This window comes from Prunus avium, chromosome 2 (assembly GCF_965620075.1).
Source record: "Prunus avium chromosome 2, drPruAviu1.hap1.1, whole genome shotgun sequence".
NCBI lineage: Eukaryota > Viridiplantae > Streptophyta > Magnoliopsida > Rosales > Rosaceae > Prunus > Prunus avium.
The window spans coordinates 3,778,525-3,839,472 of NC_142285.1; the positions used below are offsets into that span (position 1 = coordinate 3,778,525).

A 60,948-nucleotide genomic window follows, 5' to 3' on the forward strand; every position below is an offset into this window, starting at 1 on the left:
AACCAGTCCGATTTGGTTTTTTCAACGGTTGTTGACTTTTTTGGTCAACTCAGTTTTTTCCCGTTTTTTACGGCCTGGTTCGACTCGGTTGTTCTGTTTTGCGGTTTACATGCCCACCCCTATGTAAAACCCAATTTCAAACTTAAATGACTAGTAGGATATAAGAGATCATAATATTCCTATGTTTTTACATGTTGCCATCAGACTTCATATTTTATTTATAATTTATTCCAAATATCTCATTAACTGCCATAATTGTAATTAAAACTCTCTATTAATAGCATATCAATCACCCCATTTCTTTTGGTTGCCATTCCCTCTAACATATCGCCTCCTAAAATTGCAAACCAAAAAAAATGTAAATTACAAATCGAATAATGTACATATGAAAAATATAAATATAAATATATACGTATAAAAATATAGGTATATTATTTACCAAATTTTTTAAAAAAAACTAGGTCAGTTACTTTGTAATTGAAATTCAGTACATTTTTCATAAATTAAAAATAGGTACACAATAATTTATAATAAAAAATATGTAACATCCCGACCCAAAATAAAAGGAATAGTGAATTAATTAATTTCAAGAATTATGAATTTACAATTCCTTTTATTTTGGGTCGGGATGTTATAATATGTGGATTCGTTTTTAGTTTGAGATTGGTGAAATTGTGCTTTGTAAGTACCCTGTACTAATTGTCACATCCCAAGATCGGCTCTGCCGTAGCACGATATTGTCCGCTTTGGGCCCCTCTCTCTGCCCTCACGGTTTTGTTTCTGGGAACTCCGAAGTTAAGCAAGTTGAGGGTAGAGCAATCCCATGATGGGTGACCCACTAGGAAGTTGCTCGTGAGTTCCCAGAAACAAAACCGTGAGGGCAGAGAGGGGGGCCCAAAGCGGACATTATCGTGCTACGGCGGAGCCAATCCCGGGATGTGACAAAATAGGTACGTTGTATAATTGAAATTTATGCACATTTTTTCAATTGAAAATAGGTTCATTATACTAGGTAAATTATAGAAAATAGGTACGTTGTATAATTGAAAATATGTTCATTATACTAGGTAAATTGTTTTACTAGGTACATTATTAGAGAAGAAAAAAAAGGTACATTATTTGGAGAGAAAAAATAGGTTCATTTAAAAAAATTGTTTTCATAAAACAAACAATAAAAAGATGATCAAATTATTTTTCATAAAACAAGTAATAGGTGCTTTATTTAGAGAAAAAATAGGTTCATTTTAAAAAAAAATGTTTTTCAAAAAACAAACAATAAATAGATTATCAAATTCTTTTTCAACATAATTAGAACGTACACTATTATTCATCTATATATATATAAAACAAAAGGCAGAGAATTGTGAAACATTCAAAATACCAGAAAATACCCTTGGTTAATGCCAACATTAAGAATTGAAATTATTAATTAAATGTGGATAATATGATAAATTCACACTTTTTCATATTAAAAAGTTTTAAAATTAAAAGAAAAATTAGATAATGGATCCTCTTTTTATGGAACACAACTACCCATTATCTTTTTTAAGTCTAAAATAATTTTCTTTTTTTTAAAAAAAGCCTCTTGCAGGCGCGGAAGCGCGTGCGGAGAGGCTAGTAAAATTATAATAAAAAGATTACTAGTCATATAATTCATAAAAGGAAAACAACATAATTTTTTTATTTAATAAACCGAAACATTAATCACCTATAATACATTAATGTTGAATTTAATATTTAATTTCAAATAAGTTTCTAAATTAATTCATACATCCATTACAACCGTTTGGAGATCTTTCCAAGTTTAACGTGTGTCATTAGTTACATCTCTCCTCCCCCCCACCCGTCCAAATAACACATTAACTTTAACTTATAAATATGGGTAGTTTTGGAATCCAAAAAATACAATAAATCAGATTTTAAGTTATATTAGGTAATTTACTTAGTTGGATCCTAGTCATCGAGTATTATTTGAAAAAAATTGGATATTTTAAATAGAAAAATAAAGGGAAGGGTTGTAGGTGATTTAAAATGAATTTTATGGGTCTAAGCTCGGTTACTATAAAATCTTCCCAAAGAAAATTTAGTGGAACAAAATTTTGGAGTAGGAAAGAATGCCACACATACCAAAACAACACAAAGACAGAAGGGGTACATTAAGTTATAGAGCAATCAGCCCACACACAATCCATGATCCAAGGAGGATCGGCCTCCAGCCAAAACGCAAGGTTACGGTCTCGAAGACTAAATCTAGAAATTTGGTGGGCAACCTTATTTGTTTGGCGAGAGATATGTCTAACGGACACCTGAGGTAGAAAGAAGAGTTGTGTGCGAATTTCTTCCACTAGTCCACCCTCCGCAGCAAAACAAACGGCATTCAGAATTCACAAGGTTAACGGTAATAAGAGTGTCCGACCCAAGAATCAACGACACAAATGAAGCATCAGCCGCAACGGAAAAACTAGATTTCATAGCATAAAGCTCATTGGCCAACACATAGAGCATCTAGGCGCAGCCATAGCCACCGAACCAGCAAGGTCCCCATCAGAATCCTGAAGAAGGATACCAACTCCACGGGATCCATCGTTCAAATCCACTGCAATACCCAGTCGACGGTGGTTGGAACCGGACCACATTAGATGGCAAAGAAGCTTTCCTATGGCGATCCAAAATATCAGCTTTGTATTCGACATCATAGTTCTTTACCCGACAAAGAATCTCCTGTACTTGTAGAGCACCAACACTAAAAAACACATTAACTATACATATTATATTAAGTATTCTTTCTGTCTTTTTTTTTATTTGAGCATCTCCAATCATGCTATCTATTTTAGACTTTAGTTTTAATAAAGACTAGATAGTTATTTCTGATAAACAGAGCAATGAAGAACACACAAAGATCACTCTCATACAGCCTCTGTCTTCTAGAACAACAAATCAAGAGCACACAACAAAGAATAGAATTGAGCACAACAGACTTGTACCTGGAATAAGTTCTAGAAAGAAAGGAGGAAATAGCTAAGCTTCATCACTATTGTACACTTGTCAATATCTCCATCTTTCCTGTAACAAACTTAGTCTAGATATTTCCATTTCAAGTATATATATTTATATAGACAACTGTACAATCTCATAATAATTGAATATACAATTTCAATTCTTACAAACCCTAAATTTGTCCTCCTTACTCTTCTTTCATGGTATCACGAGCCTCCCACCTCACGGTTTTTTGATTATATGGCCTCACCTACTTCCTCTCCCTCTACTGCCGTTTCTCCTTCTCCCTCTTCCTTCTCTTGATCTTCCTCTACAATCTCATAATCATTGAATATACAATTTCAATTCTTACAAACCCTAAATTTGTCCTCCTTACTCTTCTTTCATGGTATCACGAGCCTCCCACCTCACGGTTTTTTGATTATATGGCCTCACCTACTTCCTCTCCCTCTACTGCCGTTTCTCCTTCTCCCTCTTCCTTCTCTTGATCTTCCTCTACCATTCCTCCAACTCACATTGCTACGCTCTTTCCCATTAAACTCACTTGCGACAACTATATCCTCTGGAAATCCCTTCTTATTCCTATTCTCCAGAACTCTTCTCTCTACGGTCTTCTCAATGGCTCTGACTCCTGCCCTCCACCCACTCTTCCCACAAACCAACCAAATCCAGATTATGAAGCGTGGACTATCAAGGATCATACCTGTAAGATTTGGCTTCATGCTGCCTTATCTGACTCTGTTCTTCCGTACACTGTGGGCTGCATCACCACCAAAGCTCTCTGGGATAATCTTGAGAAAGGATTTGCTGCCATCACTCGCTCCTACATTCTTCAACTCAAGGGCCAGCTTCAAGCTCTAAAAAAGGGATCTGATTCCATGATGAAGTATCTCGGATGCATCAAATCTCTTGTTAATGGCATCGCTGCTGCAGGTATCCCTCTCGACGACCTTGATCTTATAGCCCATATCCTTCGTGGCTTACCTCCTGCATATGATTCCTTTGGCACCTCCATCCGAGTTCGTGCGGAACCTATTGACCTAGATACTCTTCACGGCTTATTGGTTAGTGAAGAAATTGAAATCCTCAAAAGAGAAACCCTAGCCCCCAATGATTCCTCTTCCTCTTTTCAAGCCCTTTTACACCACTACACCCTCTAGGCCCACTTATTTTCATAGCAAACCCAAAGCGGACAATATCGTGCTACGGTGGAGCCAATCTCGGGATGTGACAATTTTCCCCCAACTCTTTCTAGTATGCTGACACCAGCACCACCAACCATATCACTCATGACCCCAACAACCTATCTCTCAAATCTTCCTATCCTAGCACTAACAAAGTGATTGTTGGCAGTGGTGAAGGTTTGGATATCACCCATACTTGCAGCTCTCTTGTATCTGCTTCTACTTCCAAATTTAAACTCCACAACATACCACATGTTCCACAAATTTCTCATAACTTTTGTCTGTTCATCGATTTGTTTCTGATAATAAGTGCATACTAATTTTTACTCCTTTTGAATGTCTTGTGAATGACATAGCAACGGGGAAGCTCCTATATCGTGGCCCTACTAATGGCCATCTCTACCCCATCAATCTTTCTCAAGTTCACCACGTTCCACCTACTGCTCTTCTCAGTACCAAAGCCTCTGCTTCCTTCTGGCACAAACGATTAGGCCACCCCTATGCTCAGACCCTCCAACATCTTCTCTCCACTCATTCTCTTCCTCTTCAAGGCTCATCCATCACCAACTGTGTCTGCGTTGATTGTCAATTAGGCAAAAGTCACAAGTTGTCCTTTAATAATTCACAGAGACATTTGGGGCCTTGCTCCTGTATCCTTTGTATCTGGCAATAGATATTATATCATCTTCATTGATGACTTCTCACATTTCACTTGGTTATTTCCTCTTCAATATAAATCTCAGGCACTCTTAACTTTTCAGCAATTTAAATTATTAGTTGAAAAACAATTTGACCTCAAAATTAAAGCACTTTGGTGCGACAACGGTGGTGAATACACTGGAATTCAATTATTACAATTTCTTACCAATCATGGAATTGTTCCACAGTTCACATGTCCACATACACCCGAAAAAAATGGCATGTCCGAACGTAAACACCGCCATATAATTGAGCTCACTCGAATCCTATTTGCGCAGTCATCTCTGCCCATCAAATACTGGGTTGAGGTTGCTCGAACATCTGTTTATCTCATTAATCGCTTACCATCTTCATCATTGCATAAACTGAGTCCCTTCTAGAAGTTATTTTACTGCAAGCCAGACTACGCCATTCTCAAAGTCTATGGATGTGCTTGCTTTCCATTGCTCCGTCCTTACTCTCCCAACAAGTTGGAATTCCGCAGTAAAGCCTGCGTCTTCCTTGGCTATGGTGTCAATCAAAAAGGGTATCATTGCCTTGATCTCGTCTTCGGCCGGGTTTATACCTCTCATCATGTGGTGTTTGATGAAAATATTTTTCCTTTTACACAGAGAGCCTCACTCTCACCCTCCCCATCCTTACCACCACAGCCCACCTACACACAAAACAACACACCCACTTATCTTCCATTCCCTCCTTTAACCAAGACTCTTCCATCTCATTCACCAATTCCCTATCCCCTAATTTCCTCACCCTCATCTTCATCTCATTCAAGTTCTCCTCATATTCCTTCCACATCTTCTACACAAGACTCACCCTTGCCACCACCAGCACTAGCACCTCCTCCTCCCCCACCTATTCCCACTTACCCAATGCAAACCTGCTCCAAATCAGGCATTACCAAACCTAGACTACCATTTTCTCATCGCTTTATTTGCTTCCTCTCCAACTCCATCATTCCCTACAACCTATAAACAAGCAACAAAAGATCCTCGCTGGCTTTAAGCAATGCATGATAAGCTCACTGCCTTACAACGGACTCACACATGGACACCAGTTCCTCCTCACTCTGCTCAAAATCTAGTTGGCTCCAAGTGGGTTTTTCGGATCAAACAACATGCGGATGGCTCCATTGAACAGTATAAGGCTTAGCTTGTTGCCAAGGGTTTCAATCAACTTGAAGGTATTGACTACACTAAGACCTTCAGTCCCGTTGCCAAACCCATAACCCTCCGTATCCTATTATCAATTGCAGTACAGAATGATTGGCATATTTCCCAACTTGATGTTACTAACGCCTTTCTACATGGCCATCTTACTAAGGAGGTATTCATGACACAACCACCTGGGTTCGAGGATCCGCAAAAGCCAAATTATATATGTAAATTACATCGTTCTCTCTATGGTCTTAAACAAGCCCCATGCGCTTGGTATGAAGAATTACACGATGATCTGATTTCCTTGGGTTTTCAAACATATGCTGTAGACACTTCTCTCTTCCTCAAGATCGATAGTTCTGCTACGTTCATTCTTGTTTATGTTGATGACATTGTCCTCACAAGCAACAACCCCTTTTATTGTACTCACTTGATCTCACAGCTTGGTTCTCAATTTGCAATCAAGGATTTAGGCGCTCTTCACTACTTTTCTCAGCCAGACAAAGTACACCATTGATCTTCTTTCCAAAATCGACATGCTTAACGCCAAACCATTTCCCTCTCCAGCAACCACAGTGAAATTGGCTTCAGAGTCTGGTGAACTTTTCTCCAATCCCACTTCCTACAAATCTATTGTTGGCAGTCTTCAATACTTAACTTGGACCCACCCTGATATCTCATATTCAGTCAACCAAGTATGCCAATTTCTCCATGCTCCTACCACAACTCACCTCACCGATGTGAAGCGAATTCTTCGATACCTCAAAGCTACTCCAGATTATGGTTTACCAATTCATAAAGGCAAGCCTCATCTCACTGCCTTCTGTGATGTGGATTGGGCTGGCGACCCTTGTAGGAATTTCAAAACATTTTTCCAAAGTTCATTTGAATATTAAACATGCATTTAATCAAATTAATCGCAGCGGAAGTCTAAGGTGGTTGTTTAAATTCAAAAACAAAACTTCTTCCAAGTATCTTAAGCCATGAACATTGATATGTTTTTCATAAATGAAAATTCAAGAGAAAGGATAAGATCTAATTACCCTTGAAGCAATTATATGAACCAATTTGTGTTTGGTCTTCTCTTAATGATTTCCTCTTTGTTGATCTCCTCTTTGATCTTTGCTCCTTAATCTTTCTCCTCCATGTGAGCCACAAAAGTATATGGCCTCTAAGTCTCCACACCAATGGAACCTTGAGATGAGAAGAAGTATCTTGAGATTACTTGGATGCTAGTGCAAGATTCTCAAGATTGGTTTCAATCTAAACCATTTTGAAAGATGAAAGTATTTCACTCTTGAAAACTCTCTTTTATCTCTCTTTGATCTCCCAAACCCCTTTGGTTGATGTTGGATTGTGTTTGTGTGTCAATTAGCTTATGGAAACAATTCCCATACACATTCACTTAAGCATTTTCGGCCAAACCCCATTGGGCTTCCAAAATTGGGCCTTATGACACTTAAACCATAATGTTTAGTTGTCTTAAGCCCTTGGGCTTGATACCCAACCATTTTGGCTTCCCTTTAACTATTACCGAGGCCCAAATATGTTTTTACACGTAGTAAATCATCCACATCAAATCAATCAAATTGATTTCCTTATTCTCATTTGTATTACTCAAAGTTAACCATTTAAGGTGTGCGATCCATTAGGTTCTAATTAGCAAGGCAGTGGGAAAATATTAGAACTCTTTCTAATCAACTGAAATTAAAACCCCTTTTTAATTTTTCCTTTATTTGGATCAATCACAATCAATCCAAGGACTTCCACAAGCCAAGAGTGACATCTAGCAATATATCAAGGCTACCCAAGCTAACCAGAATAGATGAAGAACCTATTCAGTTGGAATTGCAATGCAATACGGTCCTTCTCTTATACAATGTTTCAAATCATATTATTAGGGTACGGATTGATTATGTCAAACCCCTAATATGATTTATAACCTCATGTGATTCAAAAGAACATGATTAAGAACAACTTTCTAAATCAAACTCAAAATACTTTGGCCAAAGATTTACTGAATCACATCTTGAAACATTCTCCTTCTTTATCAAAAGTAGAGATTCCTTATTGTACATTCACATGCCCCTATGATGAATTAAGAGATCCCAACAACACTTAAGACAAATCTTTTACGGCTTGCCTTTGTGAGCTATCAAAGATCAATAACGCATCATAGGACAACCATGATGCCTCAGGTCTAAGGACTAATTTGCATTATTGCAACTATGAGTTCTCATTTGACATGTCGATAAATACTCCATATGAGAACTACGGTTGATCGCGTTCAGTGTACTCATTCACTAATGAGCACCCACATACTTGTATTAGTGTTAACTACACAAATGGTTTGAGACTAACCATCCTCCCAATTGAGCATACATAATATGTGCTAATCTTGACGGTTTATCAATGCCCATTTGATAACCTATGATTAGGAATATTTTGGGATACTACAGTTAGAGATTAAAGGTCTCATGAATCTAATCTTCTTTAGATTACTTTATCTCTTATTTAGCATACCCTGGACATTTGTTTCTTTACACGATGTAAAAGATAACAAATTAAGTTTGCCCTTTATGTATCATATACGAAATGTATTCTAAGGAGATTACATCAAATGTATTGGCTCTTAGGGCACATTTCTAACAACCCTAATGATCGTCGATCCACTACTGGGTCCTGCATATTCCTCGGTGCTAATCTCATCGCTTAGTCTGCTAAAAAGCAAACCACTGTGGCTCGCTCATCAACTGAAGCTGAATATCGTGCACTGGCCACAACAACTGCTGATGTCTTGTGGATCTGTTCTCTCTTAAAAGAACTCCATGTCTTCTTGAACCGTCCACCATTATTTCACTGCGACAACATCTCAGCCATTGCACTCGCTGCCAACCCCATTTTTCACGCTCGGACAAAGCACATTGAACTGGACTATCACTTTATCCGAAATTTAGTAACCTCCATAGCCATTGCCATTCAACATCTTCCTTCTCATTCACAAATAGTTGACATTTTTACAAAAGGCCTCCGTGCTGAACACTTCCTCACTCTTCGATCCAAGCTCATTACTCGTCACCCTCGTCTTCGCTTGAGGGGGGGAATGATAAACAAAGCAATGAAGAACACACAAAGATCACTCTCATACAGCCTTTGTCTTCTAGAACAACAAATCAAGAGCACATAACAAAGAATAGAATTGAGCACAGCAGACTTGTACATGGAATAAGTTCTACAAAGAAATGAGGAAACAACTAAGCTTCATCGCTACTGTACACTTGTCAATATCTCCATCTTTCCTGTAACAAACTTTAGTCTGTTGGAAAAATGGCTCACCTAAAATGATACAAAGGTTTTTGCGCTCAAAGGAGGTTTTTGAGTCTGCCCAAAAGCGACCGGTCGCTAGGAATTTGCGACCGGTCGTTTAGAAGCAGATTCGAAGTCTCGAGAGAAATCGACGAGCGACCGGTCGCCAGACCTTTGCGACCGATGGCAAGAAGCACGAGCGACCGGTCGCCTGACATTTGCGACCGGTCGCTTAGAAGCAGATTCAAAGTCTGGAGGGAAACTTCTGGCGACCGGTCGCCCATTCCTGACGACCGGTCGCTCCAGTCGTGCTGTGACGTTTCCTTACGTGTTTTCAACTGTGTTTTCGATGGCTATCGCTTTCCACATGATTTCAGAGGCTTAGTGGGTCACTTCTGAGTTAAATGAATGTTGACTACGTGCTGGATAAGTTGGGAGAGCACTCATGGCTAGTTGGTTATCTTATTTCAAAGAGATCTCCTCTCCATTTTCTGGTTTAATGGAGGTGGCTGAGTGGGATTGTATTACCTACCTAATCTGACCCTTAGTCTAAGTGGTGACTAAAAGGAAACAACGTGGAGGACAATCAGATATCCTATCTCTTGTCCATTGGCTTGTGTAGGTAATGGGGTGAAGTAAGATAACACAAGAGGAGAAAACAAGTTGTGTAATATGTAGTGGCAAAAGCTGGAAACTGGAGTGTAGAGTTTTTCAAGTGAGAGTTTCTGAAAAGCCAAGGGGAGAGCAAGAGAGTTCTCTAAGTGTATCAAGGTGTTGAGCAAGGGTGTGAGAGAAACAGATTGTGAGGGTAGTGTTCTAAGGGGGTTTCCTTTGTAAACCAAAGTTGTAACCTATCTTCATTAGTGAATTTCTCAAGGTGATCACCAAAGAGGATGTAGGCAAATTTGCTGAACCTCTATAAACACTTGTGTCATTTGTGCTTGGTCAATTTCTGTGTGTGTGTGTAAGACTCATCCATCATTGAGTTCTTTGTCTAAAGTCCATTAACAACAAGATCTTAAAAGGGCAGTGAGTTAGTCATTAATTCACAACAAGTGGTATCAGAGCTGTGTTTGGCAGCTGGAGCTAGTTCTTCTCTTGGAGTGCTAGTGTGTTGAAGATGGCAAGTGACATGGAAGCTGAGAGTGGCAGCAGTTCACAGCATATGAAGCAACCACAGGCAGCAAGCATGAAGGTGGAGTTAAAGCCTTTCACAGGGAAGGAGAACTTCACTCTTTGGCAACGAAGGATGAAGTCAGCTCTTACACAACAACAGCTCCATGTTGTGTTGGTTGGCAAGGAGAAGAAGCCAGCAAGCATGACGGATGATGAGTGGGGAGTTCTTGACGAGTTAGCCAGAGGAGCTATCGAAAACTATCTCTCCGATGAGGTGCTCATCAACGTGATAAAGGATACAGCGAAGCAAACATGGGAGAAGCTCGAAGAGATGTTTGCAGGGAAATCGTTGTCCAACAAACTCTTCCTCAAGGAAGAACTCCTGAATCTTAAGATGGAGGAGGGAGGAAATCTAATGGAACATCTAAGTAGTTTCAATAGATGTGTTGCTGACTTGCAGAGAATGGAAGTGAATTATAGTTCGGAGGATAAGGCTCTTATATTGTTGACATCCTTACCTTCGTCCTATAAACACTTTCGAACCACTCTTATGTTCGGAAAGGTTACTCTTGATTTTGAGCCTGTGGTGCAAGACATCATGACACACCATAGGATGACTCAACGTTCGGGAGAAAACTCTCAAGGCGAAGGTCTAGTTGCAAAGACCGCAGAGAGAGGCCGTTCAAAGAAGCGTGAAGGCAAGAAAGGCAATAGAGGAAGGTCCAAATCCAAGGCGAAAGATGGTTGTTTCGAGTGTGGGTCAAAGGAGCATTGGAAAAAGAATTGCCCCATATGGAAGGAGAAGAAGAACAAAGGGAAGAATGCAGCTAACACAGCTGAGGATGTCACAGAAAGTGATGGTGAGCATTTGTGTGTTAATAGCAATGTTAAAACAAATGCATTGGCTAATTCTTCAAGGTGTTCCTCTTCCGATTGGATTTTGAATTCCGGGTGCTCATATCATATGTGCTCAAACAAGGAGTGGTTTGACTCGTATGAGAAAGAAGATAGCAGTGAAGTGATGATGGGGGATGGCTCAATGTGTATAGTCAAAGGAACCGGTACAATCAAGGTGAAGATGCATGATGGGGCTGTTAGGACGCTTGGAATGGTAAGGCACATTCCAAAGTTGCGTAAGAATCTCATTTCCCTTGGAACTCTTGATAAGAATGGTTATTCATTCAAAGCAAATGGAGGGAAACTCATAGTCTCAAAAGTTTCACTTGTGATTATGAAGGGAGAGATACAACCTAACTGTCTATATAAGTTGTGTGGTACAACAATCATAGGTGGAGCAGCTGTATCTACAAGCAAGGACTCGGAAGATGAAACTCAGCTTTGGCATTTGAGGCTAGGGCACATGAGTGAGAGGGGCATGCAGGAACTACACAACAGAAAATTGTTGAAAGGTGTTCAAAGTTGCAAGCTTGAGTTCTGCAGATTTTGTACCATGGGAAAGCAATCAAAAATAGCTTTCAAGCAGCGAAACAAAGAGGAAGAAAGCACGGGTGTGCTAGATTATATTCACACGGATATATGGGGGCCATCACCGGTTAAATCGAAGGGTGGAGCTCGCTATTTCGTGACTTTCTTGGATGATTTTTCCAGGAAGGTTTGGGTCTACTTCATGAAGGAGAAATCTGAGGTCTTCACCAAATTCAAAGAGTGGAAGGCGGAAGTAGAGAACCTAACCGGAAGAAAGATCAAGATCCTAAAGAGTGACAATGGTGGTGAATATAAGGACAGCAAGTTCCTTGAGTTTTGCAAATGTGAAGGCATTAAGAGGCACTTTACCGTGAAGAAGACACCCCAACAAAATGGAGCTGCGGAGAGGATGAACCGAACTCTCATGGAGCGTGAGAGATGTATGAGAATTCATGCAAGGTTGCCCGAATCTTTTTGGGCAGAAACGGTTAACCACGCTGCCTATTTGGTTAACCGATCGCCTTCAAGAAATCTTGAGTTCAAGTGTGCAGAGGAGGTATGGTCTAATAAGTCAATTGATTATTCGAATCTTAAGGTGTTTGGGTGTAGTGCATATTCACTTATTCCTAGTGATGAAAGATCCAAGTTGAAGCCAAAGTCTCTTGAATGCATTTTCATTGGATTTGAGAGTGGTGTGAAGGGCTACAAGCTATGGGATCCAGTGAACCACAAGAAGATACTCAGCAGAAATGTTGTGTTTGATGAGAAGACCATACCTATGAACAAAGTCAAGAATTCAGAGGCAAAGGAGGATGTTGTTGAGAAAGAAACAACCATTGAAGTTCCACTCAAGAAGGTGTCAAGAAAGACTTCACGGAAACAGCCAACTGAAGACGTTCAGGAGGAGGTGGAGTCTGACATTGAAGAGGAAGAAGCTGGGCAGCTTCAACAACACACTCAAGAAGGAGAAGAGGCTCAAGAACAGGTGGAGCCATAATCTATAGCTCGGTCCAGGCCCAAGAGAACCATCAAACCACCTCAAAGGTTTGGATGGGAAAAGGATGCAGTTCACTATGCCCTAAATGCTAGTGAAGAAGAACCAACCACGTTCCAAGAAGCTGTTGAGAACAAGGAACGGGAAAGTTGGATGGAAGCTATGATGCAAGAGATGGAATCTCTACACCAAAACTCAGTTTGGGAGTTAGTTCCTAAACCCAAAGGTCGCAAGGTTATTGGCTGCAAATGGGTGTTTAGGAAGAAAGAAGAATTGCATGAGAAGGGTGCCACCTTATTCAAAGCTCGGTTGGTGGCAAAAGGATTCTTGCAAAAGGAGGGAGTTGATTATGATGAAATCTTCTCTCCGGTGGTGAAACATACTTCTATACGACTACTACTCTCCATAGTAGCACAAGAGGACATGGAGGTGGAGCAAATGGATGTGAAGACTGCTTTCCTTCATGGTGAATTGGAGGAAGACATCTACATGAGCCAACCTCAAGGGTTCATTGAAGCAGGGAAGGAAAATCTGGTTTGCAGGTTGAAGAAGTCTTTGTATGGGCTGAAACAATCTCCAAGGCAGTGGAACAAGTGCTTCGATTCTTACATAATGAAGATTGGGTATAGAAGATGTGAATCTGATTGTTGTGTTTACTCTCATGCATTCAAGGATGGTAACTTCATCCTTTTGCTTCTTTATGTTGATGACATGCTAATTGCATGTAAGGACATGTCAAAAATCCAGAATTTGAAGACATTGCTTGGAAGGGAGTTTGACATGAAGGATCTTGGTGCTGCACAAAAGATCCTAGGAATGGAGATAAGGAGAGACAGAAAGGAAGGCAAGTTGTGGCTGTCACAAAGCAAGTACATTTCCAAGGTACTTGAAAGGTTTAATATGATGGATTGCAAACCGGTGTCTACTCCTTTGGCGGAGCATTTTAAGTTAAGTGTGAAGGAATGTCCTTCTACGGATGTGGAGAAGGAGGAAATGAGTAAAGTTCCATATGCAAGCTTGGTAGGGTGTCTCATGTATGCAATGGTTTGCACACGCCCCGACTTAGCCCAAGCCGTAAGTGTGGTGTCAAGGTATATGGCGAATCCTGGAAAGCAACATTGGACAGCAGCAAAATGGATTCTCAGGTACTTGAAGGGCACCAAAAGGCTTGGGATATTGTTTGAAAGACAACAAGGAAAGGCATGTGTGTCGGGGTATGTAGATTCTGATTATGCAGGAGATTTAGACAAGAGGAGATCCACCACAGGATATGTCTTCACTTGTGGTGGAGGACCGATTAGTTGGAGAGCAGTGTTACAATCGGTTAGTGCCTTGTCTACTACGGAAGCAGAGTATATGGCTTTAACGGAAGCTTCAAAAGAAGCGGTATGGCTGAAGAGATTGGCAAAGGAATTCGGGATAGCTCAAGACTTGGTGGTGATTCTAAGTGACAGTCAAAGTGCTATTTGCTTAGTGAAGAATCAAGTGTTCCATGGGAGGTCCAAACACATTGATGTGAGATACCACCGGATAAGGGATTGGGTGAATGATGGAGACATCACAATAATGAAGGTTCATACAAATGAGAACGCTTCAGATTGCCTAACAAAGCCAATCACAGCAGCAAAGTTCAAGCATTGTTTGAGCTTGCTCAATCTTGTTACATGCTAAAGATTGAGGTGGAGTTCTTGAGAGTTATCAGGACGATTCTCAAGACATTACAGATGTCCTGGAAGGCAATGATGTCCACAAGGAGTATTAGGCTCGCCATGGTGGAGATTGTTGGAAAAATGGCTCACCTAAAATGATACAAAGGTTTTTGCGCTCAAAGGAGGTTTTGGAGTCTGCCCAAAAGCGACCGGTCGCTAGGAATTTGCGACCGGTCGTTTAGAAGCAGATTCGAAGTCTCGAGAGAAATCGACGAGCGACCGGTCGCCAGACCTTTGCGACCGGTCGCAGGAAGCACGAGCGACCGGTCGCCTGACATTTGCGACCGGTCGCTTAGAAGCAGATTCAAAGTCTGGAGGGAAACTTCTGGCGACCGGTCGCCCATTCCTGACGACCGGTCGCTCCAGTCGTGCTGTGACCTTTCCTTACGTGTTTTCAACTGTGTTTTCGATGGCTATCGCTTTCCACATGATTTCAGAGGCTTAGTGGGTCACTTCTGAGTTAAATGAATGTTGACTACGTGCTGGATAAGTTGGGAGAGCACTCATGGCTAGTTGGTTATCTTATTTCAAAGAGATCTCCTCTCCATTTTCTGGTTTAATGGAGGTGGCTGAGTGGGATTGTATTACCTACCTAATCTGACCCTTAGTCTAAGTGGTGACTAAAAGGAAACAACGTGGAGGACAATCAGATATCCTATCTCTTGTCCATTGGCTTGTGTAGGTAATGGGGTGAAGTAAGATAACACAAGAGGAGAAAACAAGTTGTGTAATATGTAGTGGCAAAAGCTGGAAACTGGAGTGCAGAGTTTTTCAAGTGAGAGTTTCAGAAAAGCCAAGGGAGAGAGCAAGAGAGTTCTTTAAGTGTATCAAGGTGTTGAGCAAGGGTGTGAGAGAAACAGATTGTGAGGGTAGTGTTCTAAGGGGGTTTCCTTTATAAACCAAAGTTGTAACCTATCTTCATTAGTGAATTTCTCAAGGTGATCACCAAAGAGGATGTAGGCAAATTTGCTGAACCTCTATAAACACTTGTGTCATTTGTGCTTGGTCAATTTCTGTGTGTGTGTGTAAGACTCATCCATCATTGAGTTCTTTGTCTAAAGTCCATCAACAACAAGATCTTAAAAGGGCAGTGAGTTAGTCATTAATTCACAACATAGTCTAGATATTTCCATTTAAAGTGTATATATATATATATATAGACAACTGTACAATCTCATAATCATTGAATATACAATTTCAATTCTTACAAACCCTAAATTTCTCCTCCTTCTTACTCTTCTTGAGCTCTTCATAAAATTTAGTTTTAATAAAGACTAGATAGTTATTTCAGAGCTTTTCATAAAATTTATATGTAGGGAGTTATAATGAGTAGGCCTATTTAAATGAGCTCTTAGGAGTTAAGAACGTCTCCAATGGGCTCCTTAAATGAGATAGTAGGCCCTCTAGGAGCTCGTACACATGAGAAGAGAGAAAGAGATTCATAATGATTCCTTATTACTAATGATTAGTATTTGGGGGTTTCACTAAAACACCCAATTCTAGACATGTATTTATAAAAAAACCCACACACTATTTAAACATAGAAACACACCCAAAATCCATCATTACACACACTCAAAACCCATTTATAAACACACCCAAAAAATATACAATTGTTGATTTTGGGGTTGATTTTGGGTGTGTTTCTATGTTTAAATAGTGTGTGGATTTTTTTATAAATACATGCCTATGATTGGGTTTATTTATAATAATCTATTAGTATTTTAGCATTTTTTAAAGCCATTCTAACATGATAGTTTATCCAAAAACCCTGAGGGCTCGTTTGGTACACCGTATTAGACTCTGGATAGGAGTAAATAGTCCATGTCAGGTGTTTGGTGTCAACTTGTATTATTTAATTAACTAACTATTTTATACGGGTTGGGCTTTTAATACTCTACTTACCTGACTAACTAATGCAACTCACACACCAAGGTTTAGATAATACAAGCTTAATTATACAGTTAGGGAAAAAGAACACACACGTTCATGTGAAAAATCTGATGATGCTATTTTCATATTCTTCTCCCTAGGGTTCTTCTCTACTATCTTCTCCAAGGTTATTCTCTTCACTCTTCTCCAGGTATCCATCTCTCTCTCTCTCTCTCTCTCTCTCTCTCTCTCTCTCCTTCTTCTTTCTTCATCTTCTTTTTCTTTATATATTTCCTCTTTTATTAAATTTTTGTGGAAATTAGGTTATGAGTTTTTCCATTTTGACTTTTTTTCTTGTTGTATTGGAACAATACATGTGGCTGTGTATCCAACTCAATAATCAAATAATCAAATTATCATCATGTGGCTGTGTATCCAACTCAATACATGCTGCTGAGTTTTTCTTGCGTTTTTTTCTTTATATATTTCATCTTCTCCAGGTATCCAACTCAATAATCAAATTATCATCCCAAGTCAGCAATTATAACAATACATGTGGCTATGTTTTTCTTGCTGTATTTTTTCTACTTTTGGTGCTTTGTTGGTTTATTTTCTGGTTATTTCTGTGTTACTATTATTGGCTGTTGATTGTTTTCTTGCCTGATTTTGTTGGGCTTCAATATATTCTCTTTTTTTCTTAATTATATATATATATATATATATGCAAATTATATTGTCTATATTGTCTATATTTCCACTTAAATTATCAAAGAATTTTTTGTAAAAAATAGTATGATCCGATGTTATCCGGAACATCACCAAAACACAGTATAAGTTAGTTAGACTATTTATCCGGAATAGCACCAAAACGCCTTATAATATTATGGATAAATAGTCAGTACTCTCTGGAACAAATTAATACTATCCAACATAAATTAGTCAGTATAATCTGACATACCAAACGAACCCTTAGGGGCTATTTGTTACACAGGTGTTCGCACCACTTTGCAAAACCCAAGGGAGATGTCGTATAGCAGTGTAGCTCGGAAGTCCGAGTGTCGTATCCACAGAGAGCAGTGTAAAGAAAATAACAGAGATGAAAAAGAACAATTATGATTGAGAGGTAGATTTACGCAAGATTTGATTGAGAGAAAATTTAATTGATTAAAACACTAAGGCATTGGGGTTCCACTTTTAACATAAGCATGCTGTTGTGAATTAATGACTAACTCACTGCCCTTTTAAGATCTTGTTGTTGATGGACTTTAGACAAAGAACTCAATGATGGATGAGTCTTACACACACACACACAGAAATTAACCAAGCACAAATGACACAAGTGTTTATAGAGGTTCAGCAAATTGCCTACATCCTCTTTGGTGATCACGTTGAGAAATTTCACTAATGAAGATAGGTTACAACTTTGGTTTACAAAGGAAACCCCCTTAGAACACTACCCTCACAATCAGTTTCTCTCACACCCTTGCTCAACACCTTGATACACTTTGAGAACGCTCTTGCTCTCTCTCTTGGCTTTTCTGAAACTCTCACAGAAACTTACAATTGTTTCCAGCTTTTGCCACTACATATGTTCAACATGCTTTCTCCCTTGTGTTATCTTACTTCATCCCATTACCTACACAAGCCAATGGACAAGAGATAGGATATCTGATTGTCCTCCACGTTCTTTCCTTTTAGTCACCACTTGGACTAAGGGTCAGATCAGGTAGGTAATACAATCTCACTCAGCCACCTCCATTAAACCAGAAAATGGAGAGGAGATTATTCAAAATAAGATAACCAATTAGCCATGAGTGCTCTCCCAACTATCCAGCAAGTAGTCAACCCTCATTTACCTCAGAAGTGACCCATTAAGCACCTGCAAACTTGTGGAAAGCGATACCCTTGAAAAGACAGTTGAAAATACGTAAGCAAAACATCACAGCACGACTGGAGCGACCGGTCGTCAGGAATGGGCATAGTGAACTGCATCCTTTTCCCATCCAAACCTTTGAGGTGGTTTGATGGTTCTCTTGGGCCTGGACCGAGCTATAGATGATGGCTCCACCTGTTCTTGAGCCTCTTCTTCTGCTTGAGTGTGTTGTTGAAGCTGCCCAGCTTCTTCCTCTTCAATGTCAGACTCCACCTCCTCCTGAACGTCTTCAGTTGGCTGTTTCCGTGAAGTCTTTCTTGACACCTTCTTGAGTGGAACTTCAATGGTTGTTTCTTTCTCAACAACATCCTCCTTTGCCTCTGAATTCTTGACTTTGTTCATAGGTATGGTCTTCTCATCAAACACAACATTTCTGCTGAGTATCTTCTTGTGGTTCACTGGATCCCACAACTTGTAGCCCTTCACACCACTCTCAAAACCGATGAAAATACATTCAAGAGACTTTGGTTTCAACTTGGATCTTTCATCACTAGGAATAAGTGCATATGCACTGCACCCAAACACCTTAAGATTCGAATAATCGATTGACTTATTAGACCATACCTCCTCTGCACACTTGAACTCAAGATTTCTTGAAGGCGATCGGTTAACCAAATAGGCAGCGTGGTTAACCGTTTCTGCCCAAAAAGATTCGGGCAACCCTGCATGAATTCTCATACATCTCTCACGCTCCATGAGAGTTCGGTTCATCCTCTCCGCAGCTCCATTTTGTTGGGGTGTCTTCTTCACGGTAAAGTGCCTTTTAATGCCTTCACTTTTGCAAAACTCAAGGAACTTGCTGTCCTTATATTCACCACCATTGTCACTCTTTAGGATCTTGATCTCTCTTCCGGTTAGGTTCTCTACTTCCGCCTTCCACTCTTTGAATTTGGTGAAGACCTCAGATTTCTCCTTCATGAAGTAGACCCAAACCTTTCTTGAAAAATCATCCAAGAAAGTCACGAAATAGCGAGCTCCACCCTTCGATTTAACCGGTGATGGCCCCCATACATCCGTGTGAATATAATCTAGCACACCCGTGCTTTCTTCCTCTTTGTTTCGCTGCTTGAAAGCTATTTTTGATTGCTTTCCCATGGTACAAAATCTGCAGAACTCAAGCTTGCAACTTTGAACACCTTTCAACAATTTTCTGTTGTGTAGTTCCTGCATGCCCCTCTCACTCATGTGCCCTAGCCTCAAATGCCAAAGCTGAGTTTCATCTTCCGAGTCCTTGCTTGTAGATACAGCTGCTCCACCTATGATTGTTGTACCACACAACCTATATAGACAGTTTGGTTGTATCTCTCCCTTCATAATCACAAGTGAACCTTTTGAGACTATGAGTTTCCCTCCATTTGCTTTGAATGAATAACCATTCTTATCAAGAGTTCCAAGGGAAATGAGATTCTTACGCAACTTTGGAATGTGCCTTACCATTCCAAGCGTCCTAACAGCCCCATCATGCATCTTCACCTTGATTGTACCGGTTCCTTTGACTCTACACATTGAGCCATTCCCCATCATCACTTCACTGCTATCTTCTTTCTCATACGTGTCAAACCACTCCTTGTTTGAGCACATATGATATGAGCATCCGGAATCCAAAATCCAATCGGAAGAGGAACACCTTGAAGAATTAGCCAATGCATTTGTTTTAACATTGCTATTAACACACAAAAGCTCACCATCACTTTCCGTGACATCCTCCGCTGTGTTTGCTGCATTCTTCCCTTTGTTCTTCTTCTCCTTCCATATGGGGCAATTCTTTTTCCAATGCTCCTTTGACCCACACTCGAAACAACCTTTCTTTGCCTTGGATTTGGACCTCCCTCTGTTGCCTTTCTTGCCTTCACGCCTATTTGAACGACCTCTCTCTCCGGTCTTTGCAACTAGACCTTCACCTTGAGAGTTTTCTCCCGAACGTTGAGTCATCCTATGGTGTGTCATGATGTCTTGCACCACAGGCTCAGAATCAAGAGTAACCTTTCCGAACATAAGAGTGGTTCGAAAGTGTTTATAGGACGAAGGTAAGGATGTCAACAACATAAGAGCCTTATCCTCCGAACTATAATTCACTTCCATTCTCTGCAAGTCAGCAACACATCTATTGAAACTACTTAGATGTTCCATTAGATTTCCTCCCTCCTCCATCTTAAGATTCAGGAGTTCTTCCTTGAGGAAGATTTTGTTGGACAACGATTTCCCTGCAAACATCTCTTCGAGCTTCTCCCATGTTTGCTTCGCTGTATCCTTTATCACGTTGATGAGCACCTCATCGGAGAGATAGTTTTCAATAGCTCCTCTGGCTAACTCGTCAAGAACTCCCCACTCATCATCCGTCATGCTTGCTGGCTTCTTCTCCTTGCCAACCAACACAACATGGAGCTGTTGTTGTGTAAGAGCTGACTTCATCCTTCGTTGCCAAAGAGTGAAGTTCTCCTTCCCTGTGAAAGGCTTTAACTCCACCTTCATGCTTGCTACTTGTGGTTGCTTCATATGCTGTGAACTGCTACCACTCTCAGCTTCCATGTCACTTGCCATCTTCAACACACTAGCACTCCAAGAGAAGAACTAGCTCCAGCTGCCAAACACAGCTCTGATACCACTTGTTGTGAATTAATGACTAACTCACTGCCCTTTTAAGATCTTGTTGTTGATGGACTTTAGACAAAGAACTCAATGATGGATGAGTCTTACACACACACACACAGAAATTAACCAAGCACAAATGACACAAGTGTTTATAGAGGTTCAGCAAATTGCCTACATCCTCTTTGGTGATCACGTTGAGAAATTTCACTAATGAAGATAGGTTACAACTTTGGTTTACAAAGGAAACCCCCTTAGAACACTACCCTCACAATCAGTTTCTCTCACACCCTTGCTCAACACCTTGATACACTTTGAGAACTCTCTTGCTCTCTCTCTTGGCTTTTCTGAAACTCTCACAGAAACTTACAATTGTTTCCAGCTTTTGCCACTACATATGTTCAACATGCTTTCTCCCTTGTGTTATCTTACTTCATCCCATTACCTACACAAGCCAATGGACAAGAGATAGGATATCTGATTGTCCTCCACGTTCTTTCCTTTTAGTCACCACTTGGACTAAGGGTCAGATCAGGTAGGTAATACAATCTCACTCAGCCACCTCCATTAAACCAGAAAATGGAGAGGAGATTATTCAAAATAAGATAACCAATTAGCCATGAGTGCTCTCCCAACTATCCAGCAAGTAGTCAACCCTCATTTACCTCAGAAGTGACCCATTAAGCACCTGCAAACTTGTGGAAAGCGATAGCCCTTGAAAAGACAGTTGAAAATACGTAAGCAAAACATCACAGCACGACTGGAGCGACCGGTCGTCAGGAATGGGCGACCGGTCGCCAGAAGTTTTCCCTCCAGACTTTGAATCTGCTTCTATGCGACCGGTCGCAAATGTCAGGCGACCGATCGCTCGTGCTTCATGCGACCGGTCGCAAAGAACTGGCGACCAGTCGCTCCTTGGTTTAGCTCCAGACCTCGAATCTGCCAGAAACGACCGGTCGCAACTTCCCAGCGACCGGTCGCTTTTAGGCAGTTTCAAATTCTCCCTTTGAGCGCCAAAACCTTTGTATCCTTTAGGTGAGCCATTTTTTCCAACACATGCAACTCTTATTAATTTGATCCACAAAATATTTTCCATTGTAGTTGTTCAAAATAATTAAAGCTCTTTTTAATTTCCTTTAGAAGTATTCTAAGCATAACTTGTACCATTGGCAACAAACTATCAAAAAATAAACTTCATCAAAATTCTATTAATCTTTAGTAATTCTCTTCTCTTTTAAAAGCATGAAAGTTTTTACTACACAATGGGAAAAACATGATTGAACCCATGAAATAGATTATCAAACATTCATCAATTAATTAAAAAGAAAACTACAAATTCCATTTGAACAAAAACTACAAAATCACATTAAAGCTTAAGTTTGGATCAAACTAATAAAAATTACACTCTTATATTAAAAGCTTTCTCCCTAGCCTTAGCTAGGGAGTTAGTTCCCCATAATAAAATTAAACTAAAAACAGAAATTAAAACTTAGAAAGATGGAGGGAAGAGAGAAAGCTCAAGAGTTGTGGAGCTTGGGTGTGATGTTACAATGCCATAGCTCCTCCTATTTATAGGAAAATGGGAGCAATTCTAAATTCATTAAATCCCTCCATTCATGAATTTAATATGTATTCCACTTGCCATCAAACCAATTGCCAATTTGCTTCCATTACTTATTCCATAGTGTTGATGACTCCATTCTCCAAATTCTTCATCTTCTTCAATGCACAACCGTAACCCATCTCTTCATTGTTTCTTCTTTTGGCATGGGTGTGGCACTTCATGCATTCTTTTCAATTCTTTTCTTCTTGGTTGCTCCATCCATTGCTTCTTTTCCTTTCTTTTATGCCTTGGTGTGGCACTAATCTTCATCATTCATTTGGTCATTCCCAACTATAAATTGTTTAATGCCACCAAGTCTCTCTTTGATAATTCCTCAACCTTAAGATAAAATAATGAAATCATCATCAATTATGTAATGGGTATGTAAGCAAGTGCAAAAGTGAAAAAAAAACCTAATTAACTAAAATTGTAAGAAAATCAATTACTAACAAATATATTTAGGGATAATAAATGTGATAGTTTATGTGCTCATCAACAGGCTTGTACTAAATTTACTCCCAATGTTTGTTTCATCTAATCCTAGTCTTTATTCATGTTCGCTCCTACTTATTTTAACTCCCTAAATTAGAGGGCATGATTGGACCATAATTTTTACAAAAAGCTCCTAAAATAGCTCACTATTCTTTTTAGGTTTATAAAGATCTTATCACGGTAGATCATGAGTTCCGTTCCGTGAAGCGTATGGAGTAGTTGACAGATTGGCCCATTATGCTTTGTCCTATTCAGGAGGTTCTCATAGGCATGAATGGTTTGGGATTCCTCATGATTGGCTCCAAGATACTCTTGTACATGATGATTTGTACGTAATTTTGGTTTTGTAATTTGATGGCATGTGTGGTACTCTTTCTTATCCCAGGATGTTGTCCCACATAGTTATCTCCAAGAAGGTTTTAACATAGTCAAGGTATACATGTCGGCACTTTGTAACCTTCTTTCTATTGAATGAATTTTACCACTTTCTCTCCAAAAAAAAATTGAACTTGAAAATACGAATCATGATTGATGGTTCTATAATAAGAATAAATTCACTTAAAATAGTATTAAATTATTAATCATTAATGATAGAGAGTCATTAGGAGTTGATTTCTCTCATCTTGGAGCTCCTGTTGGAACTAGATAGGGAGCACGGTTGGATTTAGATTTTCTGACACTCTAAATTTTAACTTAGGAGTTCATTCAAGTAACTCATTCGAATTTATCATTCCAAGTGTTAGTTTCAAGTTTGAAGATGTCATTTTCTTAACTCTCCCTCCTTTCATCTTATTCCCCCAAAATTCAAAAACCATTTACTTCATCAAAACAGAATCCAAAGGTTTATTTTTCAGTTAAGAAAATATTACTTAAAGGTGAAAACGTTCGATCCTTTCAACTTAAATGACGTTGGGAAAAAAAACAAGAGATCTTACCTCATAAAGCGACCGCCATTAGATTTCATTTAAATGAGCTTGAGTGGATGAGATTCAATGAAAATGAGAGAGAAGGACAGTAAAAAAAGAAGAGTAAGTTAAAATTGAAAATGGTTAGTTGGTTACATGTAGAGATGGTTTAAACTAGTTGGTTATTTAAAGCTGGTGTATAACTGAAAATGAAAAGCTGTACAAAACAGAGAGAACGTTTAGGGCAGGACCTTTCACCTATATATATACATTTCTCTCTGGTGAATTTACTTTTCTCTGTAGCTGGGGGAAACAAGGGAGGCATATGTAAAGGAAAGAAGAAGAAGAAGATGACGTCGTACGAGGGAGGATTCAAAGAAGTAAATAGATAAGAGTATATCAATGAGTCCACCAGGATCAGGAGACGCAACAGTTCGGGTATGTTATAATATGACAGTTTTCATGAGAGGAGATTTTTGGCATGCGGAAACCCCCACCAACAGATCTCTCCCATCGCTCAACAGCCAATTGGTCATCGTCATGCTCGTCACCCGCATTCTCATGGTTGCCTTCAAGCCCTTGCACCAGCCTCGTATTGTCGCTGATATTCTTGTAAGTAGTCTTAGCTCTTATGAATATTGAAATGTCATATCTTCTTATATAAATGCGAAAAAAAAACTGAAATCTACTTTCATACAATGTGAGTTTAATAGGATTTTCATGTCAAAATTGTGTTATTCATCCATGTTTTTTTCCTTTTGGGAGGGTACTCCGAGTAGCGGTTACCTCGTAGGACCCCGACCCGCCTACTCGGGTCTTGTATAACGTGTTATATGTGTGGATTCTAATAAAATAAGAATAGAGTATAATTTTAACCGTGACACATAAGTTCTAGCCTCAATATGCATCCATTAATGAACACTATTTGAAATAACATTTGTTGAGTGAATTGCACCATTGTATAGTTTGATTATCCCAACCAACTTTTTTCTTAATCTCCATTAAGAATTACCCTCGCCACCACCAGCTTCCTCGACCTAGCTCGAATCCTCGCCGACCTCAAACTCCTCCATTCTGAGGTCGGTCGGCTTGCCCTATCCGCTGCCGTCATTGCCGAGTTATGCTCATGGTTTCTTCTTGTCGTGACCATGTCGGTAATGAATGCGGCCGGGTGGCTCGGGTTCGGGACCACCATGGCCTTTGTAGTCTTCTGTGTTTTTGTTCTTCGGCCTGCTCTCTTGTGGGCAATCCGCTGCAAATTTATCGAGAACAAAAAGAATAATAATAACGATATGTACCTCAACGTGTGCTTCGTCCTGTTCGGTGCCGTGATATTCAGGTTCGTAACGCAAACATGTGGGTCCCACTTCATCGTTGGGCCTTTCGTGTTGGGAGCCATCATGCCCAAGAAGGGAGAGATGAAGAAGATGTGATGCAGAGGATCCAAAACTATGTGTATCTGCTCATGATGCCCCTTTTCTTCTTGTTCGTTCGGCTAAGGACCGATTTCAGACATGTTGTGTATGAGGACGTTGCGAACCAAGTGCCCTACTGTGCAGCTCACGCGTGCCGTGTCATGGTGGTTATCGTTCTGTCTTCCGCTTCTAAGATTTTCACGACCTTTCTCGTCGCCTTAATCCAGAAAATTCAACCTTGGGATAGTTTTACTCTTGGGATACTCATGAACACTAAACGATAGTAATTACTATATTCTATCTCACTCGATATTTCATAAACTAGTTAATAAGTTAATACAACATCAAACTTTATTTTTTCAACTTATATGATATATATGATTCTAAACGACACATATTTAGACAAGAATTGACTTGATCAATTAATTGTTCGAATTTATAATCTGACAACATTGTAGTGTTAATTAATTACATATATGTATGGTGCATCATGTCTATAGGTCTTGGTGATGGGTTTCCCTCATTAGTGGAGGAGAGAAAAAGATGGATAAATAAATAGTAAAATAAAATGAAAGAAAGGACGGGAGAGTTTGAAGAAAACGAATGGAAAAGAAAAGGAAAAAAACTCTCCTTCATGCATGACCACCAATTAGTTAGGAATTAATGTTGGCTATAAAAGCCGTAGCCTTCTTTCAATTCATTGCATCTCTTAGAAAACCAAAACTAATAGAGTTTTGAGAAATAAGAAAGCCTCACTTGTGTGAGAGAGAAAATCCTCTTGAGAGAAAAACCAAGAGAGAGTTTAGCTACCGGTGTTTGGTGAGATTATTATTGTATTCCCATTATTTTTCCTTAGTGGAAGATATAGTGTTATTTTTGCTCATTTTATTTACATTAGGCTGGGAGAAGTCAAATCCTGGGAGTGCCATATTTATTTATTGGCTCTTTTATTTTACGTCATCTTTCCTAACAAGTGGTATCAGAGCCAGGTTATAAAATATATATATATATATATATATTCTTGTGTAATTTAAGATGGAGGAGTCATCGTCTTCATCATCAGCAACAATGTTAAAATTGACTGCATCCAATTACTCCATTTGGAAGCCAAGAATGGAGGACATCCTTTACTGCAAGAATTTGTATGAGCCCCTTCAATTGCTGGGACAAAAACCATAAGGGAAGTCAGACGATGCATGGAGCATTCTGAATAGAAAAGTTGTCGGACAAATCCGACAATGGGTGGATCAAAGTGTGTTCCACCATGTGGCACAAGAGACGGATGCATACAAATTATGGACAAAATTGTCGTCCATGTACGAGCGGAAGACCGCTCAAAATAAAGCATCGGTTATCCGATGGTTGGTAAACCTTAAGTACAGAGATGGTCGAAGTGTTACCGAGCATCTTAGTGACTTCCAAGGTTTGATCAACCTGTTGACGAATATGAAGATGGTGCTTGATGATGAGTTATAAGCACTAGTGTTACTCAGCTCTTTGCCTGATAGCTGGGATACACTAGTAGTATCTTTAAGCAATTCAGCTCTTCAAGGCGTTCTTACATTGGACATAGTTAAAGATAGCATGTTCAATGAAGAAGCAAGGAGGAAAGAACAAGGTGTAGTAGCTGAGTCAGAAGCCCTCATCTCAGAGCATCATGGAAGAACTAGCAATAGAAAATTCCACAGGCGAGATAAGTCAAAGGGCAGGTCAAGAGATGGCTCAAGAGGGAGGTCCAAGACAAGAAAGGACCTAGAATGTTACTATTGTGGTGAGATAGGCCACATGAAGAGAGAGTGCAGGTTGTTTAAACAAGAGCAAGATAGAGGTAACGAAAAGAGTGATGCCAGGGACACGACCGCAACTACCTCTGGTGGAAATGAGGTAATTATTCTATGTGGTGATGGCTTCGTTAATTTTTCCTCTCAAGATACATGCTGGATAGTGGATTCCGGTGCATCATTTCATGTCACCTCACGGAGGGACTTCTTTACATCTTACACCAATGGAGATTTTGGTAATGTGAGGATGGGAAATGACAAATTGTCCAAGATCATGGGAAGAGGAGATATTTCCCTTGAAACCAACACAAGTTGTCAGTTGGTTCTCAAGGATGTGAGACATGTTCCAGACATGCGTCTCAATCTAATCTCCACTGGATTACTTGACGATGAAGGATACACCAATGTCTTTGCTGAAGGGAAATGGAAACTCAGCAAGAACTCTCTTGTCCTAGCACGAGGGAAGAAGGAGAACACCCTATACATGACACATGCAAAAGTTAGTAATGGGTACGTAAATGCTCTCGCAGAAGACTCGATCGAGCTTTGACATAAATGGCTTTGTCACATGAGCGAGAAAGGGCTGCAAATTCTAGCCAAAAGAGAAGCACTGACCGGGATGAAGAAAGGCATGCCTCTAAAATCATGCACGCGTTGCTTGGCTGGAAAGCAGCATAGAGCTTCGTTTCAACATGGTCATGCACAAAGAAAACCCAATGTATTGGACGTTGTGTACTCTGATGTTTGTGGTCCTATGACCACTAGTACTCTTGGTGGTGCAAGATATTTTGTTACCTTCATTGACGATCATTCCAGGAAGGTATGGGCTTACGCACTTAGAACAAAAGATCAAGTGTATGAAGTTTTCAAGCAGTTTCATGCCAGAGTTGAACGAGAGACTGGTAGAAGCTTGAAATGTATTCGCACCGATAACAGAGGAGAATATATGAGGGTGTTTAGAAACAACTGTAGAAGTAATGGAATCAGGCATGAACGATCTGTTCTGAAGACTCCTCAGCATAATGGCATAGTTGAGAGAATGAACATAACAATTGTTGAAAGAATAAGAACAATGTTATCTCATGCCAAACTGCCCAAAAGCTTTTGGGGTGAACCCCTGATGACTGCGGTTGATCTAATCAACCTTTCTCCTTCAGCACCTTTGAATGGTGATGTCCCGAACAAGTTCTGGTCGGGAAAAGACGTTTCCTACAAACATCTGAAAGTTTTTAGTTGTAGAGCTTTTGTTCATATTCCTAAAGACAAGATATCCAAGCTCGACGCAAAGTCAAAAGAATGTATCTTCGTGGGATATGGGAATGAAGAATTCGGTTACAGGTTATGGGATCCTGTAGCTAGAAAGATTATTAGAAGTAAAGATGTTGTCTTCTTTGAAGATCAGAACATTGAAGACATTCGAAGAGGTGATAAACCTGATAATCCTAGAGAATATCCAGCTAACTTGGATCCAATTCCTCCTTCATTGGAGCACAATGACAGGCGAGATGAATCCAATGATACTGATGATCCAGCTAATGATCCTATTATTAATGAACCAGTTGATGATGACATGAGTGATGGTCAAACAACTGATGGTATAGTAGATGATGTAGCTGATGAGGGGCTAGAAGCACAAGCCCATGAAGAGCAAGCGGCCGAATTCCAACCAAGAAGATCGACCGGGGTACGGAGACCTCCGAGTAGGTATTCTCCAGATGATTACGTTCTCCTAACAGACGGGGGAGAACCAGAATGCTATGAAGAAGCATTGACTCATGATCAACAAGATGAGTGGTTGAAAGCCATGCTTGAAGAGATGCAATCTCTGCATGAGAACCACACATATGATCTAGTGAACCTACCAAAAGGTAGAAGAGCACTCAAGAACAAATGGGTGTATCGACTGAAGACGGAAGAAAACAACTCTAAACCCAGGTTTAAGGCAAGGCTAGTTGTGAAAGGTTTCAGTCAGAAGAAAGGAATTGACTTTGAAGAGATTTTCTCACCCGTAGTGAAGATGTCATCCATACAGGTTGTACTCGGTTTGGCTGCAAGCCTGAATCTTGAGATCGAACAGCTAGATGTGAAGACAGCTTTTCTTCACGGAGATCTTGAAGAAGAAATCTACATGGAGCAGCCAAAAGGATTCAAAGTCAAAGGAAAAGAAGATTTGGTATGTCGGCTGAAGAAGAGCTTATATGGACTCAAGCAGGCACCTCGACAATGGTACAAGAAGTTTGATTCTTTCATGATTGAACACAGATACCGGAGGACTACTTCAGACCATTGTGTATTTGTGAAAAGATTTGATGATGGTGAATTCATCATGCTTTTTCTCTATGTCGATGACATGTTGATCGTAGGACAAATCAGTGACAAGATTTGCAAGCTGAAGAAAGAGTTGAGCAAATCATTGCATACATCAGACTACCAACAGCTGAGGAATATGGCACCATAGCCATGCTTTCTTTTTCTTGTCTAAACCAGGCAGAGAACATTGGAATGCTGTGAAGTGGATTCTCAGATATCTCAGGGGTACCTCCAAAATGAGTTTATGCTTTGGAGGTGGAAAACCTAAATTGATTGGCTACATAGATGCAGACATGGCAGGAGATCTTGATTCCAGAAAATCTACTTCATGATACCTGATTACATTTTCAGGGGGAGCAGTTTCGTGGCAATCAAAGTTACAGAAATGTGTTGCTCTATCAACTACAAAGGCAGAGTTTATTGCAGCTACTGAAGTGTGCAAAGCAATGCTCTAGATGAAGCGGTTCCTACAAGAATTAGGGCAAGAGCAGCATAAATACATTTTGCATTGTGATAGTCATAGCGCGATCCACTTGAGCAAGAATCCGAGTTTTCACTCGAGGTTGAAGCACATTGATGTGCGATATCACTGGATACGTGATGTGTTGGAGTCCAAGCAATTGCAGCTTGAGAAGATCCATACTGATGACAATAGTTCAGATATGATGACCAAGTCCTTACCTAAGGACAAGTACGAATTTTGCAGAAGAGCAACTGGATTGCTGGAGCCCTCCACCTAAGTCGGGAGGGGGAGATTGATGGGTTTCCCTCATTAGTGGAGGAGAGAAAAAGATGGATAGATAAATAGTAAAATAAAATGAAAGAAAGGACGGGAGAGTTTGAAGAAAACGAATGGAAAAGAAAAGGAACAAAACTCTCCTTCATGCATGACCACCAATTAGTTAGGAATGTTGGCTATAAAAGCCGTAGCCTTCTTTTAGTTCATTGCATCTCTTAGAAAACCAAAACTTATAGAGTTTTGAGAAATAAGAAAGCCTCACTTGTGTGAGAGAGAAAATCCTCTTGAGAGAAAAACCAAGAGAGAGTTTAGCCACCGGTGTTTGGTGAGATTATTATTGTATTCCCATTAGTTTTCCTTAGTGGAAGATATAGTGTTATTTTTGCTCATTTTATTTACACAAGGCTGGGAGAAGTCAGATCCTGGGAGTGCCATATTTATTTATTGGCTCTTTTATTTTTCGCCATCTTTCCCAACACTTGGACCACCGAACGTTTGCAGTAATGATGAGTGCAATTTGGCTAATGACGGTTCCAGTTGGACCCTTCCTAGCCCTGGGTTACAAGACCACAAGGGCTTCCACACAATACAAAATCAGGAACATACAACGCTTAGAACCTGATACCGAGCTTCGAATCCTCACATATACCCACACCTCCATCAACGTTTCCGGCATTGTAGACCTCCTCGAGGCTTCAAATCCATCCCGACAATCCCAGATCTATGTCATCGCCGTCCAACTCGTGGAGCTCACCGGCCAAGCTTCGGCCATGTTCATCGTGCATGACGCTTGCAAAGCTAACACAAATCATACCTGGGCCAACACCGAGGCACAACCTCAGTCATTCACCTCTACAAATGCCTTTGAAAGCTACGCCAAGGGAAGAGAAAACGTTTATGTTCAAGCACTCACGACCGTTTCAGCCAACAACACCATGCACGAGGACATATGCTATCTGGCCGAGGAGAAGTGCATCAACCTCATAATCATCCCGTTCCACATGCAAGCTAATATAGACGGCGCCATGGAGGATGCCAACCCTAGTTTGAAGGGCATCAACAATAACGTGATCGAGGAGGCTCCCTGCTCCGTGGCGGTTTTTGTCGACCGCGGATTTAGTATGTCCCATATGACCGAGTCATACAAGTACACCTCCCAGGCCTACAGCCACTTCGCCATGTTCTTCATCGGAGGGGCAGATGACCGCGAGGCGTTAACGTATGCATGGAGGATGGAAGGAAATCCGAGGGTTAACTTAAAGGTTGTACGGTTTATCGTTATCCCAAATAACAACAACAGAAACAACAACGACGAAATTGATCCAAAGTTAATGGAAGACAGTGGGAGGGAGAGGCAAATAGACAAGTTGTACGTGGATGAGTTTAGGCTGAAGTCCAAGCACAACCCCAACATACAATTCTTGGAGGAGAATGTGAATAGCTGGGAACAAACTCTGAATCTCATAAGGGAGTTGCAGGGTGAATATGACTTGTACGTAGTGGGAAGACGGCATGGAAGCACATCACCGGCGAAGGCATTTTCAAATCATTATTTGAGCCAGACTGACGATCAATTGGGGACTCTCGGGGAAGCATTATTGACTTCAAGTTTTGCAATTAATGCATCCATTCTTGTAGTGCAGCAGGGGGCCGCTGTGGATGAACCAGAGGATGAAAAGGTTTCGGTTATATGAAATTAGCAAAAACCCTTCAAAATTCTTTGTGAACTTAGAATAGGATGACTCGACTTAGATCCTTTTCCTTTCTTTTTTGCTTCTTGTTTTGTTTTGCTAAATCAGGAAAAGTTATAAAGAAATTATTCACCCTTTTCATTGCATCTAGTTTTGAACCGTGTCAATTCTATATTCAAGATATAGTAGAATGATACTAAGAGTTTCAGGAAAGAGCTTGTAGCTAAAGTGATTGCGAGCATGTGCACTTTAAATTTTACCACTAAGGAGCGATGAAACATTGGACATGCAGCTTTTCTTGCATATGTTTGAGCTAAAAAATAATCCTGTTTCTTAATCACATTTATGTTAATACATAATTTGTTTATGGATTGAATTGTGAACAAAATCCTCATAGAGTTTCAATGTCTATAATGGAATATCTGTAGAATTTCAATGTTTATAACTTTTGCCAATAAGCTAGACTTGTCACATGAGAATCTTCTGTCTGACTAACAAAAAATTGAAAAAGAATAATTACAGCTATATTTGAAACTTACCTATTAACCTGTCCATTCACCCTATGAAGAAGAAGAAGAAGAAGAAGTCACTACTATCAATTGTCAACAAAAACTTTTCTTTTGAGAGAGCTGAACAAGGGATAGCTTTTAAAATGATTCAGACAACTCAATTGTATTCTGTGTGACCTTAAGTTTTGATTTGAAGCTTTGTCAAATATTTTCATCAGAATTTAATTACAGTTTGTACAGAAGATTTTACCATTTCAGCATTTCGTCCTTGGTTGCAGTCGAAGCAACTAAAATGCTAATTGTTAGTTAGTATATGAAAGAGTTAGCACAATGAAATGCAATGAAAAATCACTCAAGAGCTGGCAGCTATTTTAATTGTTACCAAAAGAAAGGGGAAATAGAAGGGAAAAGACAAGTCCAAATTTTATTTACAAATTCGTAGAATATTAGCCAAATCTGCTAAATGATTTCAGTAGAAAGTCACTATGCCATATATGCCTCGCTGAAAGATTACGCTTGAAGTTAGAAAATAACAAAACTATATTCCCTTTTAATTATTCAAAAAAGAATGTGCTTCAAATTTTCAAGAAATTTCAAGAATTTTCAAAAAACAACTAAACTTGACTGCTTTGAATGAAAGTTAATACAAGAAGTAAATTGCCGAACTCATCTTATTGTGTGGGTTTTAAATTTTAACTCTCAACTTTAAGGACTCTTTAGTAGCTCTATTTTTTAGTGCAATTTGAACGGCCAGAGGGGCCATCTGAATTATGTGGGTCTCCACAGAGCGATCCATTCCAAAGGCGGATTGTGTATGTGTGTGTGTGTGCATCTACCAAACAACAAAAGAGATAGATATACAGAAGATTAATCACAACTGACAGGAATCGTAATAATAACAGAAGATTACATTAGCAGTAAGCATATAGTCCAAGAAGAACAGCGGCAAAATCAACTAACCTGTTAGCTTGTTGCTCCTCAAGATGTTTTGTTCTGTATATCACTTTTATCCTCGACAAATTTCACAACATTAAGCACGGTAGAACTAACAGTAGAAATGCATTTGAAGAACATAAGCAGTCAGAGTGAAGTATATTTTAACTAACAGGAATGGACTCCAGAATTTTAGCTACTTCAGGAGATGCAGCCTTTCCTTCCACAAAAAGGAAAAAGGTAGTAGCTCCAATGACCTTGTGATAAAACATCCATGGTAAAATCTGTTGATTATTGGCTCAAAGAAGTCAAAAAGGTGAAATTCACTTTCTGCTAGTTATTGTTGTAGTTGGCTGTTTGCCTTGGTATTTGGTTGATTGGTTACTTTCGGCTGTTTGTCTTGGTTGATTGGCAGACAAATTGCATGGGCACATTAATTGTTGGACGTTGGCTAATTAATTGGTTTGACTTCAGTAGCTGGCCTCATAACTGAAGTAGTTGGCCTTCACCCGTTGGCTTATCTATAAATAGAGAAGCATGGCAGAAGCAAGAGTGTGAGAAGGAGCCGCACCAAAGTCTGAGAGAGAAAAGTGAGAGAGGAAAAATAAGAGTTGGGCAGCAAAACATTTGTTGCTGCCATTAGTTGTTTTTCCCTTTTCAATTTGTACTCAATTTGTATTCCCTTTATATTCTTGAGTGTGTGAGCTTGGGTATATTTGGGGCTTGGGTTTCTGAGTGTTAAAAACTATTGTATTCTCTCATTTGATTATAGTGGAATACTCCGTCGTCTCCAAACTGAATGTAGGCATTGCCGAACCAGTATAAATCTTGGTGATCTTTTTGTTATTGTTCTTTTTTATCTCTTGCCAGTTGTTTATTTTTCACTCACAGTTGGTTGACGCTTCCGCACAACAAGTGGTATCAGAGCTCCAGTTTTTTGACTGGGGTTTCGAAGGAGTGAAAAATTTGCTGGAGCTACAGTGGCGGAGTATCTGTGAGGGAGCCAGAATAACCAGAAAAATAATTTGGATTTTAGGATAGTAAACAGTGGTTCGGGAGCTAGGAACGAGGGTGGCCATAAGAGGGAACGTCCTCACGAGTATATATCAGGCTATAAAAGCTCAAGATTTCAAGGGAGTGATTATCAAACAGGTAATTGCTGGAGTAGGGGAAATAATAGAAAGAGGGTCAGTTTTGCCCGAGTGTGATAGAGAATGGGGCATCGGTATATGTAATGGCCTCGAAACCGTCTATCCTTGGAGTCAATAGAAGCAGATTTGCAGGCATGATCTAAATATCATATCATTTCTGTAATCTATCTCCTATAGACAGTGTGTAATTTTGTTCTTCTAGAGTGCAATTTGAGGGATATAGTTTGGGGGCCTTTAATTTTAATGGACGCTCAACGTTTGCGGCATTTATCATTGTAGAATTACTTGAAGGGGGCGGATCCGTGGCACTATGTTTTTGACACAAGTTTTGACATAATTTTTGGGTCATTAGATCACTTCACTTTCAATGGTTGAGATTAAACCAAACCTCACATGGTAAGTAGTTTTAATTTTTTAAATAGACAATCATTAATTTTATTTTCTCTCTCATAAAATAAAAGAAATGATTTTCCCTCTCCTCCCTTTTTTCTTGGAGACGTAATCCCAACTGCCTCTTTAATATCAAATATTTATTAAGGTGTAATAAATAAAGAATTTCACCAAAAACTAAAGGCCCAAACCGTGAAGAGTCTCTTCAATTTCCCCTTCTTCTCGCACATGCATATGCAGCCATCAATTCATCTTCAGTAGTTTTTTCTTTTATGTCAAAGAAATTTCTCCTATCTTAATACAGATATTGTATCATCAAAATATTGGAGCCGTACACCCGAATGATATTTCCTCCAACTCTCAGTCCCATATCTCCGGGGAAACTAATTAAATTTCTAGTCAACTTCCAATCATAGCTGTAGCCAATTTCAGGAATGGTAAATGCCCAGTTTATTAAGCTCATGATTCACAACAATCTGTAGCTCAAAGAATGACTTCCCCCCAAGGCTACCTATGTATATTGTATTGCCATGCCGGGTGCCATCTTGGACATTGTTCATCTCTAATGTTCTGATATTCCTGTTGGAAAAAATGGCTCACCTAAAGGATACAAAGGTTTTGGCGCTCAATGAGAGAATTTGAAACTGCCTAAAAGCGACCGGTCGCTGGGAAGTTGCTACCGGTCGTTTCTGGCAGATTCGAGGTCTGGAGCTAAACCAAGGAGCGACCGGTAGCCAGTTCTTTGCGACCGGTCGCATGAAGCACGAGCGACCGGTCGCCTGACATTTGCGACCGGTCGCCTGACATTTGCGACCGGTCGCTTAGAAGCAGATTCAAATCTGGTGGGAAAACTTCTGGCGACCGGTCGCCCATTCCTGACGACCGGTCGCTCCAGTCGTGCTGTGATGTTTTGCTTACGTATTTTCAACTGTCTTTTCAATGGCTATCGCTTTCCACAAGTTTGCAGGTGCTTAATGGATCACTTCTGAGGTAAAAGAGGGTTGACTACCTGCTGGATAGTTGGGAGAGCACTCATGGCTAATTGGTTATCCTATTTTGATTAATCTCCTCTCCATTTTCTGGTTTAATGGAGGTGGCTGAGTGGGATTGTATTACCTACCTAATCTGACCCTTAGTCTAAGTGGTGACTAAAAGGAAAGAACGTGGAGGACAATCAGATATCCTATCTCTTGTCCATTGGCTTGTGTAGGTAATGGGGTGAAGTAAGATAACACAAGAGGAGAAAACAAGTTGTGTAATATGTAGTGGCAAAAGCTGGAAACTTGTGTGGAGAGTTTCTTGTGAGAGTTTCAGAAAAGCCAAGGGAGAGAGCAAGAGAGTTCTCTAAGTGTATCAAGGTGTTGAGCAAGGGTGTGAGAGAAACAGATTGTGAGGGTAGTGTTCTAAGGGGGTTTCCTTTGTAAACCAAAGTTGTAACCTATCTTCATTAGTGAAATTTCTCAAGGTGATCACCAAAGAGGATGTAGGCAATTTGCTGAACCTCTATAAACACTTGTGTCATTTGTGCTTGGTTAATTTCTGTGTGTGTGTGTGTAAGACTCATCCATCATTGAGTTCTTTGTCTAAAGTCCATCAACAACAAGATCTTAAAAGGGCAGTGAGTTAGTCATTAATTCACAACAATTCCTGTTCACATTCATCAGTAGAACTTGCCTTCTTCACTAGATAATCAACAAGTGTTGTGGCATCAAATTTTCACTTTGTATTCTCTCTCTATTAAAACGATAAAAGTTCTTAATGAAAAAAAAAAAAAAAAAAGGTAATAGTCAAAATTTTCAGATATGAGAAGATTAAAATCCCGAAATCAAACCCTCAAAAAGAGACGGAGGTCTTTTCTAGTTTCATGAAAGAGAGGGACTCTTGTTGCAGATAAAGACAGAAAAAGAGCCGATGTTTTTTATGGTCTCATGAAAGAGAGAGAGAGATGTGTGAGAGAAAGAAGAGAGATTACCAAGAAAAAGGGAGGAGAGAGAAAATCGTTTCTTTTATTTTTATGGTGAGAGAGAAAATAAAATTAATGATTGTCTAATTAAGAAATTAAAATTATTTCTCATGTCAAGTTAATCTCAACCATTGAAAATAGAGTAATCTAATGGCCCAAAAATGGTGTCAAAACTTGTGTAAAAAACATAGTGCCACAGACCCCTACTTTCCATAAAGAAGTGAGACTTGTAGTGTTGACTGGATAAGCTCGCAATATTAAATTGAATGCCAAAGTTAATAAAAAAAAATAATGTCATATTGGTGTGTCCAGTTTTCTGTTTATAACTTCCCATAAGTGGTGTATGTTTGTGCTTGTGCTATTGTGTGTTTCTTTCCCATATTTTATCGTTCAAGTTTCTCTCTCGTTCTGTGATGTGGGGATTGCTCGAGTTCAAGTCAAAGTTCTCTCTGCTTATGAATATCAATCTCTTTAGCAGTGAGAATTGGGCTCCATTTTGGGCCTCCTAAAAAGATCTACTAAATTAAATATAATAGCATTGATACTCTATGTAGCTCAAGTTCAAATATAAACAAATAGTCAAACAGAAATTAAACAAAATATATGGGATCTCAAGTTATGAAATATCTTTTTTTCAACATGCACATTAGAACCACATTTCAACTATTATAAGAAGTAATATACTCTTCAAAGAATTTAATACAAAGGACTCATTCATAAAGTAGTAGAGTAATTAAATGCAGCTCAAGTTAATTATCTTACCTCTCAATTTTGGATGTGAAAGTGAGATTTTGAGGAAGACAAGGGTGGAATGAAATCTTGAGATTGATCGATTGTTTGGGATCAAGAGAGGAAGAGTTGCTTAGAAGAAGGGAAATGCTGAGGTTGATTGAGGCAAAGAAGCTGAAAAAAAAGAGAAAATTTGAAAGAGCGGCTGGTCTAAGAGAGATGGAATGAAAAGAGTCGACAAACGGAAGAGGAAAAGATGCCTTTAGGGCTCGTAAACCTTTCGATTTATACTTTTTTTTTAATATAGAAAGGGAATTCGAACTTGGAACATTTTCAAATAAAATAGAGAGAAAAAATAAAAAAGAAAAAAGAAGGGATCGCGTCCCTTTGGTCCCCACGTCATTTTGCCTCTATTCTCATATTTTCCCACACCGAGGACATTAAACATATTTTTTTGAACAACCAAAGGCAACCATCAATTTCAGTGTCATAGAGCTGTAACTGCACATTTAAAAAAAATGTTGAGTCCTATAACATTTTACTGTTACTGCACAATGAAGACTATCGAATGTTGAGACACTTTATTATTACTGCACAAAAGAGACTATGCAGAAACACTCCAGGAAGAGAAAAAAGGAAACTTATCAAAACATTTGAAGGGGAAAAAAATCACAATAGTAAGACATGATACAATGAGCCTGGTGAGTGAGAAGAAAATATCAAAACATGTGACAAAGGGCAATGACAAGGTAATTATATCATCAATGATGATTCACCATATATCAATATGGGAAGCTTTTATACATAGTTATGTGTGCTTAGGTAGACAATATGACTATATAAGGTAGACAATGGTAATTTGGAATAATAACAAATGAATGCGTTACGCGCCATACACATAAAAAATGATCGTATTGAGCACATGAATTTTTTTTGGGTATTATTATCTCATTAACAAATCAAAATCTTATTTTTATTAGAAAAAGTAAACTATTTCTTGAAATGTTAATACATTTGGAAAATACACCTCATTCCCTTTGAAATAGGAGGGAAGGAAAATCTTCAATGGCTTATGGATCTGAACGTTATTCAATTCAGGAAGGTGGGGATAACATAACCTAGTCAATCGGTTTTGTCTTCCTCCTACCCAATCCATAGCTTCATTAGCTCGTTTTTTTCTCTTCTTCTACACTGGTTTTCTTGCAAAGTATTCACACAAATAAATATTTTCGAGCTGTTGTGACAACAATTGTTTCCCATATGTTGAGATCCAATTATTGCCAATATTTTGGAGCAGGTCGAATTGTTGTCTGACAAGTATGTTGATGTACAATATTATCAACTTATAACTAATCCGTTGTAATCCCTGCAAAATAAAAAGAAAATATCCGTCAACATAGTGGGTTTGGAAATGATAAGTTTCCTTCGTGACTATTTCATCTTCTACCTTAAACTTAGACAAAATGTGGAAGTTTTTCTCAATTTCTTCTTTCAACATACCTTGAAATTAGCGAGTTATCCAATCCAATTCTAAGCACCAAACATAGTCATAATGATGGGTAGAGGTGGAAGCGAGTAGGAAGGATGCGAGAAAGCTTGAAAATTTAGAGTCTTGGAGCGTTAAGAAAAAAAATCTCATGTTGTGCTCGTTCGGTTCAGTTTAGTTTGCTTTAATCCTCAAATTAGCTTCAAAACTAAAACTTACACACTGTCTGGTTTAGTTTGATTTTCATATTAATAGATTTGGATTTAAACAAAGAAGTAAAATTAAACATAACCGGTCCTACATTGATAGTCCCGAAAATGCTCGTTAAAGTTGGGGGCGGTAACCGATTCCAAACAATGCAGTTAAATTTTTGAGCGAAAGTACACTCATTTTGTCAAAAAAAAAAAAATTCCATTCTTTTTTCCAGTTTTTCTATTTTATCAAGTGGAAAGATTTTTTTTTTTTTTGGTGAATATGGGGGGCAGGGCCCCAGCAACAAACAAACTAACTAATATTACAACAGACCCAGCGGGTCTTAGAGGAACCCATCACGTCGTCAGCTAGGCATGTGCCAATCCAAGCTGGAGCAGAGTCAAAAGGGCAGATGCCCAGATCACCATTGTAGCTCGCTTGGGCTAAGCAGTCAGCCACACAATTCTGTTCACGGTATACATGGTTGACTCCACAATTTCCAAGTTGTTCTGCAAACCTTCTGCAGTCAGAGAGCACACCAGCAAGGCGATGAGAGCTAGGGGTCCCAAACCTTTTGAAGAGCTGAAATGCAGTAGCAGAATCCATCTCAACCACTAGGTTAGGGATGCCTTTTTCAGCTGCCAATTTGAGACCAAAGAACAGCCTCCATATCTCAGCCTCAAGGATTTGGCCTTTACCCAGATTAACTGTAAAACCTGTGACCCAGTCCCCTGTAGAATCACGGATAACACCTCCAGCACCAATAGCACCATTAGAATTTTTCCGAGACCCATCAACATTCAGTTTGAAGCCGCCAGTAGCAGGGGGCTCCCAAGCTAAAGAAACCAGAGTCTTTGGAGTTTTGGTCAGAGGAGCATAAGCATTGGAGGAGCATTCATTAGCAGCCTTTAAAATAGTAGAAGATGGGCTAAAAGGAAGGGGCTCCTCCTCATTAAACACAAATTGGTTTCTCCATTTCCATAAATACCAGCAAGTAAAGACAAATCCAGTACTCCAAGGCATACCAGCACTCCAACTAGTTCTAGAAAGCAGATTACTAAGGATCCAAGTTCTGAGGTCAGCGTGGAAGAACTGTGTGCGTTGAGAGTGAGTTAGCATGCCAGTCCATATGCTCTGAGCTCTGGGACAATCTCTGAGAATATGGAGGACAGATTCAGAGCTCCAACCACAGATACCACAGGAAGGGTCAGAAGTTAGGTTTCTAGTAGCCCTTTGTTCATTGGAGGAGATTTTATTATGGTAAGCCAGCCAGAAGAAAATCTGAAGCTTGGGGGGAATTTTCAGTTTCCAAATGAGTTTCCAGAAGGGGTCAGCCCAGTAGTTGTTAGCAAAAAGCAGCTCATACGCAGTTTTGACAGTGAAGATACCATTGCCAGTGTGCTTCCAGATCTGGGAATCCTGCAGATTGCTATTAAACCCAACAGGGGAGCTGATGATTTGTTGTACCAGGTCCTCACTAAGCACAGAGCGCAGCTTTCCAATATCCCACCAATCATCAATGACAAAGCTATTGATATTGCAAGTTAAATGTTCTGGGGTTAGGGTATCTGCATGATTCAACAGTGGCCCAGTAGAAATCCAGTGGTCCATCCAGAAACGCACAGTATCCCCCTTGCCAATACGCCATTTCATGCCTTTACCAAGGAGATCAGCACCATGAAGAATCCCTTTCCAAGTGGCGGAGCGGCCTTGTTTATCTTTCAGGGAGGGGTCAAGCATGGTCTTTCCTTTGAGATATTTGGTTTCGAAAATTTTTGCCCATAAGCCCTCATCCTTACAATGTATGCGCCAGCCAAATTTTGCAAGTAAAGCCTGGTTCATGTCAGAGGTTTTTTTAAAACCGAATCCACCTTTGGATTTGGGTCTGCAAAGCAAGTCCCATTGGCATAGGTGAATTTTCTGCTTATTAGCACTACCACCCCAAAAGAAGTTTCTGTTAACCCGGTCCAAATCTTTGCAGGTAGACATTGGGAGCTTAGCAGTTTGCATAGCATAGACAAGAATTGCAGCAGTTACAGCTTGGATCAGGGTAGCTCTTCCTGCCATAGACAGGAGGTTACTCTTCCAAGAAGCCAATCTCTGATGGACCTTATCCACCAACTTTCTATGAGTGTTGCGGGAGACTCTTGAGTGGAGTAGAGGCATCCCTAGGTAATGACCAAGGTTCTCAGTGAGGGGGGACCCACATATACAACTGATTTCAGTAGCCAAAGCATTACCAGTGTTGGGAGAGCAGTAGATTGCAGACTTATCAAAGTTCACAGTTTGGCCAGAGGGTCTGCAGAAAATCTCAAGGCAATCTTTCATCACTCTAGCTTGTTGGGTGCTAGCTTCAGTGAATAAGATCAAGTCATCAGCAAAGAAGAGGTGAGAGACAAGAGGACCAGATTGAGAGCTCTTAACAGGCTTCCACTTCTTCCTCCGTACAGAGTCAAAAATGATGTGTGAAAGTTTCTCAATGCACAGGACAAAAAGATACGGAGAAAGGGGATCCCCTTGTCTAATTCCATTGGTGGGGGTGAAACTATCAGTGAGTTCCCCATTGACACACACCTGATACCTAACAGTGGAGATGCAAGACATAATCAGCTGGCTAAGCATGGATGGAAGACCAATTTCATTAAGAACATACCTGATAAGGTTCCAGTTCAGCCTGTCATAGGCCTTGGATAAGTCAACCTTCCAGGCTATGAAGCCCTTTCTCCCCTTAGAGTTTTTGAATTTGTGCATGAGTTCTTGGGCCACAAGGATGTTGTCAAAAATTTGTCTCCCAGGGACACAGCTAACTTGGTTAGGGCTAATTAAGGTAGACATCAGGGGCCGTAAACGGGCAATAATGGTTTTGGAAAGAACCTTGTAAAGGGTGCAACAAAGGCTTATGGGACGGAACTGGGCCATTGTTTGAGGGCTGACAGCTTTAGGAACCAGAGTTATCAGAGTACCATTCAATTCTTCGGGCACATGACAGTCAGCATAGGCTTTAGAGACCATATCAACAATATATTTTCCACATAAGCTCCAGTATCGTTGGTAGAAACTCGCAGGGAAACCATCAACACCAGGAGCTTTTAGACTGCCAATATTAAAGAGGCTATCCTTAACTTCCATAACATCGATATCTCTGGTGAGGAGGTCAAGCTCCGCATTCTCGATAACGGGAAAGAGATTAGGAATTTGACGGTCGCATTGCACAACTTGAGTCTGGGTGAATAAGTTGGAGAAGTAACTAACAGCCAAAGCCTTAATATCCGCAGCATTTTCAACCCAATCACCAAGCTCATTTTGCAGTCTTTCAATTCTGTTCTTTCTCCTCCTTATAACCGTAGTTATGTGGAAGAATTTAGTGTTTCTATCCCCATTTTGCAGCCAATGGATTCTGGATTTTTGGCGCCAAAACATAGATTCTTATTCAAGAAGGGTGTTGAATTCATCAACTAGAGAACTTTCCAGGTGTTGAAGAAATCTATTGAAACCCGAGCATTGGGCCTTTTGGATGCCATTGATTCTAGCAAGGAGTCTTGCTTTCCTTTGTTTGAGATGACCAAAGATCTGGAGGTTCCAAAGTTTAAGGGGATCCACCAATCCGTAAGATTTTACCCACACTGGGCCAGAGAGCTGCTGCCAATTTTGAGTTATAAAATCAGTAAAACCCTCATGCTTAAGCCACATAGCCTCAAAACGAAAAGGCCTATTACCCGGAGAAGTGGTAAATCCAGATTTTAGGCAAAGCTTGATAGGATTATGATCAGACTTAGTCCGGGGTAGGTGTTTAACGTGGGCCTCCCCAAATAAGCTTCTCCAAGCCAAGTTGCAGATAGCTCTGTCAAGACGTTCAAACACCCTCTTATTAGTCCAAGTGTACTTAGGACCATAGAAGCCAAGGTCAACCATAGCATGGTTATCAAACCACTTCTTGAACCCTTTGTGTCTGATGCTCAGAGCACCTCCTAGTTTATCCTCAACATGTAACATTTCATTGAAGTCTCCAGCAAGGACCCATGGAAGTTGATGGCAGCTGTTAACAAAATCAAGATACTCCCATAATTTTTCTCTTTTAGGACCACACGGGCTAGCATAAATAGTGGTGAGAAGCCAAGGAGTCTTCCCAGGACTAGTCACGCAAGTTGTGATAGATTGGTCAGTGGAGCCAAGGATCTCAATATTAACATTTGTATCCTTCCATAAGAGCCAAAGACCGCCAGAAAAACCAACAGAGTCAACAATTTCATAGCAGGGGAAACCAAGAGACTTCACTGTATCAGTTGCTTTCTTACTGCTGATACGCGGCTCGCAGAGAAAAAGGATGTCGACATGGTGATTGTGGATCAACTCCATCACAGTGGGTCTGAATTTGGTGCAGGCAGCGCCTCGAACATTCCAACAAATAACAATCATTAAAAATGAGTGCAAGGACGGGAGAACCTGCAAGGCTAGTTCCTTGGCACATCCACGCTGATAGCTTGGGCTTGACTTTCCATAAGGTCCATTTCCTGTTCTAGGGGGGTATTCTCAGGATGCTTAGGGATTGCAGTGTTGGCATCCATGAAGGTGTCAGTTTCCATCCCAATCTCTACACTGCTGCTGTCAATATTGGGGGGTTGTCTGCCGCGCAAATCTCATGGCCTGGAGTTCCTGGCCGAGGGGATGTGCGTTGACACGCGGTTTCCTGCTTTTGGGTGCGGTGCGGTTGTGCGCGGGCGTGCCAGCACGATCTACCGTGCGTCGAGATATTTGAAGGGGGTGAAAGTGTTTAAGTGGTGCGCCTGTTCGGACTCGTCTTCTAATCAAACAATTGTAGCCGAGAGAGGAACTAGTCTCGGCTGTTAGGTTCACGGCCTGAACTACAAGGCCGTTGAGTGGTGGTGTTGGTGGGTTTTGGGCGGTGCTCCGGCGCGCTGCTCAGGGAGCGACGGTCGTATGATATCTGGGGTGAATGAGCGAATAATAAGGATGGTGCTCCGGCACCTTGAAAATCAAGGGTCGTATGATATATTGATGAATGGATTTTCCTTACAAACTAACACTACTCCTAGGAAAGCAAGTAAAATATTGAAAGTGCATTACAGGAAAATATAAGTTGCTCCGTGGGAGGCTTTTGTTTGGTGTTTGAACCCTTTGAAAGTGGTCTTGAGTCTTGTATTTATAGGCAAAGTTCCTGGAGGAGTAATCGAGGCTGAAAATCCGCATGGTGGAGCCTGATTAGGGCAAGTGGGTAGTCCAATCGACATTTGGGATCGTGAAGTATGGTGGTGTGACCCCATGAATCCCGGTGAATCTCGGCCGCCGCCCTGATCGTGGGTTCTGAGCTTCTGGCCGTGGAAACGCATTTATTGCTCTGGTGGCTGGTCACCTAATCTCTCAAGCTGCAAAGAGCTTTGTGAGAATGTTGGCGTCTAATCACTCTGATCCCTGTCACCAAATCCTGACTCCAATCACTTCCCACCTTCCCTCGTGCATTAAATGCTCATTCTTGGCCAGTGGGTTTGCTGTAATAAACAGAGGCCTTGCTTCATTAAATGGAGCGTGGGACCCTGCTGTCACGTGATGATCTGACTTTAATGCCTTTGGCCGTGACTTTGCTCGATCTCGGCCTCGGCCTGCAATTGAGGCCGAGGTAATCATGCCTTGACATTTTTCTTTTGTTTTCAGGAAGGTAAAACACCTTGCCTAAAATGCTGCGTTTCAGTTTTTTTACGAGCAAATGCCAAGGGCCGAGGGACGGGGGCCCTTCGGCCAGTTCATGGCCGTGATTTATTAGGCACAAACAGGGGTTGATGCCCAAAGATATGTAACCCTTTTTCGTTATACACGTTTTGCCCACTAACCCAATTGGTTAATTGCTCATTAATTGAGATCGTATTTAAAGCTGGCCTCCCTCCAGTCACGAGAAATTATACAATGATACTGTATCACCACGTCAGCTGGTGATACTTCCACTCAAAACTTACCACGTGTCTTTTTTGAAAAGAAAATTAACTTTTTTTCACTGTTAGACTTTATCTTCCAACTTTACCCCTAATAAAATAAAATAAGAACTGTAAAAACAGGAAAAAGAAAACAAGATGTAGCAGCAGTTTCCCCTTTCGGCAATCTACCTACCTTGCACTGCCGCCGCTTGGCTGCAGTCCCCCTCCAATAATATCAACATCAAACATACCCTTCTTTCACTAGTGGGTTGTCGTCATAGGAGATTTTGAAGATTTTTGTTTTATGTGTTAATGGGTTTGCACTGATTTTCAAGATTTCTGGGCTTTCTAAATACGTTTAACTTTTTACTAAGAATGGGAGGCACGGAAGGGCCGGGTGGGTGGTGAGGGAGGAGGGAAGACGACTGGGTGGCGAGGGAGATGCAAAGACGGCTAGGTGGCGTCAATAGCACAGGGAAGACGGGGGAGAGGGGTTAGGATAATTAATGTTGAAGGGTAAACTTGTAAGACAAAGTCCATGTGTAAATTCTTTTTAATTTTCTTTTCAAAAAGGACACATGGTAGATCTTGAGTGGGAGTATCACAAGCTGACGTGGTGATACCGTATCATTGTATAATTTCTCCTCCAGTCACCATCTAAAGTGGAAAGAAATTTTTTTTTTTTTATGAAAAAGTGGAAAGAATTTTAGAAACACGGAAAGAGAGTAAAAGGGACAGACACAAATTGTAAAATGCCACCTCAGTCCCCACCTCCTAAACCCCAAAACTTCACCTTCTTCCACGGCCAACGCAAGCCCTCACAGAACCGCCCTACAGTCCGCGGCGGCCTCTTCTCCAACCTCGTCTCCCTCCCAAACCGCAAATACCCCACCGCCGCCCTTCGAACTCTCCAAATGGGACCCACACCTCCCCCAATCCTCGCCGTCCACTTCATCATCCAACCCTGCCGACACGACACTCCTCTCATTTCTCTCCCCTATCGCGCGCTTCATTCTCGACGCGTTCCGCAAGAACAAGAACCACTGGGGCCCACCAGTCGTCTCGGAGCTCCGAAAGCTCCGCCGGGTTACGCCCGACCTCGTCGCCGAGGAGCTCAAGGTCCAAAACGACCCCATCTCCGCTTCCAAGTTCTTCCACTGGGCAGGTAAGCAAAAGGGTTTCAAGCACACTTATGCTTCCTACAATGCCTTGGCCTATTGTCTGAACAGGTCCAACCGGTTCCGGTCCGCGGACCAAGTTCCAGAGTTGATGGACTCGCAGGGCAAACCGCCCAGCGAGAAACAGTTTGAGATTCTCATCAGAATGCACTCCGATGCCAATAGAGGTCTTAGGGTTTATTACGTGTATGAAAAAATGAAGAAATTTGGGGTTAAACCCAGGGTTTTCTTGTACAATAGGATCATGGATGCGTTAGTGAAGTCGGGTTATTTGGATTTGGCATTATCAGTTTACGAAGACTTTAGGGGTGATGGGTTGGTCGAGGAGAGTGTTACTTTTATGATCATGATAAAGGGTCTTTGTAAAATGGGAAGAATGGATGAAATGTTGCAGCTTTTGGAGATGTTAATTATCGTTAATATATTCGGAATAAGGTACTGCATACCTTGCGGAAGATTCCAAGTGAAAAACCGCTTGCAATTACTAGCCCACCGTGATGCTTCCACGTCACGAACACACCAACAAGATTCTACACGTTCTTCGTCTCCAAGGTCGTTGGATTGGCTATGAAAGTTACTCCATTGATTCCACGTACCCAAGACCAAGGCTCTTGGTGAATTGCCTAAAGGAGAGTGTTTAGGGAGATATGAGGTTTCTCTCTTTGTGGGTGTAAAACTCACTACAACTCTTTGATATGCACTCACACTTCTTGTCTCACACACACCAACTTAGAGAGTATGCACTAATGCTTCTCATCATCTTCTTCACTTGCACACACTCCATCTATTTATAGGAGTTGTTTTAGCTCATCTCAAGAGAGCATAAAACATGCACTAGTGCTTAAGTTGGTAGTGCACTAAAACAAGGTTTAGTGCCTTAAAACAAGGATTAGTGTAGTGCCATAAAACAAGGCTAAGTGCCTTAATTTGTGTAGTGCCATAAAACAAGGCTAAGTGCCTTAATTTGTGTAGTGCCATAAAACAAGGATTAGTGCATAATCATTGTTTTATTACATCTCCCACTCACCCACATAGGGTGTGATGACCTTGTTTTATTACATCTCCCACTCACCCACATAGGGTGTGATAACCTCACAATCATCTTAAACCTCTTGTATACACTCTTCTTCTCATACAGGAAATGGGTCGTGCGACCTTGCGAGAAAAACTTATAGCTACAAGAGCACATTTTATTAAGTCATCACCAAACTAATAAAAGTGCATCATTTGAAATCATCTCGTACATACCCCAGACTTAATCAGACTACACCGGTATCAGCACTCTTAACCCCTCATAAAAGCAGTGCTTCACCCCAAATATGTTTTGTACTCATGACATGTCATCAACAAATATGACATAGACGCTGGCCAGCCATGAGTCACAAAAACATGGTGTATTATCGAACAGTCTTCCTTAAGCGCTTATATCAATCCAACTAGACTTAACTGCTTTCTTAGACATGCCCCTTGAGACCTTATAATTGATCCTAGGGAAACAAGCTAAAGTAGCAACATCAAGCATCCTCTTCATGATATAGGCTAAAGTCAACTAAGGGTATATTTTTAGGATCTTAATTAATGATCCAAGTGGCTCACATAGTGATGAAGCAGGGATTCATTCATCGCTCCCACTGTCGATCGCATCTAGCACATACAGTATAAAATGTATGCTATGACGTATTCTCATAAAATGAACATGTCACTTGTCCAAGAATTGGACATACGTCATACGAATCTTAGTCTAGACATTACACAAATGTCTAACTTGAGTTCTAGTCTCAGTCACCCTCCCAGCGCCTGTCTGGAATCTCACATTCGGCTCAATACAGGCTTCATAGATTTTATGGCAATTTTCTATGATCGACCTCTTTCCTTTTTCAAGGTCTCATCTTAGCTCCAACTAAGGCGACATTTAGAGAAGTGTTTTATCTTACTGCCTACTTGGGCGCAGATATACATATTCGTCATAATATGTTGTCTAAGAATTTTAGAACATAACACAAATGTCTCATCTTGCTCGCTATCTCAGCGCCAAGGTGAATTTCCCATGTGAGTGGGCTGACTCAAGCCTGGTGACAAATCTTTGTGCAAAAAAAAAAAAAAACCATATCAATCATTCTAGAACAAGTACCATGGAAAAAACGATTAATATTGCATTAATAATAAAGTCAATTACAAAATAGGTATATTAAAACCTTCGTAGTCCCATACTCCTAATATGAGAAAGGAACACATCTCTAGCAATGGGTTTAGTGAGAGGATCAGCAACCATATTGCCACTTGAGATATGCTTTAATATAACCTCTCCTTGTGCTACCCTCTGTCTGATATAGTGATATCTGACATCTATGTGTTTGGATTTTCCATGGTATTTCGGATCCTTTACATATGCCAAAGCAGATGTACTATCTGAGTAAACAAGTACTGCCTCACAGGTTTTGGCTGTATAGTTTAGTCGTTGCAAGAATCTTCTTAACCAAACAGCTTCCTGAACTGCTGCTGAGCAAGCAACATATTCCGATTCCATTGTGGATAGGTCTATGCAAGACTGTTTCTTGCTACACCAAGAGATAGCTCCACCTCCAAGTATAAAAGCATAACCAGAGGTGGATTTACGTTCATCTCTGTCATTGGCCCAATCTGCATCGCTGTAACCTCTAAGTCTCAAATCGCCACCATGGTAGCATAAGACAAGATCAGCGGTGCCTTGCAGATATCGAAAAATTCTCTTTACTGCTTTCCAATGAGCAGGTCCAGGATTACTTTGATAACGGCTCACCATACCAACTGCATGACAGATGTCTGGCCGTGTACACAACATAGCGTACATTAGACTTCCTATCGCAGATGCATAAGGAACTTTGGTCATTTGGTTTCTCTCCTCATCATTTTTAGGACATTGGTCAAGGGTTAGGACACATCCTTTTTCCATTGGTGTGTCTATGGGTTTGGAGTGATGCATACGAAAACGTTCAAGTATCTTCTTAATGTAAGTCTCTTGAGACAAACCGAGAAGTCCTTTTGAACGGTCTCTTATGATTTTCACTCCTAGCACATAATTTGCCTCACCCATGTCCTTCATTTCAAACTTTGCGGACAACCACTTCTTAGTGGCGACAATGGAATCCATGTCATTTCCTGCTATGAGAATGTCATCAACATACAATGAAAGAATCTGAACATTTTCCTTGGATCATTTTAGATACACACAGTGGTCTTCTTCAACCATCTCAAAACCAAAGGAGATGATTGAGGTATGAAATCTAATGTTCCACTGTCTAGACGCCTGTTTGAGGCCATAAATAGAACGTTTGAGACGGCAAACTTTGCGCTCTTGTCCTTTGACCTCAAAACCCATTGGTTGATCCATATAGATCTCTTCGTCTAGATCTCCATTGAGAAATGCAGTCTTAACATCCATTTGGAAAAGGTTCAAATCCTTTTGTGCGACAATAGCTAGGATTAGGCGAATAGATGCAAATCTCACCACAGGGGAGAAAGTATCATCATAGTCTATACCCTCTCTTTGAGTATAGCCTTTCGCCACAAGACGTGCCTTGTACTTGTCAATTGAACCGTCCGCTTTGCGTTTGATTTTCAAGACCCATTTGTTTCCAACGGTCTTGCGCCCAGGCGGAAGGTCAACTAACTCCCAGACCTTGTTTTTGTCCATTGAGCTTATCTCATCTTGCATAGCAGTCATCCACTCTTTACTAGCTAAAGATGATAGCGCTTCCTTATAAGAAGCAAGCTCTTCTTCATCTATTGGAGTACACAAGAAAGTTTCCCCTTCAATTTCAAAAAATCGACGGGGAATATTTCCTCGTTTGCTCTTGCGCACCATTAAATCTTGAGTTTCTAGCGGTGTACCATCCTTTGGTATACTCCCACTAGGTTGCAGATCATTGTCACTTTCTTTAGCGATTACTGGATTAGGAGTCAATTCCCCATCCTCGCTTAAAGATTGTGAAATATCTTCACTTCCTTCCAACTCATGGAGGTCAAGATTCTTTTGGGCATCACCAATGCTAGGAAAATCATTCTCTATGAAATTCACATTTCGGGAATCTATTTCAGTCATTCCTCCATCAGCATGTTCACCATACATCACATAGCCTTTCGAGTGCTCGCAATACCTTATGAAGATATGTTTTTTACCTCGAGGGCCAAGCTTTCCATGCTTGTGAAAAGTATTATGAACAAAACCAGCTGATCCCCAAGGGCGCAAATGCCCCAAATTGGGCTTTTCGCCTTTCCATAATTCGTAAGGGGTTGAAGTGACTGATTGGGAAGGCACTCGGTTAACAATGTAGGCAGCAGTTAATATTGCATCTCCCCAAAACGAAATTGGGAGATTAGCTTGCGCCATCATAGACCTAACCATGTCTAATAAAGTTCTATTCCTTCTTTCCACAACACCATTTTGTTGCGGTGTATAAGGAACAGTAAGTTGTCTGCGTATCCCCTTATTTTCACATAGTTCTTTAAACTGTTCAGATAAGTACTCGCGTCCGCGGTCTGTGCGAAGAGCCTTTAAACTCTTCTCTGTCTGATTCTCAACCTCAGCTATAAAACGCTTGAAACAATCCAAGGCTTCATAGCGGTGAGCGATCAGATAGACATAACCATATCGCGTGTAATCATCAATAAATGTGAGAAAATAAGAGGCGCCATGACGTGCCTTCACACTCATAGGTCCACAAATGTCCGAGTGAACTAACTCTAGCGGTTGAGTAGCTCTCTTAGCCTTACCAAAAGGCTTTCTTATAGCTTTACCAGCCAGACAACATTCACATATAGGTAGGTCAACTTTAGCGAGTGAGCCTAAAAGACCTTCTCTAGCTAACCTTGTCATCCTGTCACGTCCTATATGTCCTAGTCTAGCATGCCAAGTTGCAGAATCAACATGTACATCAGCATAAGCTATATAAGAAGATGAGTAATCGGAAACATTCAAATCCAAATAAAAGAAGTTATTCCTTAAAAAACCATGACCAACAATTGTTCCATCCAATAACACATCCAAATCAGAAGAAGAAAACTTAAAACAATATCCATCACGCAAACACTCTAAAACTGAAAATAGATTATGCTGAATTCCAGGAACGTAGAGAACATTATTGAGGAGCAATGTGCGCCCATTGCGCATCTGAAGTTGATATGAACCAACTCCCAAAGCTTCTATATGGCTTCCATCACCCATGAACACACCAGAGGTGCCCTTTGGAATTCGTCGATAATCCAAAAAACCTCCTCGATCTCGAGTCACATGTTTGGTTGCTCCCGTATCTACAATCCACCCAGAGGATGTATTAGCAACTAAAACATGTTCACATACATATATGTGGGAAGGTTTAGTTAAGAAAGATACCTTCTTCGGCTCAGTACAATCACGAGCGAAGTGACCCTTCTTATCACAGTTATAGCATTTGACTTTGGATAAGTCTTTCTTCCCACCACGCTTGCCCCGACAGCGCTTGGTTTTGTTGTCATCCTTTGGTGCAAGCTTGTTTGCCCCATCCTGCTTATCTGTTTTTCCTTTTCCTTTACGCTTAGACCCTTTAGTCTTAGACGTGCCACCCTGGGCGAAAAGGACAGTAGCATTGGTCGCCTCTTGGCGCTCCGATTCTAGCTCAACATGACGAGAAATATCAGAAAAGTTCTTGATATTCTCATTATGTGTCATGATTTGTTTCATGGAGCTCCATGAATCTGGCAGGGATCTGATGACTGCCTGCACTTGCTGCTCATCAGTGAGGGTATTTCCTGCAGCCTTTAAGTCACGTATCATGCTAGAAAGCACCCTTAAGTGCTCATGAATCGTGTGCTTAGGATTTTTGCGGTATACCTCAAACTTCAGGACCAAACTTCTAAGTCGAGTGGTGGACGTACCACCAAAATCAAACTTTAGTTGATCCCATAAAGCCTTGGCAGTAGGGTAGCTTTCATTTCCCCCAATAAGATCATTGTGCATGCTGCTTAGCATAGTAAAGCGCGCACAACGATCCTTTTTGAACCAAGTCTGATAAGCTTCAAGATCACGGCGATGTTGGGCCGTTTGCCCAACCTCAGGTTCGACCATTGAATTGGTTAATGTTTCCAATAACTCCTGCTCATTCAAGAGATATTGAATTTTCCTATGCCAAATATCATAGTTGGTACCCTCAAGTTTGTCTCCCTTATTTAGGTCAGCAACAACATTTTTGGTGGCCAGTATCTATAAACACAAGGATTGACTTTAGTATTAGCGTTTTGCACATTTCTATTTGTTTCAAAAATAAATTGAAAAGAATTATCCTTCCTTACAAATTTGGACTCGAAAATTTGCTATGCTTATAATCATCACCCAAAAAAGCAAGTCTAAATAAACATTTTCAATTACTTTTAAACAAATTTCTACTTAGAAAACACAAAGTTTCCAACCAAACAAAAGTTTGCGCAGTTTCATAAAAGCGCATGGGCCTCTCATAGATCTAAAATTGGGAATCCATTTAATAGGTTAACCAATGAAAGTCCACCGAAAAAAAATGTGACCAGGTAAGTTTCGGGTAGTGGTGGAGATGAACTCGCTTAAATACCATTTCCTCTTAAACACCAAAGGTGTTTCCTAAATAACTTGCCTAGACATCACACATTTTTGGGTAGTCAATTCCACTAGTATGACCCATAAATTAACTCAACCAATCTTAAGTCCATATTTGGCATGCTAAATATGAACAACTTAATAACATATTTAGTTTCTAAATGACATGTCATTATGTTGCAACTTCATAAACAAACAATTATTCATTTTTTCCAAGTGATACTTTAGCCAAATGATTTTTAGAAAATAGACGGGAGGAGTCCACGATTGGATTCCGTATGTCTAAGATGAAGCTCTACAAAGGGCATACGTGCTCTCACGCGCCTTCAAAGAGGATGTGTTCACAAAGAACACTGTTCACGAAGAACACTGTTCATATGCTGAAATTTCCAGAAAAAAATTTCCAGATTTTCATGATCATTTGGCCATCTTTGGAGACCTCTATCTCCTTCGTTATGCATCCAAATGACGCATACAATATATCATTGGAAAGCTCATACAACAGAAAATATGCTAAGGCAAAGAAACAGCATAGAAAAACAATTTAACAGCATACAAACATGCTCTAAAAAACTCGAAAACAAACTGTTTTTCATGCTCTTTGGTTTCAGTTTTTCTCCTAAACCACTCCTTTAAATTGTGCGAAAATTTAAAGGTAAGTTCTCATCACATAGAGGAACATACTTCATGGAAAGAAAACATCAAAAACAATCAAACAAAAAACGAAGTTTCTTGGTTCATGCTTTCATGGTAGTTCTTGTGGAAGAAAAAACACATTCTCATGCATCATTCAACATGGCGAAAAGCAAGCATACAAGCTCTGATACCACTGTTAATTATCGTGAATATATTCGGAATAAGGTACTGCATACCTTGCGGAAGATTCCAAGTGAAAAACCGCTTGCAATTACTAGCCCACCGTGATGCTTCCACGTCACGAACACGCCAACAAGATTCTACACGTTCTTCGTCTCCAAGGTCTTTGGATTGGCTATGAAAGTTACTCCATTGATTCCACGTACCCAAGACCAAGGCTCTTGGTGAATTGCCTAAAGGAGAGTGTTTAGGGAGATATGAGGTTTCTCTCTTTGTGGGTGTAAAACTCACTACAACTCTTTGATATGCACTCACACTTCTTGTCTCACACACACCAACTTAGAGAGTATGCACTAATGCTTCTCATCATCTTCTTCACTTGCACACACTCCATCTATTTATAGGAGTTGTTTTAGCTCATCTCAAGAGAGCATAAAACATGCACTAGTGCTTAAGTTGGTAGTGCACTAAAACAAGGTTTAGTGCCTTAAAACAAGGATTAGTGTAGTGCCATAAAACAAGGCTAAGTGCCTTAATTTGTGTAGTGCCATAAAACAAGGATTAGTGCATAATCATTGTTTTATTACATCTCCCACTCACCCACATAGGGTGTGATGACCTTGTTTTATTACAGGAGAGAATGAGGGTGAATTTGTGTAAACCTGACGTGTTTGCATACACGGCAATGATTAAGGTTTTGATTTCAGAGGGGAACTCGGACGGCTGTTTGAGGGTTTGGGAGGAAATGAAGAGAGATAGGGTAGAGGCGGACGTTATGGCATATGCAACTCTGGTTACGGGTCTGTGTAAGGGAGGGAGGGTGGAGAAAGGATACGAGTTGTTTAGGGAGATGAAGGTTAAGGGTTTCCTGATTGATAGAGCGATTTACGGGGTGTTGATTGAGGGGTTCGTGGCAGACAGGAAGGTTGGAGCGGCATGTGATTTGTTGAAGGATTTGATGGATTCAGGGTATGGAGCAGATTTGGGGATATATAATTCTCTTATTGAGGGTTTATGTAATGCGAAGCGGGTTGAAAAAGCTTATAAGATTTTCCGAGTTACAGTTCAAGAGGGTCTTCAGCCAGATTTTGCTACGGTGAATCCCATTTTGGTGTCTTATGCTGAGATGAGAAGAATGGATAACTTTTGCGATATGCTTGCAGAGATGGAGAAATTTGATTTTCCTGTTATTGATGATCTTTCAAAATTCTTTTCCTTTATGGTAGGAAAGGAGGATGGAGTACCGTTAGCTTTGGAAGTGTTTGGGGAGTTGAAAGTTAAAGGTTATTATAGTGTTGGAATCTACAATATCCTTATGGGATCCCTCCACAAATCTGGGAAAGTGAAGAAAGCATGGTCTCTCTTTAATGAAATGAAGGATGTGGATTTGCAGCCCGACGCGTCCACTTATAGCATTGCAATTATGTGTTTTGTTGAAGATGAGGACATCCATGAGGCTTGTGCCTCTCATAATAAGATAATTGAGATGTCTCGTGTTCCTTCTATCTCTGCTTATTGTTCTCTTGCAAGAGGTCTTTGCAAAGTTGGCGAGATTGATACAGTTATGCTGCTTGTTCGTGACTGCTTAGCCAGTGTGACAAGTGGGCCCATGGAATTGAAGTATTCTCTTACCATTCTTCATGCATGTAAATCTAATAATGCTGAGAAGGTGATTGAAGTACTAAACGAGATGATGCAGCAGGGTTGTCCTCCGGATGATGTTATATACTCTGCTATAATCTCTGGCATGTGTAAGCATGGAACAATAGAGGAGGCAAGGAAGATATTTTCTAATTTGAAAGAGCGCAAACTTTTAACAGAAGCCAACATGATTGTGTATGATGAAGTATTAATTGAACACATGAAGAAGAAGATGGCAGATCTGGTGGTGTCAGGATTGAAGTTTTTTGGTTTAGAATCCAAGTTGAAAGCAAAGGGTTGTAAACTGCTGTCGGGATGAATTATGAAGCCAGGTATTGAATTCACTGGTTTTTTGGCTTTTAACATGTTTAATATGTATAAGATAGTCCATAACCCATTGGAGAGTGTTGAGAATTAATGACTAACTCACTGCCCTTTTAAGATCTTGTTGTTGATGGACTTTGGACAAAGAACTCAATGATGGATGAGTCTTACACACACACACAGAAATTAACCAAGCACAAATGACACAAGTGTTTATAGAGGTTCAGCAAATTGCCTACATCCTCTTTGGTGATCACCTTGAGAAATTTCACTAATGAAGATAGGTTACAACTTTGGTTTACAAAGGAAACCCCCTTAGAACACTACCCTCACAATCTGTTTCTCTCACACCCTTGCTCAACACCTTGATACACTTAGAGAACTCTCTTGCTCTCCCCTTAGTTTTTCTGAACACACACCTAAAACTTCAGCTCTAACTCAACTTGGAATACCAGCTTCTTCCACTTACAATTATTCAACTTGTTTTCTCCTCTTGAGTTATCTTACTTCACCCCATTTCCTACACAAGCCAATAGACAAGAGATAAGATATCAGCTTGTCCTCCACGTTCTTCCCTTTAGTCACCACTTAGACTAAATGTCAGATCAAGTAGGTAAATAGAATCCAACTCAGCCACCTCCCACTTACACCAGAAAATGGAGAGTGATATCTTTGAAATAAGATAACCAATTAGCCATGAGTGCTCTCCCAACTATCCAGCAGGTAGTCAACGTTCATTTAACTCAGAAGTGACCCACTAAGCCTCTGAAATCTTGTGGAAAGCGATAGCCATTGAAAACACTGTTGAAAACGCGTAAGAAATCGTCACAGCACGATTGGGACGACCGGTCGCCAGGAACTGGCGACCGGTCGCTTTTGGTTTTTTCTCCAGACCTTGAATCTGCTTCTAAACGACCGGTCACAAATGCTAAGCGACCGGTCGCTAGCTTCCTGCGACCGGTCGCAAAGAACTGGCGACCGGTCGCTCGTTGATGTTGCTCCAGACTTCGAATCTGCTTCAAAACGACCGGTCGCAAATGCCTAGCGACCGGTCGCTTTTAGGCAGATTCAAAATCTTCCTTTCAGCGCCAAAACCAACCTTGTATCCTTAGGTGAGCCATTTTCCCAACAATCTCCACCATGGCGAGCCTAATACTCCTTGTGGACATCATTGCCTTCTAGGACATCTGTAATGTCTTGAGAATCGTCCTAATAACTCTCAAGAACTCCACCTCAATCTTTAGCATGTAACAAGATTGAGCAAGCTCAAACAATGCTTGAACTTAGCTGTTGTGACTGGCTTTGTTAGGCAATCTGAAGCGTTCTCATTTGTATGAACCTTCATTATTGTGATGTCTCCATCATTCACCCAATCCCTTATCCGGTGGTATCTCACATCAATGTGTTTGGACCTCCCATGGAACACTTGATTCTTCACTAAGCAAATAGCACTTTGACTGTCACTTAGAATCACCACCAAGTCTTGAGCTATCCCGAATTCCTTTGCCAATCTCTTCAGCCATACCGCTTCTTTTGAAGCTTCCGTTAAAGCCATATACTCCGCTTCCGTAGTAGACAAGGCACTAACCGATTGTAACACTGCTCTCCAACTAATCGGTCCTCCACCACAAGTGAAGACATATCCTGTGGTGGATCTCCTCTTGTCTAGATCTCCTGCATAATCAGAATCTACATACCCCGACACACATGCCTTTCCTTGTTGTCTTTCAAACAATATCCCAAGCCTTTTGGTGCCCTTCAAGTACCTGAGAATCCATTTTGCTGCTGTCCAATGTTGCCTTCCAGGATTCGCCATATACCTTGACACCACACTAACGGCTTGGGCTAAGTCGGGGCGTGTGCACACCATTGCATACATGAGACACCCTACCAAGCTTGCATATGGAACTTTACTCATTTCCTCCTTCTCCACATTCGTAGAAGGACATTCTTTTGCACTTAACTTAAAATGCTCCGCCAAAGGAGTAGACACCGGTTTGCAATCCATCATATTAAACCTTTCAAGTACCTTGGAAATATACTTGCTTTGTGACAGCCACAACTTGCCTTCCTTTCTGTCTCTCCTTATCTCCATTCCTAGGATCTTTTGTGCAGCACCAAGATCCTTCATGTCAAACTCCCTTCCAAGTAATGTCTTCAAATTCTGGATTTTTGACATGTCCTTACATGCAATTAGCATGTCATCAACATAAAGAAGCAAAAGGATGAAGTTACCATCCTTGAATGCATGAGAGTACACACAACAATCAGATTCACATCTTCTATACCCAATCTTCATCATGTAAGAATCGAAGCACTTGTTCCACTGCCTTGGAGATTGCTTCAGTCCATACAAAGACTTCTTCAACCTGCAAACCAGATTTTCCTTCCCTGCTTCAATGAACCCTTGAGGTTGGCTCATGTAGATGTCTTCCTCCAATTCACCATGAAGGAAAGCAGTCTTCACATCCATTTGCTCCACCTCCATGTCCTCTTGTGCTACTATGGAGAGTAGTAGTCGTATAGAAGTATGTTTCACCACCGGAGAGAAGATTTCATCATAATCAACTCCCTCCTTTTGCAAGAATCCTTTTGCCACCAACCGAGCTTTGAATAAGGTGGCACCCTTCTCATGCATTTCTTCTTTCTTCCTAAACACCCATTTGCAGCCAATAACCTTGCGACCTTTGGGTTTAGGAACTAACTCCCAAACTGAGTTTTGGTGTAGAGATTCCATCTCTTGCATCATAGCTTCCATCCAACTTTCCCGTTCCTTGTTCTCAACAGCTTCTTGGAACGTGGTTGGTTCTTCTTCACTAGCATTTAGGGCATAGTGAACTGCATCCATCTCCCATCCAAACCTTTGAGGTGGTTTGATGGTTCTCTTGGGCCTGGACCGAGCTATAGATGATGGCTCCACCTGTTCTTGAGCCTCTTCTTCTTCTTGAGTGTGTTGTTGATGCTGCCCAGCTTCTTCCTCTTCAATGTCGGACTCCACCTCCTCCTGAACGTCTTCAGTTGGCTGTTTCTGAGTAGTCTTTCTTGACACCTTCTTGAGTGGAACTTCAAAGGTTGTTTCTTTCTCAACAACATCCTCCTTTGCCTCTGAATTCTTGACTTTGTTCATAGGTATGGTCTTCTCATCAAACACAACATTTCTGCTGAGTATCTTCTTGTGGTTCACTGGATCCCACAGCTTGTAGCCCTTCACACCACTCTCAAATCCAATGAAAATACATTCAAGAGACTTTGGCTTCAACTTGGATCTTTCATCACTAGGAATAAGTGCATATGCACTGCACCCAAACACCTTAAGATTCGAATAATCGATTGACCTTTTAGACCATACCTCCTCTGCACACTTGAACTCAAGATTTCTTGAAGGCGATCGGTTAACCAAATAGGCAGCGTGGTTAACCGTTTCTGCCCAAAAAGATTCGGGCAACCCTGCATGAATTCTCATACATCTCTCACGCTCCATGAGAGTTCGGTTCATCCTCTCCGCAGCTCCATTTTGTTGGGGTGTCTTCTTCACGGTAAAGTGCCTCTTAATGCCTTCACTTTTGCAAAACTCAAGGAACTTGCTGTCCTTATATTCACCACCATTGTCACTCTTTAGGATCTTGATCTTTCTTCCGGTTAGGTTCTCTACTTCCGCCTTCCACTCTTTGAATTTGGTGAAGACCTCAGATTTCTCCTTCATGAAGTAGACCCAAACCTTCCTGGAAAAATCATCCAAGAAAGTCACAAAATAGCGAGCTCCACCCTTCGATTTAACCGGTGATGGCCCCCATACATCCGTGTGAATATAATCTAGCACACCCGTGCTTTCTTCCTCTTTGTTTCGCTGCTTGAAAGCTATTTTTGATTGCTTTCCCATGGTACAAAATCTGCAGAACTCAAGCTTGCAACTTTGAACACCTTTCAACAATTTTCTGTTGTGTAGTTCCTGCATGCCCCTCTCACTCATGTGCCCTAGCCTCAAATGCCAAAGCTGAGTTTCATCTTCCGAGTCCTTGCTTGTAGATACAGCTGCTCCACCTATGATTGTTGTACCACACAACCTATATAGACAATTAGGTTGAATCTCACCCTTCATAATCACAAGTGAACCTTTTGAGACTATGAGTTTCCCTCCATTTGCTTTGAATGAATAACCATTCTTATCAAGAGTTCCAAGGGAAATGAGATTCTTACGCAACTTTGGAATGTGCCTTACCATTCCAAGCGTCCTAACAGCCCCATCATGCATCTTTACCTTGATTGTACCGGTTCCTTTGACTCTACACATTGAGCCATCCCCCATCATCACTTCACTGCTATCTTCTTTCTCATACGTGTCAAACCACTCCTTGTTTGAGCACATATGATATGAGCATCCGGAATCCAAAATCCAATCGGAAGAGGAACACCTTGAAGAATTAGCCAATGCATTTGTTTTAACATTGCTATTAACACACAAAAGCTCACCATCACTTTCCGTGACATCCTCCGCTGTGTTTGCTGCATTCTTCCCTTTGTTCTTCTTCTCCTTCCATATGGGGCAATTCTTTTTCCAATGCTCCTTTGACCCACACTCGAAACAACCATCTTTCGCCTTGGATTTGGACCTTCCTCTATTGCCTTTCTTGCCTTCACGCCTCTTTGAACGACCTCTCTCTCCGGTCTTTGCAACTAGACCTTCACCTTGAGAGTTTTCTCCCGAACGTTGAGTCATCCTATGGTGTGTCATGATGTCTTGCACCACAGGCTCAAAATCAAGAGTAACCTTTCCGAACATAAGAGTGGTTCGGAAGTGTTTATAGGACGAAGGTAAGGATGTCAACAACATGAGAGCCTTATCCTCCGGACTATAATTCACATCCATTCTCTGCAAGTCAGCAACACATCTATTGAAACTACTTAGATGTTCCATTAGATTTCCTCCCTCCTCCATCTTAAGATTCAGGAGTTCTTCCTTGAGGAAGAGTTTGTTGGACAACGATTTCCCTGCAAACATCTCTTCGAGCTTCTCCCATGTTTGCTTCGCTGTATCCTTTATCACGTTGATGAGCACCTCATCGGAGAGATAGTTTTCGATAGCTCCTCTGGCTAACTCGTCAAGAACTCCCCACTCATCATCCGTCATGCTTGCTGGCTTCTTCTCCTTGCCAACCAACACTACATGGAGCTGTTGTTGTGTAAGAGCTGACTTCATCCTTCGTTGCCA

At 40.6% G+C, this 60,948-nt stretch overlaps 1 protein-coding gene and 2 pseudogenes across 1 annotated transcript; 2 read left to right on the forward strand and 1 right to left on the reverse strand.

The window, feature by feature from the left end:
* The first annotated feature begins 24,334 nt into the window (after positions 1-24,334).
* Positions 24,335-31,920, forward strand: LOC110767112 (cation/H(+) antiporter 15-like; annotated as a pseudogene).
* Positions 31,921-42,696: 10,776 nt separating this feature from the next.
* On the reverse strand, positions 42,697-43,626 carry LOC110767113 (uncharacterized). The gene has a single exon (XM_021970556.2). The coding sequence runs from the start codon at positions 43,624-43,626 to the stop codon at positions 42,697-42,699; it is 930 nt and encodes a 309-aa protein (XP_021826248.2).
* Positions 43,627-45,949: 2,323 nt separating this feature from the next.
* Positions 45,950-55,734, forward strand: LOC110767108 (pentatricopeptide repeat-containing protein At4g20740 pseudogene; annotated as a pseudogene).
* The last annotated feature ends 5,214 nt before the right edge of the window (positions 55,735-60,948 follow it).

What these genes read in the sequence shown, in the direction of transcription:
- LOC110767113 (XM_021970556.2), bottom strand. Translation starts at nt 43,626, where the DNA reads ATGGAGTTGATCCACAATCACCATGTCGACATCCTTTTTCTCTGCGAG.